At 38.3% G+C, this 72089-nt stretch overlaps 3 protein-coding genes across 8 annotated transcripts in view; 2 read left to right on the top strand and 1 right to left on the bottom strand.

The window, feature by feature from the left end:
• E2F5 (E2F transcription factor 5) overlaps positions 1-6370 on the top strand; it is a 28827-nt gene extending 22457 nt beyond the window's left edge. For 2 of the 3 annotated variants that reach the window (XM_027089703.1, XM_027089704.1), the window contains exons 5-8: positions 1037-1101; positions 2184-2451; positions 4549-4596; positions 5601-6370. In XM_027089703.1, the coding sequence (XP_026945504.1) occupies positions 1037-1101; positions 2184-2451; positions 4549-4596; positions 5601-5710 (491 nt within the window). In that variant the 3' untranslated portion in view covers positions 5711-6370. Of the gene's footprint in view, positions 1-1036; positions 1102-1556; positions 1617-2183; positions 2452-4548; positions 4597-5600 lie in introns of all 3 variants that reach the window. The other variant, XM_027089702.1, reaches the window with a different exon arrangement.
• On the bottom strand, positions 6354-11446 carry RBIS (ribosomal biogenesis factor). 2 transcript variants are annotated; one of them, XM_027089706.1, is made up of 5 exons: positions 11317-11335; positions 10635-10713; positions 9030-9146; positions 6749-6865; positions 6354-6483 (listed from the first exon to the last, which is right to left on the bottom strand). In XM_027089706.1, the coding sequence occupies exons 3-5, from the start codon at positions 9141-9143 to the stop codon at positions 6412-6414; spliced, it is 303 nt and encodes a 100-aa protein (XP_026945507.1). In that variant the 5' UTR covers positions 9144-9146; positions 10635-10713; positions 11317-11335; the 3' UTR covers positions 6354-6411. The 2 variants fall into 2 exon arrangements, with proteins under 2 accessions (XP_026945507.1, XP_026945506.1); XM_027089705.1 differs by lacking the exon at positions 10635-10713 and having other exon boundaries at positions 11317-11446.
• A 23979-nt stretch (positions 11447-35425) lies between these two features.
• CA13 (carbonic anhydrase 13) lies at positions 35426-65737 on the top strand. 3 transcript variants are annotated; one of them, XM_027089744.1, is made up of 8 exons: positions 35426-35552; positions 39916-40113; positions 45563-45681; positions 51902-51997; positions 53518-53580; positions 54111-54266; positions 59047-59125; positions 63381-65737. In XM_027089744.1, the coding sequence occupies exons 1-8, from the start codon at positions 35516-35518 to the stop codon at positions 63581-63583; spliced, it is 951 nt and encodes a 316-aa protein (XP_026945545.1). In that variant the 5' UTR covers positions 35426-35515; the 3' UTR covers positions 63584-65737. The 3 variants fall into 3 exon arrangements, with proteins under 3 accessions (XP_026945545.1, XP_026945547.1, XP_026945548.1); XM_027089746.1 differs by lacking the exon at positions 51902-51997; XM_027089747.1 differs by lacking the exon at positions 59047-59125.
• Positions 65738-72089: the final 6352 nt, after the last annotated feature.

The following is a 72089-nucleotide window of genomic DNA, read 5'->3' as shown; positions in this document are numbered from 1 at the left end:
AGTAGGTATAAACTATGTGTGGGAGAGGCACCTAAGTCAGCGATTAAGCAACAGCCTCAAAGTCACAGAATCACAGAGTCAATGACTAAACTTGAACTAGAACACGGTTCTCATTGGCACTGTTTATGAAAATATATGTAGCAAGTGTGCTGGTCACAAATGGAACCCAAAGAAAGCATGAGGACAGAGTGAGGTTTATCCATTTTATTATCAGGAAAATTATTCCTCACCCTATTCCATCCCCAGCCTCCATGTTTTCCCCTTAAGATGACAATATATTAGTAACTAAAATGGGCAGTGGGGGCTGTATTTCCATAATATATATAATACAAGTAAAATGAAATTTTGCATACAGATTTATATTTAATTGTGCATGACCTATTAAAAGAGGACAGTCTTGTATCATGCACATACAAAAAATAATCTGCCGAACACCTTGCCAAGTGGAATCTGACTTTCATCTAAGATTACGTTGGTAATATATGTGGGCTTATTGCTCTACTTTGCCATCATATTTCCCAAGTTTTCAAAGAAAGGGGGAAGTATTTTTAATCTTCAACTCAGCAGAGACTGCTGTAGAATTTGGCTTCAAAAGTAAGTTCACTTAAGCTTAAGATTTCACTGTATCATACCTAATCTTTAGTGTCTCCAGTCATTTAAGTAGTATAAATACTTCAACTAAACAGTGTTATTTAACTAAGGCTAAAAGGTTTCAAGAATCTCAGACTTGACATGAGATTGGGTGAAAGCAGTTTGTTTATGAGAATAGAGCTAACACATTTAACATGTTCTAAGGTCTAACACATATATTGCCTCATTTAATCCTCAAAAAAAACCCTATGCAGTAAGTTATATTGCCTCCATTTTACAGAATTAAGAACCAAAGCCCAAGGTTACCTAGCTTGGGATTCAAATCCAAGCATTCTGACTCCACAGCCCACACTCTTGGCCAACCCACACTCTTGGCCACTGTATTACAGGATCAGTAGTATTTTCTAAAATGTAAAAATCTTTATTTCTTAATTTTTTTGACCAGGTGATACACTTTTGGCCATTCAAGCACCTTCTGGTACACAGCTGGAGGTACCTATTCCAGAAATGGTATGTATGTAGGATAACTTTTGTTAAAATGGATCTACTGTTCCAAGAGGGACAAATATATTTTCTTTAGCTGAACATGAGCTAATTGCAAACACTTTCAAGTTACTGCTTTTAAGGTGTCTGTTTGAAAGTACTGATATCTGAATTTAGATGTCTTCAGTACTTTGGTAAAATTATGGAAGTGACTGAATGAATCATTTAACATTTAACTTTTCTTAAAATTTGATTTTATTTGAGCTAGAAGACATCAAGGAATGAGTAATGATATAGTCAATAATCTTAAAAGATCAGTTTGACTATATCTATAACCAATATAACAATCCTGAGGAAAAAGTTCACTTTAAATATCAACAATAATATATTGCTTTAAATTAGGTCTTTTAAAAAACATTTTCTGGCTTATTGAGTCAGAGATATTTATGGACTCTATGCTAATATAAATTTCATGATTTTAGTTTTCAGATTCAAATTTCCTGAAACAAACTGATTTGAAAACTATAACAATCAAAAAAGAGGTAGAAAAAATTACTGTTATCACCTCCCTCTCTTCTCCCAGCTATTCTAGAACTTTGTATTTAGGCGTTTACATTACTGGTTTCTGAAGCCTCGGGATACAAATTACCTTTTTGAAATGGAGGGACTTTACATTTATATCTCTGTAGGAAAACTCAGTTGTCTTTGTGCTTTGCTGAATGAAAAAAAGTTTCGACCTGTGAAATAGCTGCCATTTAAGACCGCACATTCAGATGACCACATCCATGGCGGCCGATGCCAGGGGACGGGGTTCCATATATGTGGAGAATGCTTGGAGTGCTGCTGCACACTGACATGTATAATTACACACAAATAGATGGTTTCCAGAATTCTACAACTGGGAGTTGCCCAGTATTTAAGAAAAGCTTACTTTTAGGGGCAAGTGGTTTATAGCACTCAATATCCCATTCTAGGTCTCTATGTTTTGACTTAGCGGCTTAATTTTCTCGTAGTTAGTCCCTATAGCTTTGCCTGTCTTATTTTTAATGTTTCAGCTTACCTAGAAATGTTGGCCTTTATTCATTTGTTTGTGCCCACTAACTTCAAAGGGTCAGAATGGACAAAAGAAATACCAGATCAATCTAAAGAGTCATTCCGGACCTATCCACGTGCTGCTTATAAATAAAGAGTCCAGCTCCTCTAAGCCCGTGGTTTTTCCTGTTCCCCCACCTGATGACCTCACACAGCCTTCCTCTCAGCCCTCGACTCCAGTGCCTCCACAGAAATCCAACATGGCAACTCAGAACTTGCCTGAGCAACATGTCTCCGAAAGAAGCCAGAATCTTCAGCAGACTCCAGCCACAGACTTATCTTCAGGTGGGTTCAGAGCCTTTGTTTTAAAAAGTAGAGGGGAAAATATGAATGCTGTGTTGAACAAGTTGGAGAGCTTTTCTGAATTTCTCAATTGTGATGTTATTTTATTATCTAGTATAGGAGGCAAAATAGTAAACCTGATCAACAAGTATTAATTTTGTGTCTTCTGTGTGCCCAGCACTGGAATATGTATTATGAGGAAAATTTAAAAAACAGATCCTGTCTTTAATTATACTACTACTAGTTGTTTCATAGACTGTGTAAATATATATATTTGCAGTTTTCCTTAGGATTCCATTTTTGGAATTAAACCAGATTTGTTCCCCCACCCCCCTTTTACTATTTACATGTCAGCTTTTTATCTGCGATTTACTTTGTAAGGTTCTTTTATCTCTTAGTAACTCTAGTATATATAATTGAAATTTGTTCTATGTTTAATAAAAATCATACTAGGGACAACTATAGTGACTTATGTCTCCTGTTTCTCTGTATTCTCTATTGTTATACTTTTTATTTGGAAAGCTTAGTTTTATAGAGTTGATAAGTGGTCTCAACTCCAATTATTTAGGAAATCTTGCCTTCCTAAGTTGTTTGATCTGTGAAATGATAAATAGCTAAAAACTGGGCATCAGGAATAGGGGCCACATTTCTTAAATTTATAAAATTTCCTCAGCATCCAGTCCTTTCCCTTGGTTATTACATGGCTAGGTATTTACCAACTCCTTAGTGGTTGCAAATAAAGGACCCATGGTTGCTGAATGAATGATTGCCATGCGATCTAGACGTAGTATTGCAGATAATTTAAAATAACTATATTGTATATATTCCACTTTGTTTATTTTTACCTTTATCCTTTTGGGATGTGGTCTACTCTTTGAGTTCACAATAGGTAAGAGTGAGCCTAAAAAGATCTTACTGGACACAGAATATTTTTCAGCTTCTTGTTGCCCATGTCCTTCCCCTATAAGTATTTCCACACCATAGGCCACAGGGATGCACAACAGAAAGTGTCATCTTTCAAAAGCTTATAATCTAATTGGGAAGAATAAAGTAGGCAGGTTTATGGTTTAGCTCAGACACAATTAGTACATTGGCTTTCACAAAGCATTAAAGAAACTTTTGAGCATTTCATTTCCGTACATGATTTTGTATTTGGAAATAGTAAAGAAAACAATTTGGGGCCAGATTAGAGAGGGCCTTGAATATCAGACTGAGTTAGGACTTTGACCTATAAACCAATGAAGATTTGTGACCAGGGAAGTGGCACGTTTAGAACTGTATACTGGTGAACACAGAAGTAACGTCATTAGGAAAGAAGAGACTTCTGGCCCTGGGAAGAAGAGATTAGAGGCAATGAAGACAGAAGATAAGATGTTTGCAGTTATGCAACTGTGAGAGAACATTGAGGCTAAAGTGGGGTGATGACAATGGGACTGGAAAGAGAAATAAGGAAGATTTGAGAAATACTCTTTAGGCAAAATAAGTAACCTTTGATGTGTGAGATCTGAAGATAAAGTTAACAGGAGGACTGTAAAGTGATGTTGCACTTTTAAGGTTGAGTCATAGGGAGAATTATGGTAACACTGACTTTAAAAACTGAGGAGTCAGTTTTGGGAAAACAATGATGAGTTTTTGGGGCTACATCTTGAGTTCAGAAGTTTAAAAGTAATGCCAGGTACAGATTAGTTGTCATGAAAATTCTGTTTCCATAAAGTTCTAGTACTTTAATTTCGTACTTTTTTGTGTGTGTGTGTGGTACACGGGCCTCTCACTGTTGTGGCCTCTCCCATTGCGGAGCACAGGCTCCGGACGTGCAGGCTCAGCGGCCATGGCTCACGGGCCCAGCCGCTCCACTGCATGTGGGATCTTCCCGGACCGGGGCATGAACCCGTGTCTCCTGCACCGGCAGGCGGACTCTCAACCACTGCGCCACCAGGGAAGCCCTAATTTCGTACTTTTAATCAAGATGCTGATGTTAAATATAACTGTGCTTAATATATACTGTGTTTAAATATATGCTGTTTAAATGTAACTGCCTTTTTGCTGTTAAAATATATAAAGAGGAGTGTAAAAAAAGCTTTATCACATTTCTTTTTCCAGCGGGATCTATTAGTGGAGATATCATTGATGAGTTAATGTCTTCTGATGGTAAGTAGTTAAAAATTTTAATAAATATAACCTTATACATCAATAATGCTTTTCTAGAATTTATGAGTGGCACATGATTTAAAAGAAATGAAGAACCTATATTTTTTAACTGCTTAATGTACTATGATGATTCATAGTAAGTTACAGGCATCCTTCAGATTTTTTTGCCTGCATTTTGAGGAAAAAGAATTCATAAGGGGATACTCATCACTTTTACTGAATAAAGTTCTAAATTGTTGGCATACTAGCCCTTTTTACACCTGAAGAATTTGGCCAAGAAGAGTAAAACAGTGTATCTGAGTCAACAGGAAATCTGAAAACAGTTTTGTAAATACTCCTACCATGGCCAACTTCAAGCTGCCAATGTGAAGTCAGTATTACTAAGATTAGCCACATCATCGTCTAATCTGAAGTAATTCTTAAAAATCAACTAGCTATAATATGGTAGTTACTTTAACAATTACTCTCTGGGCCTCACCTTTCTAAAAGTTCTTGGATTCAGAGTCCTGGTTCCTAACAAATATGTATAGCCGAGACCTAGGAAGTAGCAGCTGTTAAATTAGCCAATGGCACAGTAACCACTTAGACATTTATCAAACACTTCTGTAAAAGCAGAGAATTTCAGCATATTTATTAATTTATGTCTAGTTCCTTTCTCTGTTTTCGAAGTGGTAGCTTATTTAGCAGATCAGAGAAAATACTTTGAGCAGTGTTTCTGAATCATAAATTTTAGTGACAAGTTCAACCAATAAAAACTAACTTATTTCTCAAGCTAACACCTATAATCAATGCATAAAATGTCTTTAAAGAAGAATCTTTCAAAATATACACAAAATATAAGTCATTAATTTGATCATTACATTTCCTATTACATATTTTTAAAAAATTGCTGTATAACAGGGGAAACATAATTTGGCTTGATGTTTTTGATAGTATTTTATGTTAGACATCATTACCTGTATGTAGAAACCATCTTTAACACTGAATTTATTTTTTGCTTGCAGTGTTTCCGCTTTTACGGCTTTCTCCGACCCCGGCAGATGACTACAACTTTAATTTAGATGATAATGAAGGAGTTTGTGATCTGTTTGATGTCCAGATACTAAATTATTAGATTCCATGGAAACCTGGGACTGTTATCTACCTCTAACTGTGTAACATTTTAGACGTCTTAACCTAAGTATTTAAAATAATGAATGTAACATCTTTTTAGTTCACTGATTCTGAAATGTTCTTCCCTAATACTTTCTTTTTTACTTCACAAAACTTCAACCATAAGAACAAAGGATTCTGATTGCTTCAGGGGAAAAAGTGATTTCATATCTACCAACTCCCTACCCTCAAGTAATTACATTCTGGAATTTCAACTTTTCCTCCCATTCTGAACTTTCTGTTTTTTTCCTTATATGAGAGGAAAGTTAAAGTAGACTTAAGGTCATCAAAAACAAAAAAGTTGGCCAAGGGCTCATCATTTGTTTGTCTTACATTTTTACTGCCACGAGACTGTCCGTATTTCTGTGTATCCTCTGATCCAGACATTCACTGCCACTTATAAAGTGAAGGGTGTAAACTAGGATATATTAACTGTTTCAGTGAACAGATTTTGTGAAGTGCCTTCTGTTTTAGCACTTTAAGTTTATCACATTTTGTTGACTTCTGACATTCCACTTTCCTAGGTTATAGGAAAGATCTGTTTATGTAGTTTGTTTTTAAAATGTGCCAATGCCTGTACATTAACAAGATTTTTAAAAATAAAATTGTATAAAACATTTAATTTATTGGTCTTTTTGGAGAATTTGATGCATCACCAGTGTATTACAACTGAGCCATTAATCTTGTAGCTTCATCAACATTAACTGGTTCGTTTTCATGACACTGCTGAGGAATCTGGAGAGAAAATTACATTTAAAAATTTAGATAACAATAGCAAACAAAAATGACATTATCTACTGACATATCTATTATTCGATATAATTTCTTCTAGTTATACTTTTGGAAATAGAACAATAAATTCCCATATTTTAGACTCAATGTTTTAAAGTCTGAATAAGCTATACATACTACAGAGCCAAATACTAAAAATTACAATCAATACAGGCTTTGAAAATTTGTAGTTTATTAGCCAGAACAAAAGGAAGTGATTTCCACTCACCAGCTGTTTCTGCAGAGGTTCAAGGGAAAGGCCTTTTACGAACTGTACAAGTACCTTTTGCATATCTACAAAAGCTTTATTCACGCTGTTAACTTTTTCATCATTCATGATGTTTATCTTTTAAAAAAAGAAAAAGAGCATTAATCCATGATCTCACAACCATTAAGGATAAAAATATAGGCAACCTTAATTTAATCTTGTTACCCCCAAACCTATAAACTCTTATCAATCCTACCAATTTATGGAGACAATTTACACTAAAATTCTTAGTCTTATTGGGACATTTTAGACAAAAGGTTCTGTTTTTTAAAAAATAAGAATTATGTGAATATACCTCATACTTTGACTTTCCTGGAATAAGCAGGCCAAAATATGTGACCACTATCTTTCTAAGCTACGGTGCTATCGTCTCTCATCTGTAAAATGAGGAACCTGGATAGCATGCTTCCAGTGTTCTTCTAACAGTACGTCTCTGAATCCTTCCTTGATAGAAGTGCCTGGCAGTCTCCTGAGGACAGCAGCCCCTGTAGCCGTCCTCACTTGAATCTGAAAGGTGGGGGTGGTATTCTTGTACTTCACAGCTGCTCCCCAACCATTTCTCCTTCAAAACTTTTGGCTTTTTTGCATCTTATGCATCAGGACATTCTGACACCCCTCTCCTCATTACTGTCACCTATCAACACCATGATTACTTGCTCCTTCATGAAAGATCTCAAACCATGGCTCACTGACCCCTCTCACGCCTGGCGTCGCTTTTTAGTGGCTACAACAAAAACCTATCCTATGGCTTCTTAATCTCTTCAGGTCCTCATCTCCAGGGGTCTTTTCCACGACCTACCTTGCCATCACTCCCATGCATTACCTTAGGCTGCATCATTACCTGTTACTGCACCACCTCCTATCCTTCTATTCACTTATTTTATTAATAATTCTTAAATCTCACTGAAATCTTTTCCCACCAAGTTCACTATTGTTCACATTTTCATATCCCCACTTTTTCCTTTAGCCTGCACAGATTCCATGACCACTAATCAGTCACTCCTTCACACCCTAACTCTACTTCTCTTCTCTCCCTCAATCAGACTTGCCTGGCAACCTAGTTAAACTCAAGTATCAGCCTTTTGGAGCCCAAAACTGAAGCTCTAAAAAATCATAGCTGGCTGACTGGCTTCACTTTAAGTTCATGGCCACCAACTTCAATTTACCACTTATATAGTACCTGGTGATTGTACGACCTGCCCCTAAGGCTGCTTTCTCAGAAAAGTGTTCGATACTTTCTCCAACCAGGCTGCCTACCCACAGATCTTTTCCATTAGCATCCATAAAGCTTCTAGGACTTCCTATCCAAACAAAATAATTTTCCTCAAATATACCAAGCCTTCACCCAGCTGGGGGTCTTTGCACTCACTATTCTTTCTGCCTAGAACATGCTGCTCCAACACTTCCCAGCAGTTTGCATCACTGGCTCCTATCAGGCAGGTCTTGGCTTCAATGTCAACCCTGAAGACAGTTCTATCTAAAACTCACCCCCAAACCCCAGTCATATCACCCAGCTTTATTTCCTTTTTAGCATTTCCAAAGTCATGAAATTGCTCCACCAAAAATTTTAACTCAGCTAATTCATGAAGACTGAAAGATAAAATGTTACGTTTCTATGGACCATTATGATAATTACTAAGTCCTCTAGAGGTGACTCCACCTACTACTTAAGCTTGAAAACATTTTCTTGAATAATCTTCTTAAGGAGTCTACTTAATCTTGAAGAAATTTCCCATTCCCCAAATATTTTGAAATAAAGATAAAGTAACTCCTTTCTTTTCAAATTTTGTATTTTAAGAAACAAAATATTTTATCTTCTATTTTTAGGTTTTTATCTGAGTTCTAGATATCTTCAGAGAAATAAGAATTACTGAGGAGAAAAAGAATGGGTGTTGACTGACATTCCATGTCTTGACTCTGTTGAAAGCTTCTTGAAGAGATAACTTTTCCATACCATGTTTTTTTATGATTTCTATGCTCTGAGAAAACTATTAAAACTGTTACTTGGAGACTCATACATTTGCAGTTAAAATGCTTTCTTCTTTTTGCACATTTGAATTCAAGAAAGGGAGGTTATTTTTCTTCATCTTTTTTTCTTTTTTAAAACAAATGTTTAAAATCATCATGCTTTTGTAGGAAAGGCTAAGAACCTATTTTAAATATTAGCATTCAGTTTTTCAGTAGCTTTACAATTATGCTTTGCTTGTAAACAATAAAGTCAGAGTGCATAAGTGATACTAACCTTCTTCAGATTAGTGGTAACTGGTTTTGCTTTATTTTTAACCTTAAAGCCTTTTTGGCTGGCTATGTGGAATACATTCCTGGACTTCTGTCCTCTTAGTTTGTTCTTGGCCATTGTCTAGGAAAGAAAGAAAAGGAGCTCAATTAAGTTGCCCATGTTCATGAACTGTAAATCAATTTCAGTTTTTGGAAGTAAAGGTACCAATTAAATCTAAGAAGTTCCACCTTCCTCCTGATTATTTTTAAAATTGCTGCTTGTATAAAAATTATCTCCATGTCCTTTTGGTCTTACTAGATTTTTCTGTTTCAGTGCAGAGTGTGTAGCTAATTCTTTTCTGCATCTCCAGCACCTGACCCATAAGAGGCTCCACATTAGTTTCTGCCAGTTAGATTAATTAATATTCTCAACACAACAATTGTTTTTTTTTTTTTTCAGCTCTCTGCAGCATCTGACAATTCTAACCATCACCATCCATCCTTCTGCTAGTTTACATACTGCTATTCCATTCCAGTTCCTTTCATACTCTAGGACTGACTCCCTTCTCCCTCCTTCTTTCATTCCTTTTTACTTGCCCCATTTTCACTCCTGTGTGCACCTGCTCAAAACCAGTACTTAATCTTACACCTCCTAACCCCCACGTTAAATTACTTTCATGACTTCCACATCACCTCTATGTGAATGGCTCTTGCCTAAAAACTGTAGGTATTATCTTTGTTTTATAGCTAAACACACTAAACCTATAAATTCTACTTGAGAAACATCTCTCAAACCTGTCTTTAACAATGCACATGAGGAACAATTTAAAAAATATTAATAGTTAAGATTTATTAAGCTTTTACTACATGTACAGCACTATGCTAACGTTTTATGTATTTTAACTAATTTACTCCTTACAACAACACTTTGTAGGAGGTACTATTTTATCCTCATTTTACAGATTAAAAAAAAATCTGATGCAAAGAGAAGCTAATCTGCCCATTGCTGCACTATTAGTAGTCAGAGAATGCCAAGATTCAAAGCCAAGCAGACTAGATCCTGAGCTCTCATTATGTGATGTGGTCTCTCAAATATAAATAAAAATGCAGTACAAAAGCATGATTTAGTACTGCCTAGTTCAGGACTGGGTTACTGCTTTAGTCCCTAGGACTATTTGGTTAGACTCTGGGTTGGGACAAACTATACCCATGGACCAAATCAGGTCAGGCACCTGTCTTTGTAAATGACGTTTTATTAGAACGCAGCTACGTCCATTCGATTATGTATGTTTTGTCTGTGGCTGCTTTCCTGCGACAACTGTGGCTCGCAAAGCCTAAAATATTTACTATTTGGCCCTTTACGGAAAGACTGTCAACCCCTGGCTTAAGCCACATGCATTCAAGTCTATCCTGCGTAGTGGTACGAAATGAACCGTCCCAATGTTAAAATCCTTCAGTGGCTCCTCCAACCCACAAGGAGCAATATTCTTTGTCCTGACATATCGCTGGAAACCTGACTCTAGCATAAATCTGTCAAAGGTATCTCCTGCTATTTCTCTATACCGACTCTAGTCTACTAATTACTCTCTGAAGACACCTTGCACATTCTTCCCTTCTTCCCTTTGCTCACATTGTATCTCTCCTCCTTCAATGTCTAGCCTCAGGAACAACAGAGACAGCAATGCTTCCGAACCCCAACAGAACTCCTTCTAAAAAATAAATAAATAAACACAGTAGAAAATACATGATTATTATAGAAGCAGAAAATACACATAAACCACCCCCAAATTAAATAATCTAAAATCCTTCCAATAAGTAACCAAAATCCAACCATTCGTCTAGTATTCATTAATCAATTACTATGTACCGAGTGTGGTACAGAACCTATATACATACATATAAAACATATACAAACACAAGAAACATAAAGATAGGTGCTGTAACTGACAGCATACGAGTGGAGTCACAAAAGGAAAACATCCAATAGAGTTGGGGACTTGAGGAAGGTTCGTGGAGAAGGTGAGAGCCTAGCTGGGGGGGTAGTGGGATAGGGATTTTCTCTAACAACCACGTGGAAACTGGTGACAACAGAACAACCCAAAGCTGGTACCCTGCCGTGGGATGAAGGCCCAGCAGGCATGGGGGTTTCAGGCCTGAGCCAGCAGGCCTGCGGCCGAGTAGGGCTGCCTAAGGCAGCAAGCGACGACGGAACGGAGCCTCCAGACGGCAGCAGCCCGCGGACAGCCAATCCTGTCTCAACCCTCGGAAACTCCACGCCAGCGCGCCGGAAAATTTTTTAATTAATCTCTCACCAGTCCTCCGATACCCTCGTGCAGGGGTTTAAGCTCCAGGTAACGCCATCTGCACCCGCAGGATCCAGGAAGTTCCGGAATGAGGCAGCCAGTCAAGGGTCCTCTCTCAGGTCGTAGTTTCCACCCACCGAGATAAGCTCCGCCCACAGGGCGGAGTCCTGCCCCGTGAGCTTGGTCTGCAGACGGAGATAAGCCCCGCCCATCGAGCGTCGTTCCGCCCAGCGAGCGTCCTTCCGCCCACCGAGCGTCGTTCCGCTCACGGGCTGGTTTCCCACCCACCTAACGTAGCCCTGCCCACAGAACCGTCTCAGCTGTGGAGCACCCTTCCTTAAACACAGGGTCCTCACTGTTAACATGCCTTGCCGTTCGCTGGGTTAAGAACCTCTACTCAGCTGAGGCGTCGAAGACGCGGCTAAGTCTGGAGTTCCTCGCAGGGGTATGTGTACAGAAACCACCCGAAGTGTCTGAGTCACCAGAGCCACACAGACCGTAACACAGGTGGTCGGCTCTCAGCCGCTTACTGCTGGCTGGCTCTGTCCGCGCTTCCAGGAGGTGGCGCTGCGCACTTCTGGGTGGTGTCCCGGGTTTGGTTGGAGCAACAAAGAACCTAATGTCTGGAACAGATCTAGAACTATAATCTCCCAAGGGAAAATTTGTAGTGAGCCAAAAGTTGAAATGCTTTTCTCATTGAAGTTTCCTTGCTTCAAAATGAGAATTTCTGACAGCACGGCAGAGGCACAAGAAAATATCAATAAGTTGTAAAACAAGAATCAGGGAACTTTAGAAAATCTTAGAAGAAACATTTTTGCCTTCCAGTTTTATGTCTGTGTGTGTATATTTCCCAGTTAAGGTGTTCTGGGTTGAGTTTTCTAGAAAATCGAATCACTTCTTCCAAGACGATCTTTCCACTGAGGTAACAGTTTTCACATGTTCTCTCCTTATTTTGTTACAGTCTTAGGGAAAGCCAGCTTTTAAACAAATGTAGAAGTACTGACATTTTTGTATCATTTTTGTAACGGTACATGAGTTCTGCTCTAAGTATCAAAATAAGGCCAAAGTACCATTCCCCTTTTGCAAGTGAGAATGCTGAGGCTCAGAGTCTAAGCCATTTTCGGTATCCACACAACTAGTAATTGACACAGCCAAACTAGAATCCACGAGGGCTGGCCGTCGGTCAGGTCCTCTTCCCGCCAAATCAGCCACTTGCCTGCTTATAGAAAGATGAACCACTTTTACAGTAAATCACTTTATTGTTTATGTCCATCACAAAAAATTAGAGAATACGTTAAGGAATGAGGAATAATTACTTGTCAATGTAATTTTATTAAAATTCTGTATTTTTTCTAAAGAGTGACTTTTAAAAACACCTTAAAATGCATTATAAAATGCCCATAATGTGTGGCAGCAAGACCAAAGTAACATCAAAGCGACAGAAAACCATTAGATTCTTTCACAAGGCCAGTTATCCAGGAATACTGAAGCTAAAAGGTGAATATAATTATGGTTCCTTGAATGTGAAGTTATTGATGTATATGCAGAAGACAAAGAAATAGATGCAATGGAATGACATTATAGTCTTTATGAAAACTTACGGGCCTAGCTTTCATTTGGAAATGGTGAGATAGAGATACTTACACCATGGAAATAACATGGTTATACAGGCAAGGGCAGAGTCACTGTATGAGGTAGGAGTGAGAAGGCATGATTTCTGTTTACTTCTGTTACCTACCAACAGTGTGACTGTGGAAAAGTTACTCCATTTCTCTGTGCCTCCCTCTCCCATATGTAGATGGCCGCTCAGTAAATACCCACTTCAGAGAACATTCATTATCTGCTCAGCATTCCTCTCTGGGGAACCGCTCTTCTCCCATTAAGTGATCCTGGTTGAATGAATAATTACAGTCCTTGTCTAAAGATTTTCCAGCCAGAGCTAGTGGAGACACTTCTTGCTTTTAGTATCCTTGTGCTGGGATGATGTGAAATTGAGGCTGCTAGTTGCCGTCTCCTCCAGCAACTTGAGGGAAGCCTGACTGCAGTGGGAGAGAACAAGAGCAATGCAAAAGAACACAGAGCTGAACAACAGAACACAGGACCTTGGTGATATCATTGGAGTCCTTGGATTCAGCTATAGATGGAAGAAAGATCCATCCCTGTCTTCTCAGTTATCTGAATGAAAACATTGCTTTTTTTTTTTTATTGGGTTATTTACTTTTTTTTTTTTTTTTTTTTGGTGTGGACCATTTTTAAAGTCTTTATTGAATTTATTACAATATTGCTTCTGTTTTATGTTTTGGTTTTTTGGCTGTGAGGCCTGTAGGATCTTAATTCCCCAACCAGGGATCAAACCTACACCCCCTGCATTGGAAGGCGAAGTCCTAACCACTGGACTGCCAGGGAAGTCCCTGTTGGGTTATTTATTTATTTTGCGGTACACGGGCCTCTCACTGTTGTGGCCTCTCCCATTGCGGAGCACAGGCTCCGGACGTACAGGCTCAGCGGCCACGGCTCACGGGCCTAGCCACTCTGTGGCATGTGGGATCTTCCCGGACCGGGGCACGAACCCGCGTCCCCTGCATCAGCAGGCGGACTCTCAACCACTGTGCCACCAGGGAAGCCCCCTGTTGGGTTATTTTTTTTAACCACTTGTACCTTGAAGAGTCTTAACTCTACTCCTGTTCAGCCTACTTCACAGGATTTTGTACAGAGTTAGTGAAATACAAAACATGAAAGCATAAGGTATTACTAAGACAAAAGAAGCAGGTAATTTTCTAAAAGACGTTTTTCTAATTCTCTATGAACCAAATAGCTTCAAGATTTCTAATCTTTAAAAATTCATCCCAATCTCATGCTTCCAGTTTTTCTAAAAACCTTAAAGATGAATAAAATCATAAATAAAGAAACATTTTTTTGGAACCCTTAGCTTTCCTGTTGAGACTCAGCAATGCGGAGTCCTTTATACAGCTTCAGTCCTCAAAGAACGGTCTTGGAAGCAATTCAACAAGTTAACAAATATAATTAGGGAGAAGAAAATGAGAGCCCACAAAAATAATTACAAATCATCTGCAACAAAACTCATAGCCCTCTCCCAGAACAAAGCCAGCATTGTGTAGATGATGCTCCATGATAGACTTGTTTCATTCATCAACCTTATTTGCCCCACTACTCAGTTTCATTCAACTGAAATAGTTTGAACACCTAGGCTCTGTGAGGCCTCAAAGGAAGTACTTTCTTGTAAAGAGGACAGTCATTTGAGATAGACGTATGCATATGAAATGATCATTTTTGACAGAAAGTGGTAAGGACTATGATAAATGCACAAAAATGAGCTATTTATGGAAGGAAATAATTCAGAATTCTGGAAACATTCATGTTAAAAGTTCTCATCTGATTGTCTTAGAGAAGAAATCGGCAAACTACAGCCTACAGGCCAGATTCAGCCCGCTGCTTATTTTTGTACAGCCCGTGAGCTACGAATGGTTTTACATTTTAAAATGGAGGAAAAACATCAAAATAGGGACAATATGTTACAACACATGAACATTTTATTAAATTCACATTTCAGTGTCAGTAAGCACAGTTTCATTGGAACACAGCCACACTCATTTACATACTATTTATGGCTGCTTTCACGCTACAACAGCAGAGTTGAGTAGTTGAGACAGAGACCACATAACCTACAAAACCTAAAATATTTACTACCTGGCCCTTTACCAACTTAATACTTTAAAAAACTTTACCAGCTCATCTTAGCAGATGAGCAGCATGGTGGTATAATTGGTCGAAGTATTCGTGTTTTATACTCAAAGCAATAGGAGGCTTAAAAGGATGAAACCACTTTTCCTCCCAGTATTCTAAGGTAGCTAAACCTTTACAAAATGCGTTTGAGTTTCCTTGCCTCTAATGGTTATCGATGAGTTTTATGTTTCTAGGCTGAAAATGGAAGTTTCCACGTATAAAGGCATTCCCACTTGAGTCTTCCTTAGGGAATGGAAAAAGGAAATAACCTAATGCTTGGGGAGAAGATGAGCTTCTGGAGACCGAGGAAATGGTTGGGGAGAAGGTGGTGAGGGTTTTTCTGCAAGTGATTGAGACTTAAGACCCTGTGGCACATGCCACCATGGCCTGGGGAGTAGTAGCATAAGATCCCTACACCAGCAAATGTCACAGAATGGATGGAGCTTTCCGCCTTCAAGTGAAATGTGGATTTTGATATTAAGCATTACAGCAGCCATTGTGATGAACTGAAAACTAGAGAAAGTTTTCTTTTCTGTGTGCAGGGTAAGCTACCCGCTTCCCATATACTTGAGACTGAGATGAAATTTTTATGCCAAATTAAAGAGTGAAAATTTGGAGCCAGATTTAATTTGATTTAAAACTTTAAGTTTTATGGTATTTCTGTTATGCATACATTCAAGAATGTGTGTTATGATATTTCTTACACTCAAGAATTTTAACAGGCAAAAGTGGAGCTATAAAGCCTTATAGGAATAGAGCATGACACGAGCAAGCCAGAGACCCAGAAATGGACATGCTATGCTTGTAGGAGTGGGAGAGGTCCAATGTGGGTGGAGGAGTGGGGGTGTGGAGATGCTGTTGAAGATGAGGCTGGTAAGATGAGCTAATGAAGGACCTTGACAACCAGGAAAGGTTTATTTTTTTTACTTTAGAAGAGTTTCAAACTTACAGAAAAATCACAAAAATAATACAAGTTGTTTTTTTCTGAACCATTTGAGAGTAAGTTACTGACAAGAGGTCCCTTTACCCCACATACGTTAGTGTGTATTTCCTACAAATAAGGATATTCTCCCACATAACAATACAGCCATCAAAAATCAGGACATGAACACTGATTCCTTCTACTTCACAGTCACCATTCAAACTGTCAATTATCCCTGTAATGTCTTTTATAGTAAAAGGATCCTATTCAGGATAAAGTGTTACATTTAGTTATCATACCTTTTTTTCTTCCAGTTTATCCAGATATATGACGTTATAGTGCTGTATAAGTTTGAGGTACAGCAAAGTGATGTTACATACATTATGAAATGATACCACAATAAGTTTAATGAACATCCATCATGTCATGTATTCAATGTATACAAAATAAAAGAAAATGAAAAAGAAAGTTTTTTTCCGTGATGAGAACTCAGGTTTACTCCCTTAACAATGCTCATAGGGGCTTCCCTGGTGGCGCAGTGGTTGAGAGTCCACCTGCCGATGCAGGGGACACGGGTTCGTGCCCCGGTCCGGGAAGATCCCACATGCCGCGGAGCGGCTGGGCCTGTGAGCCATGGCCGCTGAGCCTGCGCGTCCGGAGCCTGTGCTCTGCAACGGGAGAGGCCACAACAGTGAGAGGTCCGCGTACCGCAAAAAAACAAAACAAAACAAAACATAAAACGAAAAAACAATGCTCATATATAATGTACAGCAGTGTTAATTATATTAATCGAGTTGTACATGACGTCCCTAGTACTTGTTTATTTTATAACTGGAAGTGCGTACCTTTTCATCACATTCATACAATTCCCCCTTCCCCCACCTTACCTCTGGTAACCACACATCTGGTCTCTTTTTCTATAAGTTTGTTTACTGAAGTATAGTTGACCTACAACACTATTAATTCCTTGGTGCACAACTTAGTGATTTGATATTTCTATACATTACAGAAACGATCACCACAATAAGTCTTAATTACCATCTGTCACCATACAAAGATACTACATTATTATTGACTATATTCTTCATGCTGTACATATCATGCTCATGGCTCATTTATTTGTATGTCTTAATTCTCCCTCACCTATTTTACTCATCCCCTCCCAGTCCCCTCTGGCAACCACTTGTTTTTTCTCTACAACTCTGTTTCTGTTTTGTTATGTTCGTTCATTTGTTTTATTTTTTACATTCTACAAATAAGTGAAATCATATGATGTCTGTCTTTCTCTGTCTGACTTATTACACGTACTATAATACCCTCTAGATCTGTCCATGTTGTCACAAATGGCAAAATTTCATTCTTTTTTTATGAAAAAATATGCGCCACATCTTCTTTATCCATTCATCTATTGATGGATACTTAGGTTACTTCTATATCTTGGCTATTGTAAATAGTGCTGCTATGAACATTGGGGTACATATATCTTTTTGAATTACTGTTTTTGTTTTCTTTGGAAAAATACCCAGAATTGCTATGTCTGGGTTATATGGTAGTTCTATTTTAAATTTTTTGAGGAAGCTCTGTATTGTTTTTTATTGTAGCTGCGCCAATTTACATACCCAGAAACCATGCAAAAAGTTTTCCCTTTCTCTACATTCTCTCCAAAAGGAAGAAACTAACAGTAACAAAATAGCAGTAGGGGAACTTTCTTATATCAATAAGAAAATCAATAAGGGAACACTGACCCTAAATGATACATTAGACCAGATGGACTTAATAGACTATAGAATATTCCATCCCAAAGCAGCAGAATACACATTTTTTTTCAGGTGCACATGGAATATTCTCCAGGATAGACCACATGCTAGGCCACAAATAAATTTAAGAATATCAAGCATCTTTTCTGGCTACAACACTATGAGACTAGAAATCAACCACAAGAAAAAAAATACAAAAACCAAAAACACATGGAGGCTAAACAATATGCTACTAAACAACCAGTGGGTCACTGAAGCAATCAAGAGGAAATCAAAAAATACCTGGAGACAAATGAAAACAAAAACACATATGATCCGATATCTATGGGATGCAGCAAAAGCAGTTTTAAGAGGGAAGTGTATAGCAAAACAAGCCTACCTCAGGAAACAAACAAACAAAAAAACTCAAAGTTAGTAGAAGAAAACAATGAGTAAAAATAATGAAATAGAGACTGAAAAAACAACATAAAAAATCCATAAAACTAAGAGTTTGTTCTTTAAAAAGGTAATCAGAATTGATAAACTAGCCTGATAAAGAAAAAAAGAGAGGTCCCAAATAAATCAAATCAGAAATGAAAAAGGAGAAGTTACAATCAACACCACAGAAATTAAAAGGATCATAAAGAATTACTATGAACGATTAAATGCCAATAAAATGAACAACCTAGAAGAAATAAATTCCTAGAAGAGTACAATATCCTAAGACTGAATCAGGAAGAAATAGAAATTATTAACAGATAAATTACCAATAATGAAATTGAATCAGTAATTTTAAAAAAAGAAACCTCCCATACAAACAAAAGTTCAGGAACAGATGGCTTCACAGGTGAATACTACCAAACATTTAAACAAGAGTTAATGCCTATCCTTAAACTATTTCCAAAAATTGCAGAGGAAAGAGTGTTTCTGAACTCATTCTAGGAGGCCAGCATCACCCTGATACCAAAACCAGACAAAGACACTACAAAAAAAAATTATAGGTCACTATCACTGATGAACAAAGATGCAAACGTCCTCAACAAAATATTAGCAAACTGAATTCAACAATATAATAAAAGGATCATATACCATGATCAAGTGAGACTTATCCCAAAGATGCAGGATGGGTCAATATTCACAAATCAATGTGATACACCACATTAACAAATTGAAAAATAGAAATATCATTTTAGTAGATAAAGAAAAAGCTTTTGACAAAATTCGACATCCATTTATGATAAAAACTCTCAACAAAGTGGGTATAGAGAGACCCTACCTCAACATAATAAAGGCCATATGTGACAAGCCTAAAGCTAACATCATACTCAATGGTGAAAAGCTGAAAGCATTTCCTCTGAGATCAGGAGAAAGACAAGGATGCCCACTCTCTCCACATTTATTCAACATAATATTGGAAGTCCTAGCCACAACAATCAGATAAGAAAAGGAAATAAAATGCATCCAGATTGGAAAAAAGAGGAAGTAAAACTGTCACTGTTCTCAGATGACATATTATATATAGAAAATCCTAAAAATGCCACTGCACTATTAGAACTCATCAATGAATTCAGTAAAGTTGCAGGATTCAAAATTAATATGCAGAAATCTATTGCATTTCTATACACTAACAATGAACTATAGGAATTCTTTTTGATACAATGGTACATGGATTTTTTTATTAATTTCTCTTTCCTATCGTTAGTTTTTCCCTTTATCTTTGTTGATATTTGCTTTATGTATTTAGGTGCTCCTATGTTGGGTGCTTATGTATTTACAATTGTTAAATCTTCTTGTTGGGATTGATCCCTTTATCATTATATGATGTCCTTCTTTGTCTTTTGCTGCAGTCTTTGTTTTAAGGTTTGTTTTATCTGTTACAAGTATTGCTACCCCAGCTTTCTTTTTGTTTCCATTTGCATGGAATATATTTTTTCTGTCTCCTCACTTCCAGTCTGTGTGTGTCTTTAGATCTGAAGTGAGTCTCTTGTAGACAGCGTATATATTGGTCTTACTTTTGTATCCATTCAGCCACTCTGTGTCCTTTGATTGGAGAATTTAGTCCATTTCCATTTATAGTAATTATTGTTAGGCATGTACTTGTTGCCATTTTGTTAATTGTTTACTGGTTGTTTTTATAGTTTTTTTTTTGTTCCTTCTTTTATTTTCTCTTTCCTTGTGATTTGTTGACTGTCTTTAGTGTTGTTTGGGTTCCTTTCTCTTTTGTGTGTGTGTGTATCTATCATAGAGTTTTGGTTTCTGGTTATCATGAGGTTTATATGTGGCTATATATATAACATATTTATACATATGTATCATCATATGTATATACATGATTATTTTTAAGTTGATGATCTGTTAAGTTCCAACTCATTTTAACAACCCTGCATTTTTATTCCCGCCACCACCACATTTAACATTTTTGATATAATATTTTACATCTTTCGTTTTGTGTATCCCTTAAGTACTTATTGGGGATATTGTGTATCCCTTAAGTACTTACGTACTACTATCTTTATAAGTGGTTGATCTACTACCTTTACTGTATATTTGCCTTTATCAATTAGATTTTTCCTCTCATAATTTTCATATTTCTAGTTGTGGCTTTTTCTTTTCTGCTCAGAGAAGTCCCTTTAACTTTTCTTGTAAAGCTATTTCAGTGGTGCTGAACTCTTTTAGCTTTTGCTTGTGAGTAAAACTCTTTCTCTCCCCATCAAATCTGAATGATAGCCTTGCCAGGTAGTTACCATGTTTCTTTAGTCAACTCTTATCTGGAACAGCACCTCAATCTTGCCTTGGTTCTCTTGGCTTGACACTTTTGACAATAATAGTCCAGTTATTAGACAGAATTTTTTTTATTTTCGCTGCACTGTGTGGCTCATGGGATCCCAGTTCCCCAACCAGGGATCAAAGCCAGGCCCTCTGCAGTGAGAGTGTGGAGTCCTAACCACTGGACTGCCAGAGAATTCCCCCAGGTAGAATGTTCTTAATCGGTTTTTTTTGTTGTTGTTTCTTTATCATAAAATTCAGAATGCATACTTTTTTTTTTGGTGGGGGAGAAATAGCACAGAAGTGATACTGTGATCTTCTCATTGCATCCTATAAGGTGGTACATGATTTTGACTTGTCCCATTATAGAGGATGTAACTTCTGATCACTTAAGATGATATCCACCAGCTTTCTTCACTATAAAGTTACTCTTTTCCTCATTTTAATCAATAAGTATTTTGTGAGGAGGTATTTGGAATTATGTAAGTATCCCATTCCCATTATGTAAGTATCCCTTTCCTTGAAGCCAAAATCAACATTTTATATGCTGGTTTTGGTACACATTGATGTTTCTTGGATGAATTAATTATTACTATGATGACTGTGAAATTATAATTTTTTTATTTCCATCATTCCTTCTACAGTCATCAGTTGACATTCCATTGTAAGTAAAAACTTTCTCCTTTATTTATTTAAGTATGGGCTCATGAGATGCTATTTTATTCAGTGGATATTATTCAATGGATATTATTTTCATAGTTTATTTTGATGTTCACATTGCCCCATATTTGACCAGTGAGTGCTCCTTCATGTATATCCTTTTTACTTGTCCCCACCATTCCTTGACTACCTCCATACTTTCTTGCACAACAAAGCATTCTAGGTTCATCTAGGACCTACACTTTTCTAGTCCTAGAATCAGTCAAATCTCCATGGAGCCCTGGTTCCTTTCAGAGGAGATTAATATTTGGAAACCAAAATCTTGGATGTTGATGCTTCCACGTCTTCTCAGTGGGCAGAGCTAGGCAATATATGCATGTATGTTTATACCATTTGTCTGTCTAGCTACCTACCTATATACATTCACACACCTCACCAACTGTATGTATTTCTGTATGTGCAAACCATGAGTTCATGCCAATATTTCCAATTCCAATTATTCCAGTTCCAGTTGAATACCATAGGATTTATTTTAGTTTTCTACCTTTCCATATTTGTAATTTCTTTCTCCATCAATGAGAAACCTGACTCCTGTTATTATAAATATATATACTCATTTGATTCATCTTCCTGCTTGTAACAAATCTTCCATCACTGTTGCCAATCCCCCCAACTCCACCCTATGCAGTTTCCCTCCTAACTCCTAATGGGATTGCAAAATTTGCTCTGGCTGCTGCCATCTGAAGATATGGCTTCCTCACCCTGCTCAGGCTGTGACCTTCCCTACCCTGCTGCCACCTTCCCTCCTTTATTAAGACCTAATGTCTTTTAAACTGAATTATGAAGGAAGGAAGGAGGAAGGAAGAGAAAAAGGAAGACAAGCAAATAACAAAGTTTGGGATTTTATTCTATGGGGAATGAAGGAGTCCCTTTCCCTCTGTGTCACCCAACACACACACACACACACACACACACACACGAGTTTTATGGCTTTGTGTATGGAACCAATTCAGTTGGCAGCATAAAAATAGTTTGGAAGAAAGGATGGTTTTAGGCAGGGAGGCAATGGTCCAGGAAATAAATGATGATGAGGGGTAATGAAGAGATAGAGAACCTGGGATGTTCGTGTCCCTGCTGTGTCTCCTTTGAGTATCCAGTTCGTGAAGAACAGTCAGTAAAAATGATATACATTCTGCCTTTCTGTTATGGTTTCTTTGTGGGCCAAATAAATAGTAAAGCTACCCTTCAGTGAAATCTGCATTTCTTGTGAGGAGCCAATTATTATGAAAATTTTCATGATTGATTATAGAAATGGAGATTCTTTTCTTCCTTTAACTCTTCAGTGACAGAAGCATTTATTTTCAGACTCATAATAAACATCTATAACATATTCTATATAATAAAGTAGAGAAGAGCAGAGCAGACAGGACCTTCAACCTTTCTGTCTAGGTCAAATTCCTGGAAATATCTGGAAAATAAGAACCAGTAAATGAAAAGAGATGATTAACTCTTTGCAGTGTAGGAAAAATGACTCACTTCCTCAGGTTATTATAAAACTGTAGGAGGTAGATCACAGGCTTTATATTTTTATTATTTATTTTCTATAATTTAAATTCAAATATCATATTACTAGTCTCTCAACTAGTCCATGCACTTTTCAGGGGCCAGGTCCGTTACTTACCTTTGTAGTTCCATCCAGGATTCCATATTTCCAGTACATGAGAGGTGTGGCATTAAACATTTGCTGAATGAAATAAAATTCCTTGAAGTATAAAAAGCAGGAAGAGGTTGTAGCCAATACACTAAAAATGACTTTAAAGCTCTATCATCTTTAGCATGACTAAAAAATATCTACAAGAACACTTCTTTTTATCTTCTTGTAGTACTGTTCCTTGGAAGTGATAGATGCTTGGCAAATATGTTTTTAATTTAATTAAGCAGATTTTATCCAGAGTAATCTCCTGGCCAAATGCCTAGAAATCCTGAACCTGAACTAATTACAGTCATAAAGGACAGCTTACACATGAAATATCTGAAGGTGAAGAAAGGTCAAATCCATATCACAACGGCAATAAAAATATTCAAAGAGTACATGAAGTCCTTTCACATTTTTTGTGATGCTAGGTTAAAATGCAAGTAGTGGTTAAAAATTATAGGAATTGGGAAATATTTAGCAGGTGCATGTTTAAGACTCAGAAAATTGGTAACTGCAAAGGAGGCAGTGAGCTATTAAATTACCATTTGACACTCCAAATTTCAGCAGTGTTTAAAGCAAAATGAAAGGCTGCTGTGCTTTGTAATTATCAATTTTAGCTGAGAATGTAAACACTCAAGTTGTCTAAAGCTCAAAAATGATTTTGAGTTGTTTTTCAGTTGATACTATGTTCAGAGTCTATACAGACTAAAGACAGTTTTTGACTCTTTTTTTGTGATGTTTTACAGCAACTCCGTTGTATTGAAATGCTACTAAGAATTACATGGGCATCTATATTATGATAAATGCAACAGAAAATACTGAGGACTGTAAGGTATTTCATGAACATTGTTTTCCTTTTGGATTAGAAAAGTCATGAAGAGTCATTGTAGAAATTTGGAAAATTCAGAAAAGTATAAAGAAGGATGTGAACAACCAGCAATTACTGCATTTTGATTTAACTCATCACAATCTTTCTTTCATTTGTATTTACTGTAATAGCTTCCTAACTTGTTCCCCTGCTTTAATCTCTACTCAACCCAGCAGCCGGAGGAATCCTGCTAAGATGTTAATCAGCTCATGTCATTCCTCAGCTCAAAACCTCCAGTGTTTCCCACATCACTCAGAATAAAGCCAAAGTACTTACAACGGCCTGCAAAGCCCTATTTGACAACCCTTGCCACTGCCTGCACTGCTTTCTTACTTTTCTGTAATCATGTCAGGCATGCTCTTGCTTCTCGACCCTTCTTCTGGAGCACTCTCCCCCTAAATAGCTGCAAAGCTCCTCCCTTACCTCTTTCAGGTCTTCTCTGAAATGCCATTTTTTTTTCCAGTGGGGGGCTTCCACGACTACCTCTGTAAAATTCCAAGTCCTCCTACATCCCTGCCCTCCTTCTCCGCTATCCCATTATCACCATATAGCATCCCATATATGTATTTACTTTACTTATTATCTGTCTCCTCCTGCCAGAATGTAGGCTCCATAAAAGCAGAGCATTTTTATCTGGTTTTGTTTGCTGCTATATTGGTTCTCTAATGCATAACAAATCACCCCCAAATTTATTTGTTCCAAATAACACTCATCATTTATTTTCTCATGATTTCAGTGGGTATGGAATTTGTGAGTGGCTTGGCTTGATGGTTCTGGCTCAGGGTCTTTCATGAGATTCAGTTAAATGTTGACCGAGGCTGCAGTCATCTGAAGACTTGCCTGGGGCTGGAGGGTTTTCTTGCAAAGCAACTCACGTGGCTGCAGGTTGGTGCTGGCTATGGTCAGGATACCCCAAATCCTCTCCAGGAGAATCTCTTCACAGGGCTATTTGAGTATCCTCAGCTGTGGAAGCTGGCTACCCCTAGACTGAATGATCCAAGAAATCAAGGGAGAAACTGCAGTGTCTTTTATGCTCTAGACTCAGAAGTTACACAATATCGCCTCCACTGTATTTTTATTTTTTTATCTATTTTTCTAAAAATTTATTTATTTTTGGCTGCATTGGGTCTTTGTTGCTGTGCACAGGCTTTCTCTAGTTGTGGCGAGCAGGGGCTACTCTTCATTGTGTCTGGCACATAGAGGGAACCTGACAAATATTTTTGAACAATGAATAAATTCCAGCCACTTAGATTTTTTAAAATATATTTCTTGGCAACCTTTTTTTCTAAGCAAATATACTCTGTTGTTTATTAAATATTGGAATTTTTCTCTAGATAAAAGTGTATAATCTATAAATATAAACATATATACTAAGTATATTTAAAAATATGTTTAATATCTTCCTAAAGTTACATCTTTTTGATGTTCGATGTTATTTCAACTCTCTTCTTATCATTAGCATTTCCGTTGTTTCTTGATTTCTTCTGTTATAAATACACTGTGATGAACATCCCTCTACATAAACCTTTGAGCAATCTCCTAATATTTTCTTGGAAAGCATGACTAGGAATAAGATCTAAGATTACAAATACTTAAAATACTTGATTTAAGTTACCAACTTGCTTCCAGAAATATCATATATTTTACATTTCTACCAACAGAATATGAACATGCCTATTTCACTGCATCCTAATTAATATGGAATGTTGATACTTTTTAAGAAACTGATATTTTGATTAGGAAGGAATGGCATAAGAACTTTTATAAAATTATACATCTTTCGGATTTGGATTTAATGCTTAAAGTATAGTTTTCTTTCTTTTCTGGTTTTGTCATATTAACTGATTGTTTAGGAGGTGAGGGGAGAAAGAGACAAGCAGGAAGTATGAGAATTAAGCTTCTGACTTGTGCAACCAAGTATGTGGTGGTGCCATTTAATGAGATAGGAAAATTTTTGAGAAGGAGATTGGGATGGGGAGAGGAATAAATAATTCCATTCTGGACACCTGAAGTTGCAGAAGTTGAATCAGTTCGGGAGATCTAGAACTGTGCTGCCCAGTGTAGTAGCCATTGACCACATACGGCCATCAGTCACTTGTAAGGGGCTGGCCAGAATTGAGATATTCTGTAACAGTAAAATACAAACCAGATTTAGAACACTTAGTAAGAAAAAAAGAACGTAAAAGATATATTGTGTCAGTTAAGGCCAACCAAGAGACAGAAATCACACAATAACTTGTACAAGAAAAGTTTACTGTAAGGAATTATCAACTCTAACAGGGAATAAGATGTAAAGGAGAATGCTAAGGAATACCCTTAGGCTAAGGGCGAGTTCTGAAGGAAGGACAAACTTGGTAGTTGGCCTCCTTTCCAAGGTTAGGATTCATATCTCTGGAGAAGTGTGGTTGCAGCCCACAAGGTGGCAGAGGAGTTTAAAGGGTGGCCCAGATAGGAGCTGGTCCAGGGTTGCCAGGCAAGCAGAAAACGCCCCTCTAGGGTACAGTGGGATAAGTCTGGCATGCAGATTGCAAAGGGACTCCGAGCACGGGGCACCAACTCTCTGGCGGGGTGATGCACAGCCTAGAATGCACAGGTCTGGATCAAGAGCACCATGGCAGACACTGTCACGGTGCAGGCTGCCTGAGGCTGGTGGGCTGGTGTGCACAGTGAGCTGAGGCATCTGTTTGCCAGCAGGGTGGCATGAGAGCTGGGGTATGTGGTGCCTGCTTCAGGAAGTGCAGTGAGACGGTCACTGGGCTGGGGCTGAGGCTGTGAGCTTGGCAAGGGACTGCACCCTCTGGGTGTGAGACTGGACCAGGGTGCCCCTGCAAGTCCACCCACATGTGTTCCTGCCAGCAGCCAAGAGGAGCAAGAAAAAAACAAAAAAGTAGCACGCCAGAACCAGGAAACCAGTCTCCCCTCCTGCAATGTCCCTCAACTGAAAAAAAATTAACATTGTGCTTGCTGCAAAGAAATTCTTGAAGCTCCTTCATCACAGAGCAGTAATTAATGCTGAATTTCATAATGATATTTAATTCAATGTTAATCAATTTAATTATAAATTGATAATTGGCACTCATTCATTTTTTTATATTAATTCATGTTGAAACAATATTTTGGATGTATCAGGTTAAATAAGAGACATCATTTAAACAAATTTCACTTTTCTTTTTACTTCTTAAAAAAAATTAATTAATTAAATTTTGGCCGCGTTGGGTCTTCGTTCCTGCGCGTGGGCTTCTCATCGCGGTGGCTTCTCTTCTTTGCGGAGCATGGGCTCTAGGCATGCGGGCTTAAGTAGTTGTGTCTCCGGGGCTCTAGAGCACAGGCTCAGTAGTTGTGGCACATGGACTTAGTTGCTCTGCGGCATGTGGGATCTTCCCGAACCAGGGATCGAACCCATGTCCCCTGCATTGGCAGGCGGATTCTTAACCAGTGCGCCACCAGGGAATTCCTACTTTTTTTTTTTGCGGTACGCAGGCCTCTCACCGTTGTGGCCTCTCCCGTTGCGGAGCACAGGCTCCGGACGTGCAGGCTCAGTGGCCATGGCTCATGGGCCCAGCCGCTCTGCGGCATATGGGATCTTCCTGGACCGGGGCACGAACCCATGTCCCCTGCGCGCACTCTCAACCACTGCGCCACCAGGGAAACCCACTACTTGTTTTTTTTAATGTAAATAGTTGAATATGTAAAACTTGGATAATGCTGGAAGAGATAGCTGAACTATGTAGATTACATCCTAGAAAGTGATAGAAGTACCTAGGAAGAGCGTGTAGAGAGAGGAGAGATCCTAGTGGAAAGCCCCAACCCCCCCAAATTTAAAGGTTTGTGTGATGGTTAATTTCATGTCTCAACTCGACTGGGCCACAGGGTGCCAGGATATTTGGTCAAACATTATCCTGGGTGTTTCTGCAAGGGTGTTTTTGAATAAAATTGGCATTGAAATCAGTAGACTGAGTGAAGCAGATTGTCCTTCTTAATGTGTGTGGGTCTCATCCTTCAACTGAAGACCCGAATAAAACAAAAAGCCTGACGCTTTCCCAAGTAAGACAGAATTCCTCCTGCCTGACTTCCTATGAACTGTGACATTAGCTTTTTATGGCCCTCGGACTGGAACTGAAACACTGGCTCTTCCTGGGTCTCAAGCCTGTTGGCCTTCAGGCTGGATCTGCACCATTGACACTCCAGGGTCCCCAGCTTGCTGGCTCATCCTGCAGATTTTGGGACTTGTCAGCTTCCATAATTGTGTGAGCCAGTTCCTTATAATAAATATCTTTATCACACACACACACACACACACACACACACACAAGTGCGTGCGCAGTGTGTGGTCCTGTGTCTCTGGAGAAACCTTACTAATATAGTTGAGTATAGGAGAGAAAAACTCAAGGAACACCAGAGAGGACAGGTGGGTAGCAAATGGGAGCTGTATGTATGTTCTGCGAGAAACTTTCTTCCTAAAGGGAGAAAATTCTAGAACACATTAGTATGCTGATGGCAGTGACAAAGAAGGAGTGGAGTTGGTAACGTAGGTTAATAAAGGATATAATGGTATGTGTTTGGTGGGAGTGGGAGGTTGTGCTAGGTGTCCAAGGCTAGTGCATCAAGTTTTCAGTGGCAGAATGGTGGGATCCAGGTAGGGAACTTACTGGAGTGAGGATGTATCAAGCCTTCCTTGGTGCTGAGATGGGGATATGGGAATCGTTCTTGATAGAATAGACTGTCCTTTCCTAGAGGACAGAAAAGGATAAATAAACTTTAGAAAAGCTGATGACAGAATGTCTGTCAGCACCCTAATTTCTCTCTGTCATTATATTTCAGAGAGTTGGCAGGAATAGAGTGACATTGACTTGTTCATTCCAAACCAAGGAACAATGCACTAAATTCTTTTAGTTAATTATTTTGAATTATTATTTTGGCATGAATTATCTGGACTTTTCAACACAACACTGTTCTGATGTTTATACAGCTTCATTTTCCTTTTTTTTTTTTTTTTTTTCCCATTACGCAGCCCTCTCACTGTTGTGGCCTCTCCCCTTGCGGAGCACAGGCTCCGGACACGCAGGCTCAGCGGCCATGGCTCACGGGCCCAGCCGCTCCGCGGCATGTGGGATCCCCCCGGACCGGGGCACGAACCCGTGTCCCCTGCATCGGCAGGCGGACTCTCAACCACTGCGCCACCAGGGAAGCCCTTCATTTTCTTTTAAGTAATCTTAGCTCTCTCCTTTTTCACACTTTATCTGCTCTTATAATATGTTCAAATAAGACACAAAGTACTATAAAATAGGGTGTGGATACATTTCTGTTACTGTAGAAAACAGTGTGAGATTAAACGAAAGAACAAAAATATAGCAGGCAGGGTTTTAGCAATGTGCTCTTGTCTGACAATATGGGACAAAATGTTTTGCTCTAGTTTCTGGAAGTTATAATCTGAGAAGTGACTTAAGAGGTGGTTCCTTGTAGTCACCTTTCCAATTCTGGTACAAGAATTCTCATCCTAGAGTGAAATCTCTGTCCCTTGAGCAAGACCTTTAGCCCCTTTGGGCCTCAGTGTAATCTGGAGAGCTTGCCTTGTGCATTTCTAACCCCAGCATAACCTTAGGAATGGGAAATTGAAGAAATTGAAACCACATATAGTATCAGCTCCATAAAATTAACACTCTCCACCAGACATCAAATGAATCAAATGACAAGTCTTGTGGTTAATCAGTCATAGCTGTGCAAATCACAGGACTTGATGAATGAAGGAAATGGGTACAAAGTGAGAGCACCTCGGACTTGGGACTCTGCAGACTGGGGCCATGTTCCTGACAGTGAGGCTTGCCTCTCTAGGTAACTGAGGAATGAGGAACCTTGCTCATGTCAGTTTCCTGCTGGGTAAAAGTCAGATGAACACAGCCACTTCAGTTCACATGTAGAATTTGTATAAAGAATCCCTGGGCGGGGGGGAGGGGGGAATGTGTATTTCTGAGGAAGAATCTGTGTATCTCCCCTAACAAAAGAATTTTAATTCATACCTTGATATTTCTTTAATATGCTACTATACTTAATTGAATATTTGTGTGGCTAGAGTTGTGATTTACAAGTGCCTCTCATACATACAGTATCTGATTCACTGAGGAGAGGTGACCTAAGCATGTTTTTCTGCGAAGGAAGCTTGTACTGGATCTAACTGGTTCAAGAGTAAAGTGGAGTTGATGACCATATCCTGGGTTCTCTGGCCAGTGTTAATCTCACTTTACTTGTTTACAGTTGATGGCTGTGATCCCAGAGTCAGAGGCTCCTTGTTAAGGAGAAAGTCCACACAAAGTTATAAAAGTTTACTTAGCAAGTTAATAGGTTCATTGATTTGAGGGTTCATTGATTTGACCCCCCAAATTCTTTTGAAAAAACTAAAACCCACAGAAAAATTCTAAGAATGGCATCATGAGCACCCAAACATGCCTCAACTAGTGTCACCAGTTATTGACCGAGACATTTGAGAATCAGTTGCAGACATCAAGGTACTTCAGCCTTATAGCTTTAACATTCATCTCCTAAAGTATTCTCAGTACCATCATCGCACCTATGAAAATTAACATCATTTCAATAATACCACATGCTGTCCATGCTTATATTTCTCCAATTGTCCCCAAAGCATCTATTACAGCTTTTCCCCCAATCTAGAATCTAATTGAGGGTCACACATTATGTTTTGTTGTTATGTATCTTTTGTCTTTTAATCCTAGACTGTGTGAATATTTTATTCACCAATAACCAAACCTTTCACCCAGAAGTTTTAGCGCCCATTACTGATTCTTGCCTGAAATACTGGCCTTGCAAAGATGGTTGTTTAAAATTCTATCATTTCATCTGTATTCTCTCATAAAGAAGTTCACTCTCTCTCACTCTCTCTCTCATTCTGTACCGCTATGGACTCATAGATATTTGAGGGAGAGGATTAATGTATTATCATCATTATTCTTTCTGGTGGCCAAATTGTCCCAAATCTGGCAGTGGGACTTCCTGTAAGCTAGCTCCTGTGGGAGGTGTGTATGTGTATGTGTTTTACATGACCCCATTAGTTTTTTTATGGGTCTGTTTTTTTTTATAATTTATTTTTGGGTGACAGTTTTAGGTTCACAGCAAAATTGAGAGGAAGGTACAGAGAGTTTCCAAATACCCCCTACCAGCGCACATGCATAGCCTCAACCGTTATCAACATTCTCCCACCAGAGGGTACCTTTGCTACCAATGATGAACCTACATTGACACATCATAATCACCCAACGTCCACAGTTTACATTAGGGTCCATTCTTGGTGTTTTACATTCGATGGATTTGAACAAATTTATAATAACATGTATTCATTATAATAGTATCATACAGAATAGTTTCACTGCCCTGAAAAATCCTCTGTGCTCTGCCTGTTCATCTCAGCACCCCTTCAGCAACCATTGACCTTTTTACTGTCTCCATAGTTTTGTCATTTTCAGAATGTCATATAGTTGGAATCATACAGTATGTAGCCATTTCAGATCGGCTTCTTTCACTTAGAAATATGCAGTTAAGTTACCTCCACGTCTTTTCATGATGATAGCTCATTTCTTTTTAATAATAATATTCTGTTGTCTGGATGTACCACAATTTAATTATCTATTCACCTACTGAAGGAGACATCTTGCTTGGTTGCTTCCAGGTTTTGGCAATTATAAATCAAGATGCAATAAACATCCATGTGAAGCTTCCCTGGTGGTGCAGTGGTTGAGAGTCTGCCTGCCGATGCAGGGGACGCGGGTTCGTGGCCCTGTCCGGGAAGATCCCACATGCCGCGGAGCGTCTGGGCCCGTGAGCCGTGGCCGCTGAGCCTGCGCGTCCGGAGCCTGTGCTCCGCAACGGGAAAGGCCAAAATGGTGAGAGGCCACAACGGTGAGGTGTGTTTTTGTGTACCGCAAAAAAAAAAAAAAAGAAAAGAAAAAGAAAAGAAAATCCACGTGTAGGTTTTTGTGTGGACAAAGTTTTCCACTCATTTGGGTAAATCCCAAATAGTGTGATAGCTGGATTGTCCGGTAAGAGTATGCTTAGTTTTGTAAGAAATTGCCAAACTGTCTTCTTACCATTTTGCATCCCCACCACAGTAAATGAGAGTTCTTATTGCTCTAGATTGTTGCCAGCATTTGGTGGTGTCAGTGTTCTGGATTTTCACCAATTCTGAATAGGTGGTATCTCATTTTAATCTTCATTTCCCTGATGACATATGATGTGGAACATCTTTTGTATGCTTATTTGTATATCTGTATATCTTCTTTGGTGAGGTGCCTGTTAAGCTCTTTGGCACATTTAAAAAAATCAGGTTATTTTCTTATTGTTAAGGTTTAATAGTATTTTGTATATCTTGGATAACAGCCCTTTATTATATGTGTCTTTTGAAAGCGTTTTCTCCCATTCTGTGGCTTGTGTCTCATTCTCTTGACTCATTAGTTTTTGATCACTTTCTAGCTTTCTGGCATAAAAAATATGTTCTAGGCTCTCACCTTGATCTTTCCTTGTTCCATTTCTGAAACCAGCCACTTCTCCAAGGGGCTCGATTCCTTGTAAAGGGTAAAGGAGTTCAGAAATCAAATTCTGGGGGCCAGGTGTCCCATAGCAAGAGGTAGATGCAGATTTGTGGAGCCTGAAGCTAATATAATTTTGGAATTGTCTTTTTTTTTTTTTAAAGAAGAATACAAAATTACAAATATAAAATTAGGTATAGGGCCTTATAAGAAGTCCATAAGTGAGGAGCCATAAAGTTTGTTTTTTTGGTTCACTGGCATTGGGGTGTTACTGCTTTTAGCATCTTTCAGTGAACAGAATATTCAAATCTAGTACGACAATGTTCATTGTAGCTTTTGCCCTTTCATATTTGTATAAACCAGAGTGAAAATCATTGGTTCCAGCGGGTATCAATATATTTACTCATTGTTCTTTCTTAATATAAGAAGTATACACAAAAATGGTTTCACAATAACAACACTGATATTACTACCAAAATTAAATCTAGCAGTAAAGTTCAAGATTGTTTTGCAGTTCTTCTTAATATGTAATATACTTTATTAAGGATATATATAGCCAGAGTACTCTATTCAAAGCATATTTTTTTTTCTGTGTGGTTATATTATCACATTAATATACAGTTAAGTTCATTTGTTTCTGCCTAAATTAAATTTTAGTGTTTTTTAATCTTTAATTTTTTTGAAAATATAAAACATTTATGATTAGAAAATTAAAAAGATAAACTGAGAAATCTCACTTTCATCCCTATAGACCCCATCCCCAACCATCCTCTATAAGGATCCATTTTTGTTAACTTGTGGTTTAAACTCCATATTTTTTTTGGAGAAAATCTGCAAATATGTACACAAATTCTTATTTCTCTTTTTTAAAATTATAAAAAATGTAGCATATTATATACACTCTTTTGCACCTTTGCTTTTTTTTTCCTATTTTTTCCCACCAAATCTGTCCCAGAACTCATCCCATCTCTGTTCATGGAGATCTTCATTCTTTTCAAATCTTGATAGCAGCCCATTGTGTGGATGCGCTACAGATTATTTAACCAGTTTCTATAAATGGTTATTTGATTGTTTCTAATAGTTAGGTTGCTCTTTTGGAAAATTGGATAGACTACACAATACATTCAAACCAGAGGAAATTGTGTACCCAAGCAGTAAAAGTAACAATTTGGGAAGGATTTGAAGCCACTAATTGGAACTTCTTTAACAGTTTTGGTCCATTAATTCATGTATTCATTCATTCAAGAACTATTCTTGAGCATTAGGAACTGACATTTACTTAGAGCATTATTCACCCTGATGTGCTAATCATCTGAGTTACTGAAAGTGGGTATACTAAGCTCCTTACAGAGAGGTTCCTTGGGTTTATAAAATATGAAACTTAATCTGAGACAAGGGCACCATGGGAAAATGTCTCATGGAATTCTGAGCTTTCGCGATCTCTTTCACTGCATTCATACAGTGCATACATGTATCCCCAACTATATCTATAGACTTAGTGGAGAATAAGGGTGCTTAGCTAAGTAACCCAGACTTAACTTTTCAAGATAACATTCTTAAATAAATTTAAGATACTTATATATGTCTTATGTATCTTACATGTATTTATATAGTTTATATACACCCATATATATGTGTGTGTATATAAATATATATGCATATTGTCTTCTGTGGTGAAAATGAATATAGATCAGACATTACTCTTAAAAGTTTGGTTCCTATTATATTCTTGGCATAAATGAACCCAGTTGTGCCACAGAATGTGGAATGTGGAAGCCTAGGCCTTCTCCTAGGTGCAAGAGAAACATAAAGTTTATTGTGTTTAATGCTATATGAAGTGCAGCATTTCTTCTGTTTCATTCTAACCTCAATAAGAGCTATATAAGCAGAAGGAGCTACAGGCTCACTGTGGGGTATTTAGGTCAGGTCTAAAGAAGAATAGTTCAAATTGATCCTTATTTAGTGGTCCCTGAACAATGCAGTGGTTACCCAAAGAGGGACTCCCTGGGACTTGCAATTGCCACATTATGCAGCTGCGATGTGGATGGCAAGAGAAAATGAAAGATATTTTAACAGCCACTCTTAAGTCTTTTATGGAAGGCTCATGCCAATTAAGAAGCTCTTTGCATTAGTTTGTCTCTAAGTAACACTGCACAATTCAATTTGAAAGTTCACATAGACCTAACTCAAACCCTTACACGGCTGGAACAGTAATTATAATCCTGGCAGGTCACACAGTTTATTTTTCATTGGGAGCCCAGAACACCCACACGAGGACAGAAATTCAAGGCTCTGCAGTCAGTTCCGTCGTCCGTCTAGGGCAGCAAGCCTACCAAGCATCCCTGCAGGGTCAAAAGGGCAACAGAATTTCAGGGCCGAGGATCAATAACCAGGCTTGGGTCCCTCACTCCCCAAGCCACAGGCCCGCAGAGGGTGAGCGTTAGGAGAAGGGGGCAGCAAGAATGGACGGGTGGGGATCGGCTCCTCTTTAAGAGGGACCTCTAGGCTCCAAGTAGCTGCGTTGATCTGGGGCCGGTTACTTAGTTTTTAAGCCTCATTCCCTTGTTTCCTAACTATTGGGAACTTATAGTGTCTTCCTCAAAAGACTGTTGTGAGGATCTAAAGGGAAAATGCGGGTAAACGTCTTGGCTAAGACCCTGGCCTGTGGTAAGTCCTTAATAAATAGCAGCAGAATTCTTTTTGTGGCTCTTATCATTGTCATTATTGCGCTGTATTGTCTTTGCAGTCGCCGCCACCACGACCATCCCCGCCCTCCTCACTTCTCCAGCCGGTTCCTCACCTCCCAGCCGGGCGGCTCCCGGCCTGGGTGGCTCATTCATTCCCTGGAGGGCCCGCTGGGCAACACTTGCCTCTCTAGGATGACCGATTCTCAGAAGGCAGGAAAGCCCCTCTGGAAGCCCTTCTCTCTTTCTTTCCCTCCTCCCTCTCCATCTCCCCGCCTTCGTATCAAGCACTATGTCTTTCCCGAGTTCAAACAGTGAGAGGACTCGCACCACAGGACTCAGCCCCGCTCCGAGCGCCCCCCCCACTCGCAGCACCTTCGTCCTCCCTTCTCGGGCGCCTTCCCTGCCCGCCACTGCCCCCTGGCGGACGAGGCCGAGAGCGCCCTGGCCCCGGGGTTCAAGGGCCCTCCCGGTCCTCCGCGGCCCCCGCCCTAAGCTGGGCCCCCGCCAGCCCCACGCAAGCTCGCTCGCCCGGCCCGCTCCCTCCTTCTGCTCGCTGCCCCGCCACTTCTTCTTCTGCCTGCCACCCCGAGGGACCATGGCGAGGTTCAGCTGGGGATACGGCGAGCACAATGGTGAGCGCCTTCCGCGGATGGGAGGGGTGAGGGAGGGGGCTCTGCGCCGGGGACGGCCGAGGGGGACCGCCCGCTTCCCGGAGTCCGCCGACCGCACTCTGCCAATCCACACTTGGCGAGAAACTTTTCGGTTTGTCTTTTGAATGAGCAGCGCTCCCCGGAGCCACACGCAGGAAGCGGAGGGAAGGCATAGTCCTGCGTGGACAGGGAAAGCGTCTCGGAGGCTGTTGATAGTGGGGGTGAGTTGACGTGCGTTAGCCCTGTCACGATACCCCAGACCCCGAAATCTTCAGATATGTCCCCTCGCTTTCATTTGAAAAGCCGAAAACTTTCTCTAGTAGTAACTACTTATCAATCAAAGGCACCGAGTTTAGAAATCTGAGGACATATTTCAATGAATCGAGGACAAGTTTGCTTTCAGTCTTCTAAGCTCATTATCTCTACGGGGAAACAAATCATGGAAAATATTTGAAAATATACTTAAGAAATTTTAATGACTTGAATTGCAACATTGAAGATTTACGTTGCCTTCTTGTCAATCAATGTACCGCAACTTTCTTAATAGCTACCTGTTAGCTATAAAATATTTCCACAGCAACTTGCAGTTGGTTGACTGGTACTGCTGGTTTTACCAAGATTTTAGGTTCTTTCTTAGAAATGAAGTTATATTTTAAGCTACGTCTGCAGTCTGCATGCTTTCTCCTTCCCCTTCTACACATCCTTTCAGAGACTGAGGAATTAACAAAGGATCATTGACATTGTAACACGTTGGTAAAAATGTGTTTATTGATGGAACCAACAGGAATAATAAGATGTATACTTTTCTTCTTGTATATCTTAAGTTATCAAAAGTAAACCATTTTTCTTGTTTTTGTATTAAACTGAACTGATGATTTTCAAATAACCATTACTTGAAATGTTTGCAAAGTGACACCACGAAAGCCTTACAGTGAATCACTGTCAAAATTAGGTCTGAGAATAATGATAGTAATAATAATAATACTTTCTTGGATTAACATGCATATTATTCAGCAGTACTGTATAGTTAATTTTATAGAAAGCTTACTTTCACAAAGAAACAGAAAAGTTTCATTTCTAATTGTAGTCTTTTTGAGGCTATGACTAACTTGCCAGTTAAAAAATGGCAGCAGGTGAAAGTTAGTGTTTTAATAATGAAAGGTATAATTTAGGTGGATTTCTCTTTGAGACTGCAATTATAATCTTACATTTTGCTAATTTTCAATTTATGTTTGGGGAAAAAACCTACAAAACAAATTTCTTTTAATTTCCCTCTCTGCTGGAATAATTTCTGTTATTGTTATTTAATAGTCACTGGGTGTTAACAGTGCCCTCACTATGATTAGGAAGGAGAAGCGTATTTTCAATCAATGAGTATTGATTACTCTTCAATATGTTTGAAAATATTGGCTCCAATGAAGTGCATCTGAAATTTTAAAAATCCATCTTAGAAATATGTGAAGGAGGTTAAGAGGTACAAACTTCCAATTACAAAATAAATGAATCACGAAGATGAAATGTACAGCGTGGGGAATAAAGTTATGTAAACTTTTTACCTAAAGTAAAAAGTTATGTAATGTCTTTGTATTGTGACAGATGGTAAGTAGACTTATCATGGTGATCATTTTGAATTGTATAAAAATATTGAATCACTGTGTTGTGCACTAGGTACTAACATAGGTAAATTATGCTTCAAAAACAAACAAACAAACCTAGAGAAGAAGAGATCAGGTTTATGATTACCAGAGTGGGTGGGAAGGGGGAATTGGATGAAAGTGGTCAAAAGGTACACACTTCCAGTTATAAAATAAATAAGTACTAGGGATTTAATGCACAACATGCTACATATAATAAACACGGCTGTATGTTATATATATAAGTTGTCAAGAGAGTAAATCCTAAGAGTTCTCATCACAGGGAAAAAATATTTTTTCTATTTCTTTGATTTTGTATCTATATGAGATGACTGATGTTAACTAAACTTATTGTGGTAATCATATCATGGGGTATGTAAGTCACATCATTATGCTGTACACCTGAAACTTACATAGTGCTGTATATCAATTATATCTCAATAAAATTGGAGAAAACCGAAGAAAAAAATGAAAATTTGAAAACGTAAAAAAAAAAATTCATCTTAGAAAAGCCATTAACAAGGAGTGATTTTGTATTTCGGCTAAGAATTGTAGGACCATTCCCTGCTTTTAGATTCAATAGCTTTCTGAGGACCACACCTTTAAGTAGATCAACTTTGGCAAAATCCTATTGGAAATGTGTTGTATCCTGACTGGGCAAGTTTTGTTGCTTGCCAGTTTAGACTGGCAAGAGCAGTGAATGAGCAGACAAAAGGAAACTTTAGCTGGGAATAGTAGCAGTGATAAAATGGAACATCAAGAAGTGAGGCATTGGAAGTGGTTACCTTCACAAACAGCTTACAACTTCTTCCACAAACCTTTGACAGTTTTATTAGTTTAGTTTAGGAAATGTGACAATCACTGAAAACTACCTATCTCTATGGATATTCAGAAAGTTCCTGAATCAATGGAAGAACTTCTGTATATCTCTATAACTATGTTTAAATGGGTTTAACGTTGCACGTAAAAGGCAAGGGAAAGGAACCTACCATTATGGTTAATAGATAATATTGACTAACGCAAAGTGCTATTATTTTTATCTTATTTTGTCTTGCCTCTGCTTTTAAAAATAGTTCTGGTTATAAAGGACTGGAAATAGGAGCATAAAGGAATTAAGAGGAGAAAGATGCTCTTTCCTGATTGGAAAAAAGTTAATATGACATATGTGTTGCATACTTGAAATCTGATTCTCATTAGGTTAACTCATACTTGTGGGCAGTGAAATAGAACATTTTTTTCACATGAAAAAAGGACGAGATTGTATACAAAAAGAGTGTTAGAAAGGTAAATGAAAGTACTTAGTAAATAAGGAAATGCAATGCCTTTTCTGTAATAAGATGTAACGAAGGACTTTTGATGTTCAAGTTGCTTTCAAGTCCAAAGTGTATGATTCATAAGAGAACAATTTCTAAGTTATGTGTGTGGTTATGTATTCATGCTATGACTTTTTTGTACCTGAAGCATATGTAAAGGAAAGAATTTATGCTTTCTCTTTTGCAAAGAAGAAGAGTAATAAGGAGCGTTAGATTTAGAGATTGAAGCTGTTGATAATTATGATATATTTGCATTTCTTGAAATTTCATTCTAAATCTTATCTTTAAAAAATATTTGTTGTTGTTAGTAACAAATGCTTAATTCATCGTCATGCTGTGTCATCTTAGTTAGTACTTCACTTTTAGAGAAAGCAAGTTAGTTGGTTAGTAGAGTAGGGAAAAGCTTAGTCAGCAGCCATGCTCTACAGACCTGGTGGAGGTGGTATAAATTACAGGCAGAGTAGAGGAGGAAATAAGAACCTCTAACCTGTGAAGTCTGTAGACTGGCTTGGAGCTTACTTGAAGCTGCAACCTGGCTGTTGATTTTGAGAGGCAGAACTTGAATGAGTCTCCCAGAGAAGTGAGAGTATACAAGGGAATTGTCAGTTTATTGCTTCACCTCAATTTATCAAACATGTGTTCGATTTGGGAACTTGATGCGATTTTGACTTTGTGAATGAGGACCAGGATGCCAATTGTACCTTGTATTGGAATTCATGTAATATTGGCAAAACAACCCTGGAAGGACCTTCTGAAACACAGAAAGAGAGAAATAAATTGTTGCCTGACTCTACTGCAGAAAACCAACAATATTACATTTCCTGACATGGTGCAGTCATTTTATATGTGAAAAATTTACATATTTCCTTAGTTTGCCTGTTGCACATTCACAGGAAATTGAGCTGAGAACTGGGTGACATGTGAAGATACAGTGAGTGATAGAAGTGGGGAGAGCATTTTAAAGAACTACACCCTTTTTTGCTACACAGCTTTCTCAGCTCTGTTAGTTCTTTCAGCCCATAAACCTGACCTGTGGAGCTCTCACAGATCATTCTTGGAGCTGAGACTGAATCTCATTGTTTTCAATGATGAATTGTAGTGTTGCTTTTAGTTCAGTAGAAGGCATTTGTGAAGTACTTTTAACATGCTCTTTTGTCTACAAGGGTGAGTTTAATTCTGAAGATGAATTAAGGCAAACCAGGAAGTTTCCATACCTATAATAAAAGCAGTTGGTCTTGTAAAACAAAACAATTAGATGTTAAAGTGCTGAGGGTAAAGATCGTATTTTATTAATCTTTGTATTTTCTTCAATGTCAAGTACAGTGCATTGCACTCAACAAGTATTTGTTGAATGAAATAACTTATTCAGTCCTTTTCTTTTGGTCCTATATGTTAAAGGTCCTATTCATTGGAATGAATTTTTCCCTATTGCTGATGGAGATCAACAATCTCCAATTGAGATTAAAACCAAAGAAGTGAAATATGATTCTTCCCTCCGACCTCTTAGTATCAAGTACGACACAAGCTCAGCTAAAATCATCAGTAATAGTGGCCATTCCTTCAATGTTGACTTTGATGACACAGAGGACAAATCAGGTTGGCTTTTCTTTTTTTTCTTGGTTGGGGTGAGGAGCTTGGTTGATTGGATGGCACATTCTTATCTTTCATATTTGAACTACCTATGCACTGTGTGTCCCTTATTAGTACTTTGCTAGAACTTAGAGTAAAAGTTTTGTTTGATTAGTTCATGGAATAATGTCTTTCACACGGTGAATAAATAATAGACCAACCAAAAAAAAAAACAACTAGTTTATTTGTTAATTTAAAAACTGAGTGTAGTAGAAAAGAGCATTTCCTTTTAAAATGAACATTTAATCCTTATTCAAGTATACCTCCTGCCCAAAGAATAGATGATATCAAGTTTAAAAGTAAGATTAAAGAGAAGATCAGAGAGAATCATATTTTGGAACAATTTTAAGGCTTCCAACAAATTATTTTTATCTTAAGTCTACTATTAGGATAATGCTGTATTTACTCTATTAATGAAAAATAAATTTTAAAAATCCTTAATTGGAAGAAAGTCTTCACTTATTCATTAAGCTCAGATTTAGTTTAGTAATAATATCTTGTGTTTATGTAGTGCTATATTGTTAGCAAAAATTATAAGCCCATTACATTTCTTCCTCATATTTGTTAAATTCATATATGTGATTCGCTTTCATCAGAGCAATTTAAAAGATGCATAAGGAAAGATGAACACATGGTACTTTTCAACTTTTGGGTGGGTGGAGAAGTAACCTCACTTTTTACATATATTAAATTGTCTTTCCTTCAGACCCTCAGTTTTATGAATCTGTATTAATAGATATGGTTGATGTGATAGTACATTATAAAAGTAGTCCGAAGTTTCTAAGTACAAAGTTTATACCACCCATAATGGTGGTTTGATACTGTTTATGATCTCTCAAACAAAAAACTGAGGCTATCCTTTCCTACTTTTAGAATAAGAAATGATTAGATTGTACAGAACTTCCCACATTGCATTGTGACTGCCAGTTGGTTCTTTCCACTCAGCTAAAGGCTCCCTGTGAGCAACAGCTGTGTCTTACTCATTTACCTAGCCTGGTGCCTGGCACACAGAGGGTACTCAATAAACGTATGTTTCAGTTAAAAGCATTTTTTTGGTATGATGTTTCTTGGAGGATATGGACAACACCATGGTATGGCATTAGGGTACAGAATGCATTAGTATATGTAGGTGAAGTCCCGATAGAATTACAAACCACCAGAAATCAATTAATATTTACCGTTTGACACCTAAATAGTTTGAACATTGGTGGATTATTCATAGTTTGAACATGTAATTTTTAAAGGCTGTGGTACTAATTTTTAAGTTTTAATAAATGAAATAGTTCCTGACATATAGTAAATACTCAATAACTACTAATAACTAGTAATAAAAATAATAATAAATAATAATGGTCTGTGTCCCTTCTGTGGATAAGATATGTTGTGCTGAAATTTTAAAAAGATGTCAAAAGGAAGGAAGATGCTTTCTTGCTAAGAAAGGCCTACTAGGAATGCTAGTAACTTGATGGATTCAGTGACTGTTCTTTAATTTTCATCTCTAAAAATTGTCAATTTCTCAGTTATAATCCTGTTATCTAGTTCTAGGTAACTGCCTGAAGTTAAACAAATGTACAAGATCTTAAATTATATATTAAAAAAGAAAAAAACAGAAAAAGATGGGGAGTAAGCATACCTTAGTTGTGTGATCCATGCCCCACCCCGCCCTGAGCCAAGATATACAGGAAACTAAATTGGCAATCTGTGACAATGATGTATTATAAAACTTTATTATAATTATGTTTCCTTCTATAAGTTTCTTGAGGATAAGGATGGCCTTGCTCATTGTGTACTTAGTATTGAACACAGTTGTTGGCCCATTATAAGCTCTAAAGAATTGTTGAATGAATGAGTGATCAGAGAGTAACTTGGAGTGCACATGCTCAGAGCAAAGGAAGCCAGAAGCCAGACTAATGAAGACTGTCCTGGCTCTGAAAAGAATTCAAGCCCCAGTATCTAGGACCATTCCTATCTTCATTCTCTCTCTCTCTCTCTCTCTCACTATAATCCTGGCAGATCTGTGCTCTTTGTTCTTTTCCTAGATTCCAAGCAAAATATAGATGTGCTGTTCATTTAGTTTTACTTCAGAGAACTCTTTACCATACAGTGATCAGTCCATGACTTTTATTAGATTCACAAGTCCTAAGACTATGCGCTTTAGTGATGCTCAAGTCACTTCAGTAGCATCCTTACAAACTGAAGTTTGTGGGGGAGTGTTTCTACAGGTGAGGTCTCTTTCTTACTTTATGTTAGTAACATTTATTGATCCGGGAACTGTCCTAGGCATTGGGTATACAAGAGAATGAGATCAATTCTGCCTTAAAGGAGTGAGTATCCTAGTGAGATAGACAGTAAATGCATGAACAGACAAGTGTTTTGCTTTCTAAATGAATTTTTTTCTGATTTTGTTTTGCCAGCCTTGCTTATCATTTTAGGCAGCTGACTACAGTGTAGTTTCAGAAAGTGAGTAGAGTAAGCAAATTACTAACAATTAAAAAAAAAGTTAAGTTCAATAAAGTAATGCATATGTTCCTAGTTGGTCTTTGCAGCATATAGCAAATGACAGATATCCTTTTACTAAGTTATTAAAATTTTCTCAGACTTTAAAATTAACTCTGGTTTCTTGATCTCTGTAGATCTCTTATATGAAAGTTTTATTTGGAATAGACTTTTTTTAAAATCTTAATGGAGGGATACGTGAAGTATTTTATATATATATATATATATATATATATATATATATATGCTAAGTGTGATTTTGGAGAAATAATTACTAGATTTCAAACATAAGATGGAAACAATATATATTTATTCATCTAGGTTGGAAAGTAAGATGAAGAATTTGACTCTTTAAAACACTAAATCATCCTCATTAAAAAATAATTTTTGTCACCATTATTCATTTTATATCATAGTTTAGCTGTTTAGTTGTTTTATTATAGACCATCTCAACGTTGGCGATTCACCTTGGTATTTTGACTCATTTTTTCCCACTCTGTGTTTCTTTGGTAGAGCACTGCTCCAGGAGAATGGTCTTCATGGTTAGACATTTGATCATAGTCCCAGGTTGGATATTTTAGTTAAAACACTCCAAGTCCAGATATGTAAAGAGTAAGGCAATCTCTGTTGCTTAACTAAGCAGAGCTGTGCTAATCTGGCTTTAAACCCTGGATTCAGAGCAGGCTTTCCAGAGATCAACCAGTACTCTTGGATGTTTCCCTAATAATGTGTGTGTTTCTTGGTATCACTTTCTTTCTCCTGAGCCAGCTTGTTTGCATCTTCTCCCAAAGTCAATTCCACATTGATCACTCAAGCTCTCTAAGCTGCTTTTTATCTGTGAAGGAATGACTTCAAGGTTCAGCTCAGGTCTTATTACGCAATAGCGAGGGGAAAAGAGACCCTAGAGCTGTTGATTTCTTTTTGTTTGGAATGCCACTGCATCCATGCTATATGGAGTCAGGGAAATGAGCCTTTTAAATTAATTTATCTGTGAATCATCTTTGAAACTGTTTGTTTAAATACAAATCAAATATTTTATTCATTCCTTCATCAAATATTTATTGTGCATCTCCTCTGTGATGGTTACTATGCTAGGTGATGGGATGGGTACAACAGAGACCCGAGCAGATGGTCTCTGCCCTCGTGAACATTGTTCCTTGGGAGAAGAAACAGTACAATTTTCTGTTTGTGACAGAGTGACAGAAGAGCAAGCCCTAGAGTCTGGTGTAAGTGGTTCTCCCTTCTCTTTTATTTTTCAGAGGGCTCTGAACATAGCTATCTTTATTTATTGTAAAGAAATCTATCTAAAGGAAGCCCCAACCATTCAACCTTACAAAAGATTTTATTATATACACTCCCATTTTTTTTTCCTTAGGCAGTTTCAGGAATTGTAGAAGTTAAAGAACATCCAGTCCAATCTCTTAATTAAACAAACAATCACAAATATAGACAAGAAAGCTGAAGCCCATAGAGGCTTAAATGAGTTTTGAAAGGTGGCATAGTTTAGTAGCCAAGCTGGGACTATTCCCACATCTGCTGATTCCAACTACTATACCAACTCTTAATTACTGATGTTCAACTTCAGCCGAGTCAAACCAAGTAAGGGAGAAATGAATTCAGTTGTACTGGTTAATACAGATGGCAGTCTGGATCATTCTTTCTCCTACAGTATAGCTCAAAGAGGAGTGTGCCTTAGTCAAATGTATTATCTTGTCTTTTTTGTTGTTGTTGTTTGTAGAAAACTGCATGTGATACCTCTTAACATCTTTTGCTTCTTATATAAGGTGCATCATTCTTGACAAATTTTTAGATATATATATATATATATATATATATATATATATATATATATATATCTTCTGAAGAGGAGGGTAATTTAAATCAAACTATTGTTTAAGGCTGCACCATACCAATCCATCACTTAATCCTGTTGGAATGTCAATGAGAGATTAGCAGTGCTTTTGATGTAATCAGCATGCGATGCTTCCACATCTTCACATATCCTTTAAAACATGCTCAATAAAGATTAATTGGGAGGAGACAGTTTAGGACTATGTTTTCTACTAAAAAGCTTTTCTGTGTACTTAATATATGATTCTATTCCCACGGTTTTAGAGATCATATGTGTTGAGGCAAAGTACTAAAATATACTCTGCCAAAGTGACAAAGATTTGATGGATTATTTTAAAAGTGTTAATTTTGTCCTGTATTTCATGTTTCCCCAAGAAGGTAGAATTCAAGTATAAAAGACATGCTTACTTTGCCAGTTTTTGTAGTAATCATAACAGCAATAAAATAGTAATAATAGCTAACGTGTCCAGCATGCTGACTTTCTGCCAGGCAGTGATAAGTACTTTGTGTTCAATTTTTCTTCTGTTTTTACAACAGCATCAGGAGGAGGTAACATTACTCTCTGGAGGTTATAGACAGGAGAGCTGAGGTTTCAAAGTTAAAGGATTTGTGCAAGATGACACAGTTAGTAAATAAGGTGTGAGCCCCAGGACTCCTAACGCTGAAGCCTGTTCTCTGACCATATTGCTAGGCTGCTCTACCGTGTTCAAGATGGAGCTCTTAGCACATCACATTTTTATTTAGAGAGACTGACATTCTCCATTAAACAGAGCAATTCTTTACCTCTACAAACTCCCAGTTTCTGCTACTTTTAACCAGTGTGTCTGTTTTGATTTACAAGATATTCCATAAAAACCTGTATTGTGGACTCTTTAACCTTTTAAAATGTTTGTTTTTACTCCTCATATATTTAAAAGTTGTATTCCTGTCAGCCATCTGAATGACATTTATAAAAAATTCCTTGAAGGACATGGAGATGTTGAGTGATCCAGGGAGATGCTGTGGGTTGTGACAGGATGTGTAATTTTTTTTTTTTCTTGCTGACAATTTAAAATGTATTGATGTTTAGTTCTGCGTGGGGGTCCTCTCACCGGAAGCTACAGGTTACGACAGTTTCACCTTCACTGGGGGTCCACCGATGATCACGGCTCTGAACACGTGGTGGACGGCGTGAGATATGCCGCAGAGGTGAGCCATCAGACTTGTATTCATCATTCAGAGTTTTTCTATGTGATGGGATTTTGGGGACACAGAAGACAACTCTCCTTATGCCAGATTAGGTATCTCAGTGGCTGAAATCACTCTATTCTGTCAGCATGAGAGTTTATCAACATGAGAGCCACACGTTTGGCCCTTCTGAGTCTTAGAGATTAAGGTTTTTGTGCCATTTTAGAAATGAATAAACTGGAGACTTAGAGAGACTAAGTAACTTATCCAGCTAGGAAGCAGTTGAGATGGCTTGAAACCCAGGTCTGTCCAATACCAATTACAAACTCTGTTGTATTTCCTGAAAAACCAGTGAGAAGGGAGAGAAAGAAACATTTGGTTTAGGCCCAACTGTGTACACATTTGGTCCAGACACAAATATATACTAAGATCACGTAAAGTCCATATAATAGAGTTAATAGTAAGTGGCCAAGTTCCTTGTAGGGAAAAAAAGTAAAGTCACAAACCCTCCTAAACTCTACATTACCTCTACAACCCCAGGTATTAAAATGGAGTCTCTGTTAATTATTCAGGTCGTTGGTAAAGCAGAATAGGATGAAGTGTTCATTGACTTGTTTTTTTTCCATTGGGGAGTGAACTTCTTTTCCTTATAATCATATTCATTAATAATATTCTACTTTTTCTAATCCTCTGGTTAAAGGACAAAGCATAATATACTTCAAGCTTTAAAACAGTTAAATATTGGGCTTCCCTGGTGGCGCAGTGGTTGAGAGTCCGCCTGCCGTTGCAGGGGATATGGTGTGGAGCGGCTGGGCCCGTGAGCCATGGCCGCTGAGCCTGCGCATCTGGAGCCTGTGCTCCGCAACGGGAGAGGCCACAACAGTGATAGGACCGCGTACCGCCAAAAAAAAAAAAAAAAAAACAGTTAAATATTGCTAACACCCAGCTTTATCATGAGATGAAAGTGAATTATTGTGTGACTCAACCAGAGCTACTTATGTGAAAATATATAATGTGGCTTGTGAGTCGCCTAGGCAAGACAGAGCAAATGTTACCAGGCAAGTGCAGTTTTTCTTCATTTTTCTTGTGATTACTGACCTGTGGAGTTGAGACACTCTTTTATAGCCCTGCTGTTCAGAGAGATTCAGCAAACAGACTTCTTTCCAGTTTTATTTTTCTGTTGACTTATACATCTGCTCTCTGAGACTATCAACCAAAACGTCCTTTTTGCCTACTAAAACACTTTTGCTTGAGGCCAAGTGCTTAGGGTATGGGACCTGCTCTTTCCTTGGGGTGGAGGAATAAAATCTACATCCAAAGTGGACAAAAGATGCCAAGAATGTACAAAGCAGAACTCCTGAATCTGTACAGTGTCTCAGTTTATATCACCTACTGAATAGTTTTCATGTTTGCTTTCTAAAGTTTCGTGTTCTAAATTTGACATGTTCTAACTTTCAAAAGCTTTGTGCAGATTAAGAGCTGGCTTTGGATCACTGAACTGTAATTTTCCTAAGCCGCTTAGGAAAATTGGTCACATTGCTTTACGTTTACACCTTCTAACTTCATAAACTTCAAAGTATACTCTCAGAGAGGTTGACTCTGAGTTGGCAAGTGGTTTCCTGGAAAGGGCCCTCATATATCCTGAAATTAGTCAGAGGCTCAGAGTCCTTACTTGCAGAGCAAGGGCCATCTTTGTAGGTTTTCCTTCTTGAAGAAGATGAAGCTTTGACTGGAATTTCACACTGTTCTTTAATGTATGTTTAAGGCTATTTATTTCATTTGTTCATGCATGCATGCATTCATTCATTCTTTTAAGAATTCATTGAGATCGTAGCATGTCCCCCATCTTGGCCCAACTTACTCGTGCTCATCCTGAAGGGAGTGCTGTGAAGGAGGAGGGATGGGTCAGGAAACACTTCCTCATGGAAAAGGCTTTACCCAAACCTGAAGCAGGAGCAGGAGTGAGCCAGGCAAAGGGGAGAGCGCCTGCATAGACTCATGTGTGAGTACTGGGGCTGGGGAAGAGTATAACATATTATCACATATTTGAAGAACAGAATGGCCAGTGTGATTAGAGCACGAAGTAAAAAGGGGAGGGTTGTCAGGGGTAAAGTTGGGAGGCTAGAGGCATCTCATCTTATTAAGGTAAGTCACGTGAGTATTGCGAACTTTATTCTTAGTGCAACAAGAAGCCACTTATTGGCTTTGAATCAGGAAGTGATCATATACGTGTTTTAAAAATATCATTCAAACTATAGTTTGAGAATAAATTGGGTTGAAGCAGGAGTGGATAAAGGGAACCAGTCAGGAGGCTTTCGGGAATTTTCCAGGTAATAGGACATAGTGCAGCTGGAGGGCTGGCTGGCTGGAAGTGCCACTTCAGTGGGGTGATTGGTGATTACTTGGGGTTGAGGGTAGGGAGGGAAGGAGTCAGTGTTTCTGGCTTGAGATAGGAATGTAACTGGAAGAAGAGGAAGTCTGGGTCAGACCTCAGGGTTGGTGGGTGTTCAAGGTCGACAATAAACAAATAAATAAATTGGATGTGGTAAGTTCTTTGATAGGAACAATACCACATGATCTGGTAGAGTAACTGGGTGCTTAAGAAAGGCCTCTTTGAGATGATCAGTGAATTGAGACTGAATGACCAGAAGAAGCCACTCTGAGGAAATCTAGGGAGATCTTTCTGGTAAGTGGGAACAACAGGTCCAGGTGCTCTCAGGAAGAAATGAGGTTGGCATGTTCTAGAAGACAAAGACATTGGCTTCCAGGATTGGAGTTAATGAGAGAGGAGATATTATTAGCCATGTTCCAGAGAGGCCTGCAGGGGCCATACCAAGTTGGTCTTTGGGGGGCTTGGTGAGCAGTTTGGAGTTTATCTTCATGTAGCAGGACAAAGACAATGGAGGGTTTCGAGCAGGGCAATGGCATGTTCTGCTTTATATTTTATAAAATATAGCTAGCTGCTCCGTGGCTAAGAGTTTGGGCAAACATTGAAGAAGCAGGGAGACAAACTAGAAGGCTATGAACGTGTTCACATGAGCGATGATGGTGATTTGTACTATGGGGTGGTGGAGATGAAGAGAGCTAGACGAATCCATATGTTTGGGGGGTAAAATCCATGGGATTTGCCAAGGAGAAGGATGTCAATATTGAAGGAAGGAAAAAGAGGAATCTAGAAGCACTCTTAAGATTTTGGCTTGAGCAACCATGAGAATAGTTGTGCTATTTGCTGAGATGGGAAAGTCTAGGGAGGAGCAGGCTGCAGACAGGAATGAACTGTTTGGACATGTTAAGTTGGAGAGACAACTATAGATATTCTAGTCTCGTGTTCAAATAGGCTACTGGATACAAACCTGGAGTTTAAAGAAAAGGTCAGGGTGGGAGATGGAGGTATTTGGGAGTCATTTGCGTTGGGTTTCAGGTTCAAAAGGATCCCTTTGTGCTTGGCTATCATAAGTGATTCCTAGGGGTTGTTTAGTTTTTCCAGCTACTTTTGTACCTAACTTCAGGACTATCATCAAGTTGTGTCCTCTTAAAAAATAAAAATATGGGGCTTCCCTGGTGGCGCAGTGGTTGAGAGTCCGCCTGCCGATGCAGGGGACACGGTTCGTGTCCCGGTCCGGGAAGATCCTACATGCCGCGGAGCGGCTGGGCCCATGAGCCATGGCCGCTGAGCCTGCGCGTCCGGAGCCTGTGCTCCGCTACGTGAGAGGCCACAACAGTGAGAGGCCCGCGTACCACAAAAAGAAAACAAAACAAAAACAAACACAAAAAAACCCCACCCACATTTAAAGCTGTAACCTATAAAAATTTAATTTGGAGCCTAATCTAATGATTTGTGACATTACAGATATTAAAGTAATCTAAATCATGAAAGACTTTATCCCGAGAGTCACCTATCTACAAAAAGTAGGCTAATAGTTCGCTGCATATTTGGAACTTTATCTGATTACAATTTATGCCAAATACATAATGAGTGTATTAAATATGTAGTTGATAGTAAAATTACAATTTCAACATTAATGAGCACATTATATGAAGCAATAATATGCAATTTAAAAATATTAAAGTTGAAAAATACTATTATTTAGAGATTGCTTTCCAATAGGGAAGAATCTTATTTCCCTTTTGTTTTATTTTTTGGTTTTTTTTTGCAGTACGCGGGCCTCTCACTGCCGTGGCCTCTCCCGTTGCGGAGCACGGGCTCCGGACCCGCAGGCTCAGTGGCCATGGCTCACGGGCCCAGCCGCTCCGCGGCATGTGGGATCTTCCCGGACCGGGGCACGAACCCGTGTCCCCTGCATCAGCAGGCGGACTCCCAACCACTGCGCCACCAGGGAAGCACTTATTTCCATTTTTGCAGTGGCTACTATAACTTCTTGTCATTCAGTTCAAATCACTGTGGCTGTCACTGTTAGAAAATGTGAGTTTGTTGTTTGTTTGAGTTTTAGTTCAAATACAAATGCTAATAAAGCTGATATCAGTGGCTCTGAAGATACTGCTGCCAGTTAAGCAAAGTGTGTGGCAGAGAGAAGGACTTGTTTAAAAAAACAAAACATTTTTCTTGCTTTAGTCTCCTATAATATTTCAAACAATTGTTGTTTTTAACCAGTGGAAGGATATACAGATAGATTCATGTCTCTTTAGTTACACATTCATTTTCTAATCCATTGGAGTTGCGAACATAAAGAGGGCATTTCACATCTTTCTATCTCTTTGGTGTCATCTCTTACAAAGTGAACTATGTTGGCAAGGAGCCACTTAAAACAACTTCAGCATACTTTCCTACCTCTCCCTTACAGTGGAACATCATCTGTCTCATGTGAGCCACATGAATTTTGTTTCGTCATCCAATGTTTTCAGGCTTTGTGCCTCTCCCAGCTATCTGACATCAACATAGACCATGGCACCAGAAGAATCTGCTTCTGTATTTTCCATCTAGATATGCCACAGTCTTCCTTGATTGTTTGTTAATGGTGCACTATTTTATAGTTTTATAGTTCCCAGTTTATGGTAACTCTTATTTATCTAGAAAGCCTCCCATATTAGTTGCCTGTGAGATGTGAAGTTATATTTAAAGGAAGGGGTAAAAATATTCATTTGAATATACTACATTCTCTCTGTTACAGCCAGAAAGGTGATTTGTGCATGAAACCCTTCATAAATAAGTGTTTCCTCCCCGAGGTGCCAAAAGGACTCATTTGAAAGAGATCTTATCTGAAGTCCATCCTTCCTGGAGGGTCCTTGGACAACATGGCTGAGTCATGATCTTGGCCAAGTCATTTGGGTGCCTGCATTGCCCTCTGGATTCTATCTCAGTTTGTCCTTCCCTTAACCAGGAATGAAGACCCTCTAAGAGTGGTCTTCTGCCTTACTGTCATTCTACAACCCTTCACGCTTGTTTGTGAGTCTGGGATACTGCATTGTTTATTATTATAGGACATTTAGGACACCTTTGGAAGTTGTGAAGTGGGTGAAGCCTGTTTTCTAGAGTTCCAACTCCTTGTCCAACTCCAACTCCTTGTCTCTTCCTTCTTTTTTCCCCCCTCATCAGTAGCACCAGCTGCCTCTCATTTTCTTCCTCAGATGCCTCTGTTTACAAGACCCTGAAGCCTCTTTTTCCCTCTTAAAACTTGCTCTCAACACAGGATCTGAACATATTCTTAGAAGTTAGAAAATGTGTAAATACCGCTAAAAATAATTACCCCTAAGGAGAATTTGCATTTTCAAGCCATAAAAAGTCTTAAACTGCAGTGATGAACATCTGACTGGCAGTTTCAGGAACAACTGGCGCTGTTCTCAGCAGCAGGATTGTCCCCAAATACCTACTGTGTGGAGGTTGACTTCTCCACTTGCCTATGACCCTGCGCTCGTGCGTTGGACTCAGCTGCCAGCTGGGGTCTAATTGAAGGCTGCACAGTTGCAGTCCCATCTGTGGACATGGGGGAGCCCTGAGTCACTTGGGAGCAATGGTTGGAGATTGTTAGGGCTAGAGAGGCTTGACAGGATGCTCCAGAGCCTTCTAGTGATGTGGACTTCAGCACAGTACACCACAGACCAAAGTGACATGGTCCTTCACCTGTGTACTTTAGTTTTTAGACAAAAGTAAAGAGGAGGATTCTGGACATTATACATATAAGTGCACAACACCAGAAGATCTATATAAATGTTTTATTTGTATTTATGTTTTTAAGGGTGTTTAAAAAAAAAATTTGAATTATGTTGTGTTCCTCCCTTTCAGCTCCACGTTGTTCACTGGAATTCAGACAAATACCCCAGCTTTGTTGAGGCAGCTCATGAGCCAGATGGACTAGCTGTCTTGGGCGTATTTTTACAGGTGAGAATCACTAATTTCATTTTGCATAACTAGTCAGCCATGTTGGATAAAGAGTTTCAATCATGGGGTAGACGGTCTACCATTTTTTAATAGTAAACTAGTTCTAGGTTTAATGTTTTCCCTTTGAAGTGAATTTTAAAGTTTTGTATATTATTTTATGGTTCATCTAAGGGCCCAGAACTACCCTAGGAACATTGTCTTATGAAACGTCTCATTGTCCATTGATCATTTTTTTGTGAATAGCAAACGCAGATGCAGCAACAATAGTGGCAGAAGTAACAACTGAGATCTTGAGAAGAAAATCTTTATAATAGGCTCTTCCTGACTGCTCAATATTTGGAGATACAGGATAGGGTAAAATTCAAGTTCCTGATTCTTTTTTTTTTTTTTTGACGGTACGAAGGCCTCTCACTGTTGTGGCCTCTCCCGTTGCGGAGCACAGGCTCCGGATGCACAAGCTCAGCGGCCATGGCTCACAGGCCCAGCCGCTCTGCGGCATGTGGGATCTTCCCGGACTGGGGCACAAACCTGTGTCCCCTGCATCGGCAGGCAGACTGTCAACCACTGCACCACCAGGGAAGCCCAAGTTCCTGATTCTTGAAGCACTAGTTTGACCACAATAGTATTTTGTCCCAAACACACTGACCATTTTAAAAGATTCTGTTGTATTTTCCTTTGTCTGATATCCACAGGAGGTATCACTGTCATAATACCTGTGGGTGGGCTGTGCCGCTCAACTCCCACTGCGACCACATTCCTTAGGGTGTGCACTTTCGATATGCCCCTGACTCTGCGTGATGTTGATGTTGTAAATCGTTGCACTGGGACAGGGGGAAGCATGGGGCAGAGCAGAGACTGGCATGCATAGCAGCAGCTCCTTTTTTCGGTCCTCAAGTCTGGTGGTGGCCGTGAGATCCAAGTGGGGCAAGGCATTATACTTGAATCCCAAGGACTTAAAACCTTCAGAGAGATTCAGGACACCCCAAATAAATGAAAAGAAGTATATATATTTTTTCTGAAGGATTCTCCTCATGATGATACATTCCCTTGATTCAGGACCTCAAGTCATTTTAAGCTGAAAGTGGGAGATGTTTTCCTCTAATGTTTTGATTGTCACCAATGGTTGGTTTGGATCTAGGGTCTGAAAGTCACATCTGGTTTAATAGTGCAGGTGTTATGTAAGAGTTTCCTAAGCAAAGTTTCTCTCGAGAGAATCTGTACCCTGAACATTCATAAAGCTGACAAATAAGAAGCTGTTACTGCTAGTTTTGGAATCGAAGTTATAGTTCAGCCAAGGAGCCCTGTAATATTATCTTGTTGTTTCGATTTTTCTGGTGTGATAAGGCTGGCAGGTGAAAGAGAGCCTCACTATAGAACAATCACTGTTTGTTTATTCTGGGCTGGCTTAGGTTTTTTTTTTTTTTTTAAAAAAAGAAGAATTTAAAAATAGTGACTGAAATGGAGTGATGCAGACCTGATGTGCTACAGTAACCATTTCTTCTGAAACGTTGTGTTTTCAGATTGGTGAGCATAATCCCCAACTTCAAAAGATTACCGATATTTTGGATTCCATTAAAGAAAAGGTAAAATTAATTGCTATTTACTAGTGACTAATATATTCCTTGGTTTCTCCTGAATTCTCTTATCTTCTTTTAAAAATTTAGACTTTGACATAGCATATGCTGCCGGCTTGGAAGCAGGTTTGGAACATACTTGACCAATAGAACAGAAGTAGTTTATTACCACTTATCTCTTGAAAATTATGAAGGGGTCTTAAGTTATCTAAAACAATCACTAATGCATCTATTTTTGCATAATTAGTTTCTTTTGTTGGAGTTTTGCAGAGTAAGCCTTTAGTGGCAACACATTTTAAAGACCACTTACATTAAAAAGTAAATCTTGAGCTTCTTAAATAAATCTAGGTGATACGCTACTTCGTCTTAAATTTTTAGATTAAGGCAGATTCTTTTTTTTTAAGATATGAAAAGCAGATACTAAATAATTCCATGAATTACAGAATTCCAGTGAAATGATATTTCAATGGATGTATGTTTTTGAGGTCTGTGTAAAGCTTTCCCATTGTAATTTGTGGGAATTCTCTTTTCTTCCTCAGGGTAAACAAACTCGATTCACAAATTTTGACCCATTATCTCTGCTTCCTCCACGCTGGGATTATTGGACATATCCTGGTTCCCTTACAGTCCCACCTCTTCTAGAGAGCGTCACATGGATCGTTTTAAAACAACCTATAAACATCAGCTCTCAACAGGTATATCGCTTTTTCCACATTGATCCTGATTCACTAGAGGAAACTGGGCTTAATCTTGTGTGTGTGTGTGTGTGTGTGTGTGTGTGTGTGTGTTTTCAAACCCTGCCCTCATTTCTGCTGTTGTGAAGCCTGAAATTAAAGCTTTACCTTTCTCTTCATTAGTCAGATGGGTGGTTGGACCAGATGAGATTTATGTCCCTTTCTTATTTGACCTTCTATGATTAGATGATTTCTTTCCCATTTCCTAGAAATGCAATGTGCAAACAGGCACGGGTGGAAGTGAAGTGCCACTTTAAGGGCTATACTTGTTTGTTTTTATTTTCTTTTGTGTAGTCTGAGATATTAACAGTCTGGGATACAAATGGGAAAATCAGGAGAGAAGCTTATCTCAAAAGGTGATAGTCTCCTTTTTGACCTCAGTCCCTGGACCTGCCTCTCCTACAGATCTCACATTTAGAAAGGGAACGGTGAGAACAGCCTTGGGCATAGCACCCTAAGAAATATGTGTACTTGTTAAATTTAAGAAGTCCATCTGATCTTTTGGCTTTTATCGACAAAACTGTTGTGAAGCTGCCTGAGGGGCTTTAAGCATTTGCTAAGAGGCTGTGGGTGGCTGCCTGTACTCCTCTTGTGAGGACATTTCCTCACTGGTTCTTCTGATAAATGCTTATAGAGCCCCCATAGTCAGTCGGTCAGTCAGTCTCGGAATGTCTTTGATGACTCTGGCCAGAGCTGTGAACCCACCCTGTGACTGACGAATCTGCCAGGTGGATGCTCTGTGCTCTGGGATGCTATACCTAACGGGTTTTGTTTTGTTTTCTGTTTCAAATTATATGCTGCAAAATCTTAGTAAGAACATAACCTAGTAATTTTTGCATCTAATAAAGTACTCCTGTCCTGGGCTGGCCCACCTGCCTAGTGGATTATATCTTTCGTCCAATCAAAGACTAGAGCTGTTTCACCTTTACGAAGGTCATATCAGGTAACTTTTCCCCTTGGGGTGTTGAACACATCCAACTTCTGTCGACCTTGTCTTTAGAATGAAAGCCAAATAATAATCTGGGGCATACGTATTAAAACACTTTATAAAAGTCTGGGTAGAAATCCAGAGCTTGACTGACACAGAAATTCCTGTGAATTTTTTCCATCATAAATAAGGTGAGTTGCATCATGAGAAAAATGACCTGTCACAGATTCAGTGGCTTTATTAATGGGGTTCATTTTCCTCCCCTTCACGTGCTAAACTGTTTACTTTTACATTCTTTTATTGAATTTGAATAGGTTAATAGTAAGAGTTAATACATTATAACATCAAGTTAGTAATATTAAGGGAATCAAGTTTTCCCTCATATTTCAAGAATTTCTTTATTCCTTAAAGCCGGTTGGAAAATAAATTTTTCAATCCACCTGTGATTTGGAAAACAATATATATCAAAATATATATTTAGTTACTTAAAATACATAAAGTTAACCAAATCAAAAATAACCCCCTGCAAGTTTAGGAATGACTGACTGCCTAGCTGTGAATTCACTACTGTATCTTATTTGAAGCTCAATTCATTAATGTTAATTATTAATGTGGTTTTTATGCAGTTAGAGTTTATAAAATAATAGCTGTATTTTAGAGCTTTAGTGTGAGTGGTAATTCACTTTGAGGCATTCACTTAAATCTACTGTAGCAGGAACACTTTCAGACATTTTATTTTTAACCAGATTGAAATGATTATCTGAGTAATAATCCCAAATATTATGATGATTATAATATCTTAATAATCCAAATTATCATGATTATAATATCGTAATAATCCAAATTATTATGGTGATTTTAAGATTTAAAGAATGAAGCAAAAGATATTTTAAGAGTCAAATCCCATTTGAACCATGAGAAGAACATCAGAAAATGCCCAGTTGAGAGACATTCTCAATATACCTGATCAGTAGTCCTCAAAACTGTCAAGGTCATCAAAAACAAGGTAAGTCTGAGAAATTGTCATAATCACGAAATGCTCAAGGAGACAAGACAACTAAATATGATGCCATTTCCTGATAGGATCCTGGAACAGAAAAAGATGTTAGGTAAAAACAAAGGAAATCTGAATAAAAGATGGACTTCAGTTAATAATAACATATTAATATTGGTTCACGACTTGTGAAAAATGTACCATACTAATGCAAGATGTTAATAACGGGAAACTTTTGTGTGCGTCCTTAAAAGTGAATGAAAAAAAATAAAAGGGGAAACTGAGTGTGGGGTATCCGAGAACTAATTATTCTATCTTTGCAAGAATTCTGTAAATCCAAAACTGTTCTAAAATAGAAAGCATATTTTAAAAATCCAAAGCATGAAAGGGTTGATAAGATTATTTAGTTGCTTAACTCTTTTATATAAAGTAAAATGAAAATGTCTTTTGTGTATACCATTGATTTAAGGATTACTTTTCAAAAGATAATTTTTAATCTCAATTTTAGCAGCTCTTTATTTTAGAAACCACTGGAAAATTGTATTTTTATTTATTTTTCAATTCCACCATATAATGTCACTATCTGTGAAGATTAAATCCTCTTTTTAGTAAGTTGGTGCCAATTTTTTTCTAGGTTTTTTTCCTGCTGCTATTTCTTGCCAAGTCATTGTTTGACCTAAAGGGCAAATCAGATGGTTTTCGTTTTCTTTTTCTTGATCCAAGTCCATTTTTCTCCCCAAAGAAAAAGAGTCATTTACGGGAATGCTTGATTTAACTGCCAGGCCAGTAAACAGATACACTGTTTTTTGCTACTTCTGATAACAGATCTGTCATTCTTTGGAAGGCTGACTTCTCTTGCCAAGTCTCTTTGGTTTATGCCAGATTATCTATAGTGGCTTACTGACCTGCTGAAATTTGACGTGCAGAATACTTGGCTTTAATTCTGTACTCCTTTCTAAAGAAATTTTTTTTCTTTTTTTGTTTATTACGATATTTGCATACAATAAAATTCATGAATTTTAGTGTGCAGCTGATGATTTTGGTTATTGTAACAACCACTACAATCAAGACATAGAGTGGATCCCTTGGCTGAAAAAGTTTCCTTGTGCCCCTCTGTACTCCATCTTCTTCCTTGTCCATGGCCCCAGGCAACAACTGAGATGTTGTCACTAGAATGTTATTTTAAAATTTTATTTAAATGGAATCATATAGTACATAAACACTCCTGCTCCTCCTTCAGGTTTGGAGTTAAAGGCCTTTTCCAAGAGGGAGCATTCAAAACAATCTGACAGAGTATTTTCTCTCAGTCTGTGGTTTGCCTCTCTTTTTTTTCACTATATCTTTTTTTTTTTTTCTTTTTTTTTGCGGTACGCAGGCCTCTCACTGTTGTGGCCTCTCCCGTTGTGGAGCACAGGCTCCGGACGCGCATGCTCAGCGGCCATGGCTCACGGGCCCAGCCGCTCCGTGGCATGTGGGATCTTCCCGGACGGGGGCACGAACCTGTGTCCCCCGCATCGGCTGGCAGACTCTCAACCACTGCACCACCAGGGAAGCCCTTCACTATATCTTTTGAAGAGCAAAAGTTAAAAAGTTCTTAATCTAGATGAAGGTCATTTTATCAATTTATCTTTTATCGTTTGTGCTTTTGGTTTCCTGATAAGAAATCTTTGTCTAACTATATACCACAAAATACTTTTTCCTACTTTAAATAATAGTTTTAGCTTTTACATTTAAGTGTTCTATTATTTATGAGTTAATTTTTATGTGTGTTGTGTCCCATTTTCTTTCCTTCCGATATTCTTTTTTTTACTTGAAGTACAGTTGACTTACAATATTATATCAGTTTCAGGTATACAACATAGTGATTTATTATTTTTATTGATTATACTCTACATAAAGTTATCACAGAATATTGGCTATATTCCTCTGTGCTGTACATTACATCCTTATAACTTCTTTATTTTATACCTGGTAGTCTGTACCTCTAATACCCTTCCCCTATATTGCCCTTCCCCAAGCTGTCTCCCTTCCGGTAACCACTATTTTGTTCTCTTATCTTGAGTCTGTTTCTGTTTTGTTATATTTGTTCATTTGTTTTATTTTGTAGATTACACACATAAGTGAAAACATATGGTATTTGTCTTTCTCTAACTTATTTTACTAAGCTAATACCCTCCAGGTCTCTTCATGTTGTTGCAAATTTCATTCTTTTTTTCTGGCCAAGTAATATTCCATCACACACACACACACACACACACACACACACACACACACACACACCACCCCACATCTTTTTTATCCATTCATCTGTTGATGACACTTAGGTTGCTTTCATATATGATATTCTAATTATGCAAACATTTGACCTTTTAATAACATCTAACAGGTTCCTTCCAAGGCTCTATTAGTTTGAAATCTTTTAAAAAATCTCTGTTCTTCACTGTGGATAATTTCTATTGATCTATATTCAAGTTCATTTGCTCTTTCTCTGTCATGTCAGTTTGTCTGTTAATTTTATCCAGTGAATTTTTGTTTTAGAAATTATATTTTTTAGATCTAAAATTTATACTTGATTCTTTTTTATTATTTCTATTTCTCTGCTGAGACTTCCCATTACTCTGTTGAAATTTCTCACGCACTAAAAAGTATGCTGTTTAACTTCATATAACCCACAGGTAGTTGAAGTAGCCACTGTAGAATCCTTGTAATTTCCAAATTTGGGTAATCTTGAGTCTCACTTTGTTGATTTTTCTTTATTTAAGAATGTATTCCATTTTCTTGAGTCTTTGTATATTGAGTAATTTTCTATTGAATTCTAGATGTTACGAACAATAAGTTGTGGAGATTCTGGATCTGTTATTTTTCCTCTGATGAGTACTGTTTCCTTTGTGTTGGCAGGTAATTTTCTTGGCTGGGCTTGAGTTGCAGATTTTCCTTCTTGCACAGTAGCTTCAGTCTCAGTACATGTGTAGTTCTTGGGTATGAGTTTGGGGATCCTCTCTGTTGCTCTTTCCTTGCAAGGCAGGTATGCCCCATAGCAGCTCTATGCACCTTGCAGACTCCACCCTGTCCAAGTGAAAAACTGGAGAGACAGGAACTCACTTGAGGGCTCCCATATCTCCAAATGAGCATGAACTCCCCATCTATATCCCTCTACTTCTGTTCACTCTTTAGTACCTGCAGCTAGTTTTTTTGTATTGTGTCTGGGTTTCACAGTTGTCTTTTTCTACAGGAAGGTTGTCTGCAGAGTCTTAGTCCAGTAGATCTGGAATCAAAACTCTAATGTCCTTTTTTAATAGTAAAATTTTTTATTTTGTAATTAATGATAATTAACAATCTAGGAAAATTTCCCTAACTTCTGCATCTTCAGACTATGTGTGAATTGAGGAAAGAATTCATTCACTTGAATATTAATTTTGACTTACTATATAAAACTATTTAATTATCTTTGAAATTAAAGTTTTAAATTTTAGAAGACAGTATAAGTCAATTCTAGAATTGTTTAATAATTGCCAATTTTTGCAAGGCATGATGCAAGAGGTATAAACAAGTGTTAAAAAGGCCCTTGTCCTCCCGTAGTTTATAATCTAACAGAGGGGATAAAATAAATGCATAAAAAACTGTAACACAGTGGCTTTGCTTGGTACTGTAAGAGAATATAAGGTGTAAGGCAATTTCAGAAGGGGAGAGACTAGTTTTCAGTGGAGAAATCAGGAAGAGACTTCATGAAAGAACTTACATTTGGGTTGCTTCAAAAAGTGGGGACAGGTTGGGAGTATAAAGGAAAGGGGTATTTCAAGAAAGAATAGCATAAATAAAGGCAAAAAGGAGAAGTGCAAAAAATATGTGGGCAACTTTGTACCTGTGGTTGTCAAAATTGAGAGTATGCAAGAATCACCTGATGAAGCTTACCAAAATGTGGATCCTTGGGCCTTGTTAGAAACTCTGATTCAGAAGTCTGAGGGGGTGGGGTGGGTGGGTCCAGGAATCTCAAGTTTTAAGAATCACCTCAAAATCTTTTCATTCAGATGCTCTTGGACACCCCTTCACAAAACTGACCTAGAGTGGAACTTGTGTGTGGAATAATAGGAAATAATCTAGAAGGATTAGTTGGAATTGGGTGGTCAAGAGGCTTGGAAGCCATGCTAACAATTTTGTTTTGGAGCCTTAATAGGGTTTGAAATGTTATATATTTTAGAGATATATTTTGAAATGTTTACACCTGAAATGATATGATATTTGGAATGTGCTTCAAAATAATACAGTTTGGGCAGGATTCGCAGATGGAGAGAGAGAATGGGTGAGAGTGTGGATGAAACAGAATTGGCCACGTGTTGATGACTGTTGAAGCTGGGTGATGGTTTATTATGTTACTCTATCTACCCTTCTGTATATCTGCCAGTTTCCATAATAAGAAACAAATAAGAAGAGATTAGGGGAAAATGGAAAAAAAAAAAAAGAAAGAAAAACACTTACAGATACAGTGTAGTGCTGTGATTAGTGCATGGCTTATTTGCCAGATGACTTATTTATTGAAATTTCCTAACTCTCCCTCGAGTTCCTCATGTTTAAAATGGGTATAATGGTATATTATAGATAGGTTTGTTTGGAGCATTAAATGTGTTATGTAATGTAAAACACTTAGCATAGTATGTGGCCCACCATGTCCTATAAGAGAGAGCTTATTTTTATTGTTAGTCAACTTCGGCAGGCAGTGGAGAGCTAGTAAAGACATTTGAGCACTAGAGTGACTAATCAAAGCTGTTTACAAAACATTAGAAAAGGGTATTTCTGCTTACTGGGGTCACTACAGAAGAAATTTAAACTTTCAGTAGTAGAGCCAAAGAAAACAGCAAAACAGCCTTCACCCTGAGCTGGGGAGATTCTTGCCAGGAGCTGTTTAGATACTGAGTCAGCCTTAGTGACAGAGGGACAGATTTTCTGCCTAAAGGAAGCCAGAGGCCTGGTGAGGGTATGACACTGATAGGAGCCAATCTAAGCAGAGCCTAGCAGATCAGGGTCTACCTAGCTGGGCTAAGGGACCAGGAGGACGATCCAGCACCAGAAAGGGAAGGGGTTTGATGAGACATCAGGACAGGTTCAGAGACTCTTACCAAAATGAGCAGGCTGGTCAGAGAAAGATCTAGAGTAAGTTCTAGTTCTAGATGGATGAGGCTAAGGTGTTGCAGAGGTAGGGAGCCATGATCAATTTGCAGAGGAGTCAAAGGGGGATAGGGGGATAAATAAAGCCAAGATCTTCAGAGGAATAGGCAGTTTCCCTGGGAGGCTAGTTGTGTTCAGTGAGGCTGGCAAATCAGTGCACTGATTCAGGACTTGGGATTCCAGCACAGTCACCTGGAGTGGCCACTCCAGATAGACCTGGATCATCATGATCTGCAGAAGGCTGGACATCTTCTCTGTGGCTGTGGAGGTTAGATTTCATTAGCCTCTGCTACTTGACTTTACCAGAGAATTATATATGTCCCATCTGGCTTTAGCCATAATGATCTGGTATAATGAAACATGAGTAATAGCAAGTTGTAAATATTTGTCTTATTCTTCTCATATCTATACTCTTTGAAAAGACACCTCAAAATATGACTTGTGGAAATACACAGCTGCTTGTATATGATACCTGAACATATCTCCATAGAGTGCGGTTATAAACTATTGCCTCTTTATTATGAAGGACCTGCATCACCTCTGTCTCCCATCCTGGCTAGTACTGTTAAGAGAAATATTTTAGGCTTCAGGTAAATGGTGATGATGGAAACCTAATATATGTGTCCTAGTCTGAATTTCCTTGACTCTTTGATTAGGTGACTAACGAAACTTAGAGAATGAAGGCTCTCATTCTCAACAATTTAATACTTTGTACTCACTCAAAACAGCAAAACAGACACCAAAAACTTACTTGTGTGGCAATATGTTTTTAGTGAACGTTTTTGAGACAGTAAAATTATTCAGGTAATTTACCCAGTCTTCATTTTACTACTATAAACCTGTGCTTAGTCTTAAAACGTAATATTAAATCACAAAGGAATTGCTAAATAATTTATAAAACAAGCTTATAATAGAAAACTTTTCAGCAATTAAAAATAGTGACATAGATATATCTATAGACATGTGAAGGATATATATTAAGTGATAAAATAAGGTTTCAAAAGAGTAAGTATAGTTGAGCTTATTTTACAATAAAACGTGTCAAGCGTGTGTACTGGTGCATGTGCATATAGTGCTTGTACATAAGGAAACATCTAGAAGGATATACTCCATAATGTTAACAGTGGTTATATTTTGTGATGTGATTTCTCGTAATTTCTGTTTTCTTCTTGACACTTTGTTTACTATATGAAGTTTGTAAGATAATTAAGCAGTGTGTGTGTGTGTGTGTGTGTGTGTGTAAGATAAGAAAAAGTAAGCCCCTGTGTTGAGAAATATGCCTATATCGCTTAAATTGTATTGAAATATTATAAGTGGTTGAAGACTCCTAGTCTTTTCCCAGAGTTAGTTGCTGACAAGGCACACATATGGTGAGAGAAAAATCACTGTTTAAGGAAAACAGTGCATAAAAGATGAAAATTCTGTAGGATGAGTACCACATGGTTCCCTTGAAAATTTGGGCCATGTTATATTGGAGTGCTCGTGAGTATTCAGTGTAATTCCAAGAGCTGGATGACACTTATTGAGGTAATCTAATCCAATGCTTCACTTTATAGATGAGGAAACTAGAGACAATAAATGATTTTCCCAAGGTCACACAGCTCACTAGTGGCAGAACCAGGACTGGGACCCAGCTTGGAAAACCCTTTCCACTGTCCCATTATGCCTTTGCAGGTGACATTCTCTGATTTCTAGATATGTACTCTTTAAACCACATTCTAAATGTTGTTTCCTCTTATTACTTTGATCTTCAAATGAAGAAAGCTTATATACTTAATTTTTGAACCCATAGATATTTGTATTGTGATAAGAATCTAGCAGAAGTGTTGCTTTATGATGTATGACCCATAACTTAGAAAATTTTCATTGAAGTACATTTAGTTCCCAGTGGAAGAAAGCTTATAAGTTTCTTAACTTTCTGTGCAGGGCAATTCATTAACATTGGCATGACTTTCTATGCTAAAACTAACTCTTCTCTTTTTTTCAACAGCTGGCCACATTCCGCACTCTCTTGTGTACAGGGGAGGGCAAAGCAGCGGCTTTTTTGTTGAGCAATCACCGTCCACCACAGCCTCTGAAGGGCCGAAAAGTGAGAGCCTCTTTCCATTAAAAGTTGTCACCAACAGATCACCACAAACGTGTCTGTGGAGAGAAAACAAAACAAAACAAAACAAACACAAAAACCCCTACTAACAGTTCTTTCCTAGAATTCTAATTTATGGGGTGCCATTTTGCTGTCAGTGTCAACACAAAGAAAATCAGATCTTTTTAATCAAACTAACTTAAGTCATCTGTCTCAGATTTGCAGTATATAAGCAGTATATACTTGGGTATATAAGCAGTAAACACTGGTGTGTTTTAAAACACACGGAATACATCTACTTCAACCTGCGTGACAACGTGGCGGGCGTTGCAAACCTCAGAATGTATTAAAAATCTTCCCTTGCCGTAAAGACTGATCAGTCACATCTCTCAGTGATGTTTGGTGAAAAACTTAAATGCATTCCCAGAATGATAGGATTGTGGTACCTTTTCCTAAACAAGGGATTCCGCTTAATATCTTGTTATCATTCCAATTCATAAAAGTAGATACTATTTCCTTTGAAAGTGAATTTTCATTTGGATCGTGTTGCTGATTCTCACTGCAGGATACCTCTAATAAAATGAACAAGAGGAGAGTTATTGGGGTGGGGGTGGGATATAGTGAATTAAAGCATCTATTCCACAGCTCAAAAAGAGTCAATACAATTTTGGTGAGGAATTCCCCAGGATATAAATGGCTTTTTAAACTTTAATGACTTATGCCATACATCTCATTCACTTGGTGATGTTAATGATAAACTGGCTAATAATTGATCAGACAAAGTGGTTGTCAATTTATAGCATTAGCATGATTTGAAACAGATTACAAGGTACCAGTGCAGGCAGAGCTGCCCATGGGCATGAGGCACAGGTTGGCTAATTTTGTCCTGTGTTTTGGCAACAGAGCAGGGAGCAGTCCTGTGAAGGTCATTGTTTTGTCAATTGATGGGGAAACATTACTTGAGTTTCATAGATATAATCAGTCACAAACCCTTCAACCCATTTCCATGGCAACACCCCTCTCCCCTTACCCACATGTCCCTCCATCTCTTAATTCTGTAAGTTGGCTCTTGATATTCACTTTAACCTATTATCTCTTGTATATTTTTGTTTGATTTTGGTGAAGGAGGATGGGGGAGGTCTTTCTGCTCTTTCTGGTACAAATACAGTGACACTAAGCATTAACTTAATAATCACGTTTAAGACTTGAACACGTGCTACACTTCTGTCATCTTCTGGGAAAAGTTTAACTGAGTTTCCTTAATTTTGATGATTTATTAAGACACCTCTCTTCCCCTGAATGTAGATTTTAATAATTGGAAGTATTCTGTGATAGCCGTCTTCTTTTTTTTTTTTTGACTGCACCACATGGCTTGTGCGATCTTAGTTCCCCGACCAGGGATCGAACCCAGCCCATAGCAGTGAAAGCACCGAGTCTGAACCACTGGACCACCATGGAATTCCCTGTGATAGTTCTTGATAGGATCACCGATTATCAGTAAATTGTGTAATAATGATAGATATGATTGCATTAAGATGAGTTCCTGAAGATGAAAGCTCCTTTGTTTTTTGTTTCCCCTTCACAGTATCTAGCTTGAGGCCTTGCAGGAGATTGACAAGTAGCAAATATTTAATTAATTGAATATTTAAAAAACTTTATTTTGTATCTTTGGTAATTATCTTGCTGCTTGCAATCAAATGCACTATAAGTTCATGTAACAAGTAAAGTGCAAGTTATCCCTTGAAAATTGTTTTTTCTTAAAGGAATACTTGTTAAATCTACCTGTGTAACCAGAAGTTCTCACTGGTTTTAAAAATACCAGTGTTGAATGAATTTCTTTAGTTTGGAAAGACATGTTGTGAAGTATCCTAGTCAGAGAAAGAAGTCTGTTTTCTCAGAGAAAGTAAATAGCATGTAGGATGGGGATTCTAATTACTGTGTATGAGCATTACCACTTCATAATTTAAGCTTTCTGCTACAGTATTCCATCAGTTCTATGCTACAAATTGGACTTTAGTAGACTAAAAACATCTACACAGCACTGATTTCCTTGAAGATTGTCTGATAATTTATCTCTTAGAGGCAAAAAGTTCTAAGTGTTATCTAAAGTCTAAGTTGTTATCTTTTGAAAAGATTAAAGAGTTGTAAATACTAGCATGGATAATCTTGTTTCCCACCTGTATTGGATTTATATTTGTTAAGCATTTTGTATTTTAACTTAAATTGGATTCAACCACAATAAATATTACAAGACAAACTTTGAACTTGTATATGCAAGATACAGAATGAGATTACATTTTTACACTTTTTATTTAGAAAACAATTTCAAACTCACAGAGAAATTGCAAACACAATTTTTTCCGCTGAATTATTTGAGAGTAAGTTGCCAACCTGTTAATGCATCATCCCACAAACTTCAGTGTATATTTTCACAAGTTAGGACATTATCCTACAGAGCCATAGTACAGCTAAAACAACCAGGTTAACCTTGCTTTATTATCACTGACTATGCCATTCGAGGGTAACTCGTTCACTTAGCTGTGTCTCCTTTGGTCAGGCACTGGTCCTCAGTCTTTCTTTGCTGTTTATGATTTTGACACTTTTGAAGATGATAGGCTAGTTATTTTACAGAATGCCCCTCAATTTGGGTTTGTTCGAGATTTCCTTGTGATTAGATCCAGATTTTGCATTGTTGTCAGGAAGATCACAAAAGCAATGCTGGGTCCTATCAGGCAAATTGATTTGTCCTCTAATGGAGTATATTCACTTCAGCACTTGATTAAGATGGTGTCTGCTAGGCTTCTCCACTGCAAAGTTACTCTTTTTTTCCTTTGTAATTAACAAATATTTGTGAGGGGATGTGCTTTGAGACTATGTAAATATCCTGTTTCTGATTAAACCTCCAATTTATTCATGTTTCCATGATGGATTTAAGGGATCCCTGTTTTATTCAGTGGGCTGTAAGACTGTTATCACTATTACCATCTATTCTCACATGCATATTTTTCTTAATTGGCCAGGAGGAGCATCTCCAAGCTGGCTTCTGTGCCCTTTTGACACTTTGTCCCCATGTTCTTACTTTCTGACAGCAGTGTGATGTTCCTGGCTCAGCTCATTCTGCACCTTCCCCTGCCCTGGAATCTAACATTTCTCCAAGGAGCCCTGGTTTCTTTTAGTGGAAAATAGTATTGAAAAAACTAACATCTGGGTGCTAGATGGGTGCATGGCTATTGGAGCACTGCTACTCCTAGATCCTCTCAGTGAACAGAGGTCAGGAATGCACACACAAACACACACGCACAATGTGTACTCACATGTACAACATCTATATTTCTGCATCTATATTTTTAAAAATCACAATTTCACACTCATATCTCTAATTTCTTTTTTCTTTTTTCTTTTTTTTAACATCTTTATTGGGGTATAATTGCTTTACAATGGTGTGTTAGTTTCTGCTCTACAACAAAGTGAATCAGTTATACATATACACACGTTCCCATATGTCCTCCCTCTTGCGTCTCCCTCCCTCCCACCCTCCCTATCCCACCCCTCCAGGCCGTCACAAAGCACCGAGCCAATATTCCTGTGCCATGAGGCTGCTTCCCACTAGCTATCTACCTTACTACGTTTGTTAGTGTGTATATGTCCATGACTCCCTCTCGCCCTGTCACATATCTCTAATTTCAATCCAATACTACAGGATTCATTCTAGTTCTCCATTTCCATATTTCTAATCCCCTTCTCCAACAGTGAGAAACCTGGCTCTCATTATCCTCAATACATTTCCTTCTTTGGCCACTTCTTCTGTGTGTAACCGGTATCCCATCACCACTTCCGACCTCTCACCCCCACAGGCATGGATGCCCTTTTCTCTCAGCTTGGATTGTGATGTCCTGCACTGGGCTGCCTTGTCCCCTGAGAGGAGGTAGGGCAAGGAGGGGAAAACGAAAAGCAAGGTTACATTTTGAAATACTCACTGGACTGTTCACAGGGAGGTTCCTTATTTCTAACACAAGGTTATTGAAAATGTGGCTTTGCCTATACACATTTTATCATAGGTGGCAGTGAAATGCAATATTTTGTAAAAGGTTTTTAATACCTCTGAGTGGAGCTGCAGAAAATGTGGACCAAGGAATAGTGGTCTCATTTCAGAGGCTAGAAAGCCATCCAGTCACTTGGATAAGTATCACAAGTTGTTCTTATTTTAGATTTACTGAAGAAGATTAAATCCCTTATGTTGAGGTTTTTAATACCCACTGAAATGTAAACTCCCCTCAGAGGATAATTTTTACACTTTAGTATAACTGATTTTTACATGACAGGTTTTGGTGGGAATAAAGACTGACAGCGGAATGTCAACATGATATAAAAGAGTCAGTGGTCTGAGTGTTTGGATAACCGAGATGAACTTGAACTACTTCACAATTTTGCTTACATGCCTCATCCTTACCTGCACCCTTACACTTTGCACCATGATTGATGTATAACGAATACTCATTGTCAGTAAATGGAATACATTCTTTATTGAAGTAATTGGAGATTTCTCTGATGTGGCTAGGAACTCACCTCTACCTTCCTAGAGAGGAATTATAACAAGCAGAGTTCCCCCCAACTCCTGTCATGGGCTGAGAGGAGTCTTCTTGCCTGACCTGTCCTTGCTTAACCACTCCCACCTCCATAGGTCACCCGGTGGAACAAAGTGGGTACATTAAAGTTTCTTGTTTCAAATGAGTGTGTTTTCATTACAAGTGCCTTTGGGTGGAGAGAGGGCCAGTTTGTCTTAGCTGTTTTCATGGAGTGAGAGTTGCAGAAACTCTGGGTTTGTGACTCAATGAGATCAGATGAATCATAAGTCAACCCCAAGTTCCTTATGCAAGGTATGACCTAGAAAAAAGGACTTGTATGTTAACAGGGACTTCTGAGAATAACTGTCCTTATGGAGGTAATTCTTGATCTGTTACCGGCTTATACTGGAGGGTGTGGGAGGGCCCCATACACAAACACATAACTCAGTGGTGCTGGCATTTAAAAAACATGACAGTATCAGTCAGGTTCCATCAGGAAAACAGAACCACCCAGTATTTCAAACAGAGGGTATTAAATGTTTGGAATTGATTATACAAGTAATGGAAGATGTTGAAAAACCAAAGTGGACAGGTAACCAAGAGATTAGCAAGAGCAGGAAGCTTTCAGTTTCCTCAGGAGGAGGAAATGTTCCTGGAGCCCAGGAGCCATGGCCATCAAGCTGAAAGCTGAAGTTTAAACTAATGTCCTGACTAGGAGGATCTGGTTATTTTTTGGAGAGACACAGCCACTACCTGAGTCCTTGCTTGAAGTAGAGAGAGGAGGAGAAATATTGTGGCTTCTCCCTTTATTCCATCCTCTAAACTCCTACTGATACTCGCTGGTAGAACCTATCCAGAAGTCAGATAGCATGGAACCATGAAAGGTCATCCTCCTGTTATACAGAGCAGACCAGTGGAAAGGTCCAGGAACAGATCTGAGAAAAAATGGGCTTAAAACCATCCAAGGCACCAACATCTGGGAACCTCTATTATGCAGGTCAAGCAAGTGACTATGATGCCAGGCTGGAATTCTCCAGAGATGAAAGACCATTTCCAAACTTTTCTCCTACTCCGGAAATTTAATTTGATCACAAGTTTTCAGGCATCTTCTATGTGGTAAATGTCGTGCTAAGTACTAGAGATATAAAGATTAAGATATGATACCTTCTCTTAAACAGCTCAAAATCTAAGACAACTATAAAAACGAATTGCATCATACAAAATGTTAAGTATTTTAATTTTAGGTATCTGTAGAGTGCTAAGGGAACATGGAGAAGATGGAGCAATTAATTCTGGAGAAATTAACAAAGACATAAAGATTTGCAAGTGTGGTATATTTGGAAATTGGGCTCTCTGGTTTTCTATGTAGTTTTGTACTTGGTGCTTGGGTAGGGAGATGTGTCAGTGAGGACTCCTTTGAGAGCAATGGAAACTTCAATACAAAATGGCTAAAGCAAATAATGGAATTTATTAATTCACATAGTTGAAAGGTCCAGGGGTACAGCTTGCTTTCATCATGCTGAAACCAGGGATTAAGATCAGGCCTCGATCTCCTTTCCTTTTGGACACCTCCGCCTCTGTGGGTGCCATCAATAGTCAGACTCGCCTTTCATATTGGAAGGAAGGAAGGCTCCACCTATATACTTAAACATCTCCTGCAAGCCACACCAGTGACAAAAGGAGAGCTTCTTTCTCCAAAGACTTAAAATTTTTTCTATCTACTTTGAATTCTCATTTGCCCACATTGAGTCACATGCCCATCCTTAATCAAGTCATCTTGGCCAGTGTATTTCTATCTGGCTTGGGAAAGCATGTGGAGTTAGCCCTTTCCCAAATTGTACAGACTAAGAGTGTTCATGTTTGTGTGTGTGTGTGTATGTGTGTGTGTGTATGTTTGCGTTGGGGGTGGGTGACTGCAGTAAAGGAAAACTGGGGTTAGTACCTGAAGAATGGAAAAAAGATTATGGGTGGCAAAAACAAAAGATTGTCTACTCTGAAATAAAACAGTGGCTGAAGTAGGGCCTGAAAAGAATAAAACTCAGGAGATAGTTCAGTTTTTCTAGAAAATAACCATCATCCATCTAAGGAGAATCAAGTACCTCAAGTCAAATGCAAGGTCAGCATTTCAAGAAGGGCACAAGATTTAAAAGTTTTCTACTAATGCTTTGATGAAGTGATAAATTGATACTTTCCTACAGTGATGAGGAAGCACAGGGATTGTCAGAGTGAGGTACCCAACCTGGAATTGGGGAACCTGGCATTTTCAGCGGGACAGAACTACTTGCTGACCCAATCAGTGGGTCTTCCATGTAGGGTTCATGTGCACACGCTGGATTCTGACCACTGTGGTCTGTCTCCTGCTGGGCTCTCCCAGGTTCCAAGGAGGCAGAGGTGTCTTTGTTAGAACTTGTCCTCACCTCTTTTAGCCTCCTTTGAACTTGTCTAGCAACCAGTGTGGATTGATCATGCTTATTGTTCACAATGCCTTGTCTTTACAGGCAGCTCAAGAAGCGTTGGTTGAAAGAATTAATGAGTGAGCACAAGAATGAATAAGAAGTGCTCTGATTTTGTGTAAAATCAGCATATCTTGAAATCTATTCTTTCTCAATAAAATAACAACTGCCCATAAGTTATTGACCTAAAAATCCAAGCAACTTGTTACCTAAGGAAATGTTAGTGTATCAGTTGTGAAACTAATCCAAGATAAATGGGAGGGGGGTATAGGTTGCACTGTTGTGTTGTAACTAAATGGGAACACCCTCTCCCCAAGATCATCTCCAGACAAGTATCGCCCTTCTTGTAAAAGCCAAGGTCCTCATATCTCTCCTCTTAAAACCTTCTACTGTCATCATCTGGACAATCAGGGAATTTTCTTCCACAGCCCATGCCAGAGACCAGTGGTTCTCAAAGTCTGGCCAGAAGACCCCTGAGGGTCCTGAGACACTTTCAAAGGGTCAGTGAAGTCAAAACTATTTTCTAATAGTCCCAGGATGCTATTTGCCTTTTTCACTATTGGACATTTGGAATGCTGGTACAAAAGCGATGATGTTTAAAATTGTTGGTTTCTTAGCATCAGGGCTGTGACTGTAAATGGTATTTGTAGTCATTTTTTCTTCATCACCATGAAATCATAGTTTAAAAAGCCATTTTCTCTTAAAAATGTCCATGTCCTTAAGTAAAAATAATTAGTTGTGTTCATATTATTAAAAATTAATTTGAGATTAATTATTAATCTCAACTCCTGAGGACATATTCTTTTTTTATGGCCTTTTTAAAAATTAATCAATTTTTATTGGAATATAGTTGCTTTACAATGTTGTCTTAGTTTCCACTGCACAACAAAGTGAATCAGCTATATGTATACATATATCACCTCTTTTTTTGATTTCCTTCCCATTTAGGTCACCACAGAGCACTGTTTATAGTTCCATGAGCTATATAGTAGGTTCTCATTTGTTATCTATTTTATACATAGTATCAATAGTGTATATATGTTAATCCCAATCTCCCAATTCATCCCACCCTCCCCCTTTCCCCTCTTGGTGTCAATACGTTTGTTCTCTACATCTGTGTCTCTATTTCTGCATTGCAAATAAGATCATCTATACAATTTTTCTAGATTCCACATATATGAGTTAATATACGATATTTGTTTTTCTCTTTCTGACTTACTTCACTCTGTATGAGGGTCTCTATGTCCATCCACGTCTCTACAAATGACCCAATTTCATTCCTTTTTATGGCTGAGTAATATTCCATTGTGTGCGTGTGTGTGTGTGTGTGTGTGTGTGTGTGTGTGTGTGTGTGTGCATATATATATATATATATATATATATACACACACCACATCTTCTTTATCCATTCTTCTGTTGATGGACATTTAGGTTGCTTCCATGTTCTGGCTGTTGTAAATTGTGCTGCAATGAACATTGGGATGCATGTGCCTTTTTGAATGGTAGAAAATATTTGCAAATGAAGCAACTGACAAAGGATTAATCTCCAAAATATACAAACAGCTCATGCAGCTCAATATCAGAAAAAGCAAACAAAC

This window comes from Aethalodelphis obliquidens, unplaced genomic scaffold (assembly GCF_003676395.1).
Source record: "Aethalodelphis obliquidens isolate GAN/ISIS:26980383/991018 unplaced genomic scaffold, ASM367639v1 scaffold68, whole genome shotgun sequence".
NCBI classification, from domain to species: Eukaryota; Metazoa; Chordata; class Mammalia; order Artiodactyla; family Delphinidae; genus Aethalodelphis; species Aethalodelphis obliquidens.
Note: the sequence above shows the minus strand (reverse complement) of the source record. Positions and strands in the feature narration are given on the sequence as shown.

Bases quoted from the DNA above. Each gene is read 5' to 3' on its own strand.
- RBIS (XM_027089705.1), bottom strand. From the start codon at position 9,143: ATGGCCAAGAACAAACTAAGAGGACAGAAGTCCAGGAATGTATTCCAC. The intron at 6,866-9,029 runs GTTAGTATCACT...TTTTTTTAAAAG, and splicing joins TTACCACTAATCTGAAGAAG to ATAAACATCATGAATGATGA. The intron at 6,484-6,748 runs GTGAGTGGAAAT...TTTTCTCTCCAG, and splicing joins AACCTCTGCAGAAACAGCTG to ATTCCTCAGCAGTGTCATGA.
- CA13 (XM_027089744.1), top strand. From the start codon at position 35,516: ATGGCGAGGTTCAGCTGGGGATACGGCGAGCACAATG. The intron at 45,682-51,901 runs GTGAGCCATCAG...CCTCCCTTTCAG, and splicing joins GCGTGAGATATGCCGCAGAG to CTCCACGTTGTTCACTGGAA. The intron at 54,267-59,046 runs GTATATCGCTTT...ATTGAATTCTAG, and splicing joins TAAACATCAGCTCTCAACAG to ATGTTACGAACAATAAGTTG.